General features: G+C 39.7%; 1 protein-coding gene and 3 pseudogenes across 1 annotated transcript; all 4 read left to right on the forward strand.

Moving 5' to 3' along the window:
* The first annotated feature begins 9,633 nt into the window (after nt 1–9,633).
* Nucleotides 9,634–37,902, forward strand: LOC142451698 (ubiquitin carboxyl-terminal hydrolase MINDY-3 pseudogene; annotated as a pseudogene).
* LOC142450428 (uncharacterized) lies at nt 37,835–40,984 on the forward strand. The gene is given in 2 exon segments (XM_075552327.1): nt 37,835–38,739; nt 38,742–40,984. Coding segments are annotated over 2 exon segments (1,785 nt in total). The 5' UTR covers nt 37,835–38,267; the 3' UTR covers nt 40,055–40,984.
* A 22,151-nt stretch (nt 40,985–63,135) lies between these two features.
* On the forward strand, nt 63,136–63,464 carry LOC142451699 (large ribosomal subunit protein eL30 pseudogene; annotated as a pseudogene).
* A 4,812-nt stretch (nt 63,465–68,276) lies between these two features.
* LOC142451287 (large ribosomal subunit protein eL28 pseudogene) lies at nt 68,277–68,782 on the forward strand (annotated as a pseudogene).
* Nucleotides 68,783–72,089: the final 3,307 nt, after the last annotated feature.

Below are 72,089 nucleotides of genomic sequence, written 5' to 3' on the forward strand. Positions count from 1 at the left end.
TACTGTAGTATAAGAAAAGGCTTGAAGCATTTTGAAAGATTTAAAAGCTTCCCAGGCAGCAAATAAAGGGGAGCGTGATGAAGAATTTGTTGGCAGTGGAGGTTGGTTCAATCATTTCAAAGTGAGGCAAGTTTATAAAACAGTAAAGGGCAAGTGAAAGTTGTCTGTAGGGACTCCCTCTATTTCTTCTAAGACTGATTTGTTGATTCTGTGAGCAGCCTTTGGTACAATCAATATTCGTCATCAATACAATCATTTAAATGCACACACTGAAATACCCATCTGTAATAGTTGGCAATCTGTTCACTGACATACTTACTGGTACAAGTGTGACAACAGGAGGGCCAAAGAATTGAGCAAATTCAGGGGGTCACTATTAATTCTAGAAAGTACCATGCTGCTTGAAAAAAGCAGTACTTTGAAAAACAATATCAAGAGATTCTTCACAGAATCAGAGTCCTGGTCTACAAGATATACTTCGAGATCAATCTACCTGTTACTTATTCCCATCCCACTTTTGTACATGAGTGTTTCTCCCTTTTTCTACCACAGTAAAACATCCAGGTAGGTTTGCTAAGGTGTATCCCCCAAATCTGGGATGCTTGTTGTCTCATAAAGGCCAGTTGGCAGGTTGTTCTGACCGAGACAATCCATCTTTTGTAATAATAAGCTACAACTACATTTATTTTCCAATTTCTTGTTTTAAATCCTTTTATTGGGAGCTGATACTATTACCACAATCCATCCATCCATCCACTGTGTCAAGCACATGTGTACATTTGTTGCCATCATCATCTTCAAAACATTTTCCCACTACGTGAGCCCTTGGTATCAGCTCCTCATTTTGCCCACTCACTTCCTAATCTCCAATTTCTATGCTGTCATTTGGAGGGGTTAGGATACTATCCATTGACTTTTCTAGAGGTCTTCTCTGGAACTGAGTGTGGCTTAAATTTAAGAGTTATTTGTATCCTTACTTCATTGGTTTTTAAACTTTGTCGTGGCTGAGCTATTCTTTCTTCAAATAAATGCATATAAAGATACCAATAAATAAAATACAGTTGTTGGCCAAGTTCAGCAGCCTTCCATATGCCCACCTCTTACTTTGTCTTTTACGGTAGCAGTCCTTAGGGAATCACATGGATCATCTGTCTAAGGCTCTTCTATACCCACAGTTAAAAGCAACGGACTAAAAAAAGTATTTTCTTTTTTTTAAAAAAAAACAATTTATTAGGGGCTCATACAACTCTTATCACAGTCCATACATATACATACATCAATTGTATAAAGCACATCTGTACATTCTTTGCCCTAATCATTTTCTCTTTTTTTTCTCCTCATTTTATTAGGGACTCATACAACTCTTATCACAATCCATACATATACATACATCAATTGTATAAAGCACATCCATACATTCCCTGCCCAAAGCATTCTCAAAGCATTTGCTCTCCACTTAAGCCCAAAAAGTATTTTCTTTAATGGACTAGGTGAAGATCTATCATCAGTTTTATTTGGAAATGTTTCCTTCTCCACTCTAAAAATAATTCATGATTCTGACTCAGAATCTAAAACGAGCACTTGATTGTATGGACTGATCCATAACTGTAGGACTGTCTTTTTGTGGAGTGTTTTTTTGGTTGTAAGTGGCAGAAAACCCAACTCAATTTGACTGAAGGAAGAACTTAGGGGTTCACTTGTCTCAAGCATAGCTGAATTCCAGAAAGCTAAAAAATGCAAGATTCCAGTTCTTTGTCTCTCTTGTTCCCTATCGCTTACTTCAGTTTATCTTATACTGTTTTTATTGCTAGGCAGTCTTCATATGGAAGCCCTCAAGCAACCATGACTGACTGCTTTTCTTACATTGTAACAGTCATAAAATGTGAGGGTTGGGACTCTTTGAAGCAGCTTTTACTTGGTGTCCAACTTGAGCCAACATATGTGGTCAAAGGGATGGAACATGTTGTCTCGTCAGGGCTGCATATCAGGCTTATTTCTCAAGACAGGTCTTTGTTATAGGTCATTTTTCTCAAACCACAAGGGTAGGCAGTCATTTTCAGGTACCTAATTCACAAAGAAAAGTGATTTGCAATTACTTAAAATGCGGAAATAAATGTCATACTAATAAACACATCGGATGTAACAAAAGAAAAGAAAAATCCTCTTGATAAAATTATTTAATATTTAAAGGAAACATTACCATAAGAATCATCCTCACTTAAAAAGAATAAAAGCAATTTAGAGGCCCAGGAAAATGGAAATGCTCATATGTAGCAGTTTGAAAAGGTGACAATGGGAGTTGTGGGCTCAAATCATTTCTATAATTTAAAGCCTGAAGAATAAAATACATTTATTTGCAGATTAATTCTTCATTGTGTATATTGATTCATGAGTAAGTAAACCTCCTTTCTGTGTGACTATGAGGATAAAAATAAACAACCCAACAGAGATCTGTTATAATTTAAATTAAGCTATTATTCAATGTAATTACTAGTCTGACTGTCTTGAAGTTTTACTAACTAGGAACTATAGAGTTTGTTTATTCCACAAGATTGCTCATTGTATCATTATGAATAGCTAGCAACAATTCTGTGTGTTGATCATAATATGTTTTAGTTGAGATTTATTTAAGGCAATACATTTACAATGCTTATTAATCTGATCAGATATATTTTACATATGTTTATTCAATAAGTGCTCTTTGAAAATGAGTGCATTGGCTAAGTGATATATTGTGACTCTAAATGCAATTTATGATTGTGAATTCTGCAGCAGCAAAGAATGAGGATGGGTTAAATAAGCAAAAACATTGGCTGGGACCAGTTAGTGATATGACTCAGGGAGTGAGGAAGGGAGATGGTGTAAACATTTCACAATTTTATAATAGTATTTGTCAAATGATTGATTTTATCTTGGGATTCTTCATTAGCAAAAATGTAAGCCATATGGAAACTGACATTTATAAATGTGCTTTTCTCAATCAGCTTTACCCATTGAGGACAACAATTTGAAGATTAAAGAATTTTAATTCTCTATTTAAAGTGTGCCAAAGACTTTATTGAGTATAGGAAAGATTCTACTGTATAGATCAGTGATTCTCAAACTATCTAAGACTGAGACCCTTTAATACGATTCCTCATGTTGTGGTGACCCACCCCCAACCAGAAAATTATTTTCGTTGCTACTTCATAACTGTAATTTTGCTACTGTTATGATTAGGCAACCTCTGTGAAAGGGTTGTACAACCCCAAAGGGGTTGCGACCTCCAGATTGAGAACCACTGGTATAGATCTCTGTAGAACTATAAATGAGTACTTGGAAATTAATTTAAACTGAAAGATTGTTTAGATACCATTCAAATATTTCTGTTTATTTCATCCAGAGCTGTGATACCATTAGTAATTTGGGCTTTCTAGAAAGACCTGCACTTGGCTGTTAGCTAAAAGATTGCTCAGTAGAAAATTGTGGTAATGTGTGTCATTCAAAATATGGCATAGTAAAACTTATGGGGGAATTCTTCTCTGTCTCACAGGGTAACAATGAGTCAAAATTAACTTGATGGCACCTAACAATAGATAGAGATCGACAATGATAGAAAATATGGACATATTTATATCATAGACATAGATTTTTATGTAGCATGTAAAAAGCTAGAGTTGACCTAAATCAAATAGCCAAGAATGAAGGTGTCTAGTTCTCACAACATAATTTCTAGATAATTTTTTTTTACATTTTATTAGGGGCTCATACAACTCTTATCACAATCCATACATATATATGCATCAATTGTATAAAGCACATCCGTACATTCTTATTATAATTGGGTTAAGATTTATAGAGCAAATAAGTTTTCTGTTCAACAATTTTGTTTCATATCATTGATGGCAATTCTCACTTGTAGTATTATTCATCCCATTTCATTCTTGTATCATTCGTCTTATTTCCATTCTTCTTTCTTTCTTATGCCATCTTGCCCTCTGAATTTTGCTCTCGGGTAAATGCTGTCCTCTTATCCTGAATGATTGGGTAGTGTTGAGTTTGTCTCATTCATTATGTTTTCGGTGGAAATACAACCTGTTAACAGGGTGTTAACTCAAATAAACTGGTTCAAAATCCTACTTAAATCACAGTTAAGTGATATCTTAAATCTCCTAAATGAGTATTGGACTTAAAATGAAGTACTCTGATTCATAGTTAGAAAATAGGGTCCTTTCCTGTTACAGATTTTTTTTAATGGCTAACTTCTTCCAAATAAAATGGAGAGTCAATTTAGTGTGAGGTCGATAGTTAACTTAGTTACTTTCCTTTCCAAATTTTATGCCCCAAACATAATAAATCAGAATCTACATATAGATTTAGAATCAGAATCATTGTCTGGGATGGAAATGCAAGTTCTCAGTGGGGGTTTGAGTCAGAATGAACTGGATTCAAGCCCTAGATTTAACCTTTTATCTATCAACTTCTTAATGTATGATTCAAGGTGCATTGTCATTTCATGATCACAAATGACTATTGTTGTCTTTGTCATCTTCATCATTTCATTTCTGTAGCACTTTGTAATTGCCAAGTAATACTTTCCCCAACACTGAAATCAAATGGGTGCCAAAGTTTAGTCAAAAACTAGCTTGGACTATGGATTTTAAGAGGGGAGATCAAAGTAAGCTCCAGATAGACATATTGTGTTGAAAGTGCAATAAATCAGATTTATTTAACCACCAGCGTTGTTCGTTTGTGTTTGGCTGAGAGGAGGCAAGCGTGGTTTGCTCACTAACCAGTTTCTAGTCCCGACTCAAATCACTCTGGGTTTCAATTTCCTCAGCTGTGAGACTAAGAAAACAAAGGAGAGGTTGAAGCCAACTCAAATACTTGTTGATGTAGGCACTGTCTTCTGAAACAATTAACTTGTCTTAGTTGAGTGTCACATCACATTTTCCTGACATCTTTGTTGCTATTTCTGTTTCCTGAATTGTAACCCACTGTCTAACCAACTCTCTCCACTCCACTCTGGGTTATGTAGTTCTCTGGTTTTTGATTCTTTGTCCAAGACAAGATCGTGATTGATTTCTTAGGTGTTTCCTTTCAGAGAATTATAGCTGTGGAAAAAGACAAATAGAAACATATATATAATTTTAGTATGTTTTAATAGCTTTCAAATTTTTATGGAAAACAGAGTTTTTAAACGTGTTCCTGGCATTTATCCAAATTCATTCATTCAGATTACACAAGAAATAAAGAAGTTATTCTCTTATGTGTAAATATAGCACTCAATATTTCATTTATTCAGAAGAGGGCACACTTGTGCTTTTAATAACAAATGTAGTCTGATTTGCGAGTATATAATATGTATACAAAATCTCTTAACAGATGACAGAACCTCATTATCAAGGGTTCTTAAATACATATCTGTACATGCATATTAATAATTCTCAAATATGGAAAATGATAGGATTTAACATGAAGCATTTTTCCCCTTTGGAGAAAAGCCTTTACTAACTTGTATTAAAAGCCCAGAATCATATTAAGTTAAAAACTTCATAATTTGGTCTGGTAATGATTCACCATGACTAGTTTTGCTGTTTATGAAGACCTCTCTGACCTGGAAGAACATGTCTAATAACCCCTTATCCATTTTGTTTAGTCTGATTGTTGTAAGCCTTATACACTTGAACAATGATTCCCCTATTGGTCCCCATGAGTAGTGCATCATCACTGGCACGCTAACAATACATGGGTTGATTTAATGCAGTCATGTGTCTTTCCAGCAGTGAGCTTAATTGCCCAGAATCAGAATGATCTTAGTGAACCTTGCCATCATGTTTGCTCTAAAACCCAGAGTTTACTCTAAAACTTAATGAAATTTATGTCTAATCTCTACAATGTTGACCAGGTATGGCCTGCCTAAATCTAGTATTTGGAAAAGAATTATAAAATCAAGACAGATTGAGTCATATCTGAAATAAGTAAATGTAGAGAAGCTTAAAAGATGCACTATATTGAACTCTTCCTGGAAATTTTGTTAAAGGTGATAGTTATAATGAGTTATATAACAAAAGGATAATATTTTTTCATACAGAGCTTTATGTAATAATGTAACATTTAACATATCTTTAAAAATATTTTATTGGGGGCTTGTACAATTCTTATCACAATCAATATATACATCCATTGTGTCAAGAACATATGTACATTTCTTGCCATCATTATTCTCAAAACATTTGCCTTCGACTTGAGCCCTTAATATTGGCTACTCATTTTCCCCCTCCCTACCCACTCACCCCTAACTCATGAATGCTTCATCATTTATAAATTATTATTATTTTGTCATATGTTACACTGTCTGACGTCTCCCCCTGCCCTCTTCTCTGCTGTCCATCCCCCAGGGAGGAGGCTATACATAGATTCTTGTAGTCGGTTCCCCCTTTCTACCCCACATTCCCTCCATCCTCCAGGCATCGCCACTCTCACCACTGGTCCTGAAGGAGTCATCTGTCCTGGATTCCCTGTGTTTCCAGTTGCTATCTATACCTATGTACATCCTCTGGTCTAGCCAGATTTGTAAGGCAGAAATGGGATCATGATAGTGGGGAGGGGGGGAGCATTTAAGAACTAGAGGAAAGTTATATGTTTCATCACTGCTACCCTGCACCCTGACTGGCACATCTCCTCCCCACAAACATTCAGTAAGGCTACCAATGGGCTTTGAGTCTCCACTCTGCATTCACCCGCATTTACAATGATATGAATGTTTAACATATCTCAATGGAAAATGTGCAGAGGATAAAAAAATCCTTGAGATCTTACTGTAATAAAGACAGGTGAAAATTGAATTTTAAGTGTGCATATGTAGATAATATCTATAAGACAACCGTCTTTTAATATCTAAGTATTGCATGATAAACATGAAATTGACTTATTAGAATGACTAAGATTATTTTTAATACTATTGAAGTTAACTAGTATCTGAGTAGGTATACACATACACACATTCATATTATAAAATGAAATTATATTGCTCCCATGTATGTTGAAATCAAAACATTTTAACTTACTATGGTCATTCTCTGAAAATGACATCTCTTTACTTTTTATGAGTACAAACTCTACTTAAGCAATTATTTTTCATTTCTCAGGCTTAGTGTATATCAACTTCCTTATTCCTTCAACATATGGATTTCCCACCACCCACAATAAAATATTTTTGTTGTACCTCCGTATGGCACATGATAAATTGAGAAAAGGATGAAGTTTCCAAGGATTTTGTCTTGCTGGGATCCACAGTCAATGCTCATGGACGCAACAATCAAGAGATCAGATGATGAGTTGAATTAGGGAAATCTCTACCAGACCTCTTGTGTTACATTGAGAAGTGAGGATGTTACTGTAAGGACTAAAGTGCACCTGACCCAAAGCATGATATGTTTCATTGCCTCGTATGCAGGTGAAAGTTGGACATTGAATAAGAAAGCCCGAAGAAGAATCGATGCATTTACCTTGTGGTGCTGGAGAAACATATGCTCAGATAACAAACTGATCTGTCTTGGAAGAAGTACAGTCAGGGTGTTCTTTAGAGAAAAGGGCAATGAGACTTCTTACATACTTTGGACATGTTATCAGGAGACAGAAGTCTCTGGAGAAGGACAACGTGCTTGGTACAGTAGAGGGGCAATGAAAGAGAGCCAGGCCCTCACAGAGGTGGATTGACACCATGGATACAATTAGCTCAAGTTCTGTTGTACCTAACGTTCCGATGAGTCAGAATCCACTTGATGGCACCTAACAACAACGTGGTACAAAATCGGTGCCTCGGTGAGTTAAGCTTTTGACTATTCACAATAAGATTTGTCGTAGAACTTTCCTGGAGGGGAACCTCAGAATTTAGGCTTGGTGATCTACTGCTAAAAAAACACTATCTCTCTCTCTCTCTCTCTCTCTCTCTCTCTCTCTCTCTCTCTCTCTCTCTCTCTCTCTCTCTCTCTCTCATCTATCTTCTAAGTCCTTTTATCTCTAAGATTATAAGAGTCTGAGTTGTAGGTTCCCAAATGTATTTGGCTCATTGCTCACTTTTCAGAAAAGAAATTTCTCAGTGCTCCCTAGCAATTAAAAAACTTTGTATTATAGCCCATAATCTAGGATAAAGTGTAGGTAATTGTTCTTGCAGCCCCCTGAAACAGTCCTGTGCCCCTCGGGGAAATACTGTTCTATGTCTATCATATCCTTTTATGATTTATGTTCTTTCCCCTACGGCTATCTATTGTCTATAGTCTCTTATTTTTATAATAGAAATGACTCTTCATTACTCAATTTGTTTCCACAGAGTAGCAAGTCAGGGAACACAATGTAGATCATGTCACTCCCATACTCGTAAAACCTTCTGATACTGGCTTAAAGCAATTTGACCAGAACTTTAAGGACCTGTATTATTTGGATCCTGTTTACCTCCCTCAACTCACACAATTCCCTCCCAATTGTTTATACGGGATGTCCTTGACCCATGGGTATAACAAACTAACTCCTAAACGCATGAGTTTGTAGTTGTTATTTCTTCTGTCTGGAAGATGTCTCACTTAAAACTGTGTCACCTCTTCATTTTGATCATTCAGGGTGAAGACAGTTGTCAACTTCTCATAAAGTTGTTCTTTGGCCATCTTGGTTAAGTCACACTAGTTCCCGTTATATTCCCACGACTATTTTATCCTCTAGCAACAGCCTCCTCTCTAGATTGCTTTGAAACTTCTTAGTTTCCTACTCTATACGATTTCTTTCTTCTCATGCATATGCAAGTTTACAAGACCAGGGAGATTTTATTAGCTATTGCTCTAATGTTATGTTGGAGAACAAGGACAAACACTCAAGAAGACAGCAAGAAAGATGAGTTGCATGTTACCATGTAATTTTAACTCAAGATTTAACTAATTCCAGATGAGAGCTTTTGATGACTATTCTAGTGGTTCATACTGGTCTTCATGAAGCAGCGCAACGACAGTTTGAAATACAGTATGGTGATATCTGCTCCACAGAGATTGTTGGAAAGATTAAATTATAGATATAATATATAATTATATAAATCTCTATATAATATAATATATTAAATTATATATATATGTATGAAAAAGCCACTGAGTGATGAAACAACTTTATCTTGGCTACTGAGTGGCACTGCTAAAATAGATAGTTAGATAGATAGATAGATAGATAGATAGATAGATAGATAGATAGATAGATAGATAGATAGATAAAGTAAGTAAATAAATAAATGGCTAGGTAATGTGTCCTTGTGAAGTTTCCCTCAAAAAAGCTCTAGCAAGCAGCTTTACTCTAACATGTGAAGTTGCCCTAAATCGGAATGATCAGCAATGCTTTTTGTTTTGTTTGTTTATATTTGAAAAAAAACCATGTTGTGTTCAATATTAAACTATCGGTCCGGTAGAGGAACCCCTTGCTGTTGCTCCATCGGTTTGACAGGCGCTGGGTCCCTGCCTGAAGCTGACCCTTGTGTCCTTTCGCCTTTCTCTTCTCTCTCTCGGTGAAGTTACTTGCCACCACCCGGGCTGCAACTCCAGAGTCTGCAGTCGCTCCTTCCCCTGTTCCGGGGCAGGAGTCCTGAAAGCGCAGGCCTGTTCACTGGAACCCATCATGTCAGAACTGACAGAAGAACTGGTCGAGTTGGTAGGGGGCACGCAGAGCAGCCTGGTCTCTCCAACACCACCTCTGCTGCTGGAAGCAAAGGTTTGTGTTTCATGAGTCAGAGGCATGTGCAGTAGAACAGTTTGAAGGTGGCCCTTCACATGTTCCAGCGTTTCTTTTGAAGAAGCTTCTGTTTTCTTCTGCGAAGTGGTCTTGGAGAGATTGCCCGGAGGAAGATCAGAAGGGCCTCCTTTGTCGTGCCTCGCCTGGCATATTAGAAAGTGCTGGTTGTGGATCATCTGGCTTCGTTGCATTGTAAGGAGGAAAGGCAACGGAAGACACTGCTAACATTCCTGGGAATCCTGCTGAGTCCAGCTGCCAAGTGGAATCTTCTTCAATAGATCGTTCAGAAATGTATCAGAATTGAAAGATGCTATTTTGGACCAGGATTCACTGTGGAGAAACAAATTTGGAGTATTGCTTTTTCTGTATTCCGTATTACTGACAAAGGGTATTGAAAAGATAAAACATGAAATTGAAGATGCAAGTGAACCTTTGATAGATCCTGTATATGGAATTGGCAGCCAAAGTTCAATTAATCTCCAACTGACGTGACACACTGCTTCTAATGTATGGGATGGTGATAGAGTATACCCAGGGATGACACTGCTTGGTACACATAAACAAGCAGCTGTAGGCTTCTTAACATTACTGGAGGCTTTAAGATACTGTAAAGTTGGTTCTTATTTGAAATCTCCAAAATACCTATTTTGGATCGTGGGTAGTGAAACTCACTTCTCAGTATCTCTTCCCAGGGCTGGTTGCTTCTCTACTCAATGCCCGCTTGTTGGACTTGGAGCCTTTGGGATCCCAGGGGCTGCTGCTTTTGATGGCCAGTCACCATCAGCTTTCTTCACCACATTTAATTGTGATCCCATGTTGTCTTCAGCGATCATGCCAGGAGCATTTTAAGGGAACTTCATGGCCCCTCAGCATGATGGGGGTCTCCAAAGGAGTTATCCTGAAAGATTTTCTGGAAGGGCACAGGGAAGATACAGAAGCTGTCTATGAAGAAACTTCAAGAATATTGAAAATGTCTCCCATCACTCCAATGCACCTGCTCATTCTTCAGGGTTACCAAGTACTGTGCCATGAGAATTTCATTAGGAAACTCTATCTCTTCTCCGTACAGCCTTATATTGTCCCTTCAGATTTAATTTTTTCCTAAAATCCAACATGTAAAAGGAGCAGTTTTCCAATTTGAGTTCATCAAGGATGCCATAACTATTGTTCTGTTGTGTAAACTGAAGACCACGTAATTCTTTGGGAAAAGTTGTAGAGAGAGTAACACTGCCTTCAGAATTGTATAAACTTAAATGGAGGATATCTTGAGAAGCAATCATTTCATATTTTTATATTTCTGTGTAATAAAAGATATAAAAAACTAAAAATATAATTGTACTTATTATGAATGCCTGAGATCACAGATGAGGACCCTGGAACCCCAGTGGGCACATGACTCCCCAAGGTGACAGATAGGAGCTATGCCATCTCTTTGCACACATTAAACAATGCTTTTTCATAAAGGTTTTGTGCTTTGATTTCTTTTGGAGGACGAGGATCTCAACATCCTTCACTAAAAGGCCATGTGAATCACAAAGATGTCCCTTGAAAGTTAGGAAAGGGGGAATACATTTATTCTTTGAGAAGAAAGAACATAGAGATCAGTAAAAACAGTGAAAGCGAATATAGGAATGAAAAGTTCAGGCCAGAATTTGGCCTACTGGCCCAGATGGTGATGGAATCAAATACTTGTGATGTTTGATGTGATACGATAGAAAAGTGAGTAGGTTTGTGAACAAGTGTTCCAAGCTTTTCAGCTCAGGGTACAATTTCCAAAGTCAAGAAACTACCCTAAGGGTTACATTTTTACTCAGTTTTTATCCAAAGAAACAGCCACTATTTCATATGTCCTTCTTTTCCCCACTCCCTTAAAGAAAGTGTTCAGTATTACTTGATGGGATTCTTCCATTTTTCATCATTTCCTGACACGTTCTTCCAGGCAGTGTCACGTCTCACCATCTGAAGTCATCTTGTCCTGACCCAAACCACGCATGATACCTGGAGGTACATTAGGACATGGAAATACATGTTGGGTTCTTCTATAATTCGTTACCTCTTGCTATTTAGAACTCAGCATCAACATTGAGTGCTTTCATTTGTAGGCTATGCATTGGGCTGCTAACCAATTTCTCAGCAGTTTGAAACTACCAACTGCCCCATTGAAGAAAGGTACGGTTTTCTACAATCAAAAACCTCAGAGACTCAAAGGGCAGTTCTACTTTGTCCTACAGGGTCACTGTGAGTTGGAATTGGATCAATGTGATTGTGTTTGTTGAGTTTTAAGACACATTTCAAGTTTAAATTTATATATGCTTATGAAAACCATACAGTAACAATGAATCATCCACTGTGAGAACTGAGAACATTACATACAAAAAAAAATTTAAAGTTCAAATTAAGGGAACCTGAGCAATATATGATCCAGTCCATGTAACTGCCAGTGTCATTTGCTTTGCTCTATATGGCTTTGATTCATTTTTTATTGTTCTTAGTTGGTCTGGTTTGACCCATCAACATATAACTAATAAGTTATTATTCATTAGATCAGTTAGGGTTCTCTGAGAAATGGTATTAATTGATTTTATACATTATATTAATTAAATGCATATTAGATTCATGTCTGATATATATACACATACATATAAGATAAAAACAAATATATTTTTATTTTAAGGAATTAGTGCAAGTGAATTTGAGTGCTGGAACGTTTTAAATATATAGGGCAGGTAGCAGGATGGAATTGATATTACAGTCAAGTTTGAAATGTGTAGAAAATGTTGGCAAGTTGGAAACTCAGAGTGGATTTTATACACTGTTTTTGAGGTAGAATATATTCAGGGAATCTAAACTTTCACTCCTACACTGTTGCATTGATTGGATGAATCCCAACCATATTTTTCAAGGGCAATCTTCTATTTTTAAGGTCAACTGACTATAGATATTTATTTTATCTACAAATACCTTTTCATCAACACTGAGATTTGAATTTGGTCTAAAAACTGGCAGAACTTTGGAATCGATGGTGCACAGCTAACCACAAGTTTGAATATCCCAGCCCACCAACTGCTCTAAAAGGAAAACCTGAGCCTGTCTATTGCCATGAAGATTGTAGATTAGGTTCATGATGAATCAGAATTACTGGTAGCAATGGGTTTTGGTTATTGCCTACCTATGCTAGCCTATAGAACTAATTAATCATGACACATGTGATGTGCAGTTTCTGTAAAAATCTTTCAATAATTATCTTGCTTTATCTTTACAACAACAACAACAAAACAGAAACAATAACATAATTTTAGGTATTATTCACACTTTGGGACAAGAAATTACTATCCATGTACATTTAATATCTCATCAAATTTCCCAAGATAGGAAATGAGGGCCTGCATGGGAATCACACATCTATTTACCTGGAAAACCTGAGCTTGTCGTTGCTTTATGATACTAACCCATGCAAAGGGAAAGCCTTTCTTCCTGCTTGAAGACACAATGTGGGTCATAGATTGTGTTCCAGTAATAGATTGCATAAGAAGTCACAATTCTCCATCCTTTGTCGTTTGCAGTGAAACTCTGCAGGACACTCCAGCAGAGGAGCGGGCCTTGCTCTCATATTCCCATCTAAACTGCTTCAGGGGTTTGCTTGGCCAGTACAATGCAGCAGATGCAGCCTGCAGTTTCTCCCCAAGGCAGAGCTGCCCTATGAATAAAGTACAATGGTCTTTAGTAGAGGAGGACACAAAAATATCCCAGACATGTCCCACTTGATAGACAGTCCACCCCAAAAGCAGAGCCAATTGTTCACCTCAGATAAATGAGTAGCCCAACCAATATTAAAAGTACCACCCATCTGAGTCCAGTCCTAATTCCTGGCCCACAAAATCATAAACTAACTTCTTAGCTATTGTGGTAGTAAGACAATTGTATGTCAACCTGAAGATTTAGGGGTAGAGTCAGACCTGTCAATCAAGTTGCAGTCTGATGACTCCTGAAAGGTCAAAGAGTGTGAAAGACTGGAAACGGCTCTGTCTCTCCCCCTTCACCTTTCTGCTTGCTGGCCATCCTCAGATCTGCCAAAGCCCTGCTCAGTTTCCATTGACCCTAGATCGACACAACTGTGCCCACTGGCCTGTGATCTTCCTGCATCTGCATGATTGTATGTGGCTGTACGAGTCTGAAAAGGGACCTTATGAACTAATATCAGATGTAGGGACTTGAATTGGGCTGAGCTCCTTTAACTATAAATAACTACTTCCTGATATAAAGTTATTTCTTATGAGTGTCACTGGATTTGCTTCTCTAGTCAACCTGGTGTAACTCAGATATATATTTGGGAGAGAGAGCTGATACAACTGATAATGTCTTTTGCATTTTAAAGGGAAAAATTAAAGGCCCAAAGAGATTATTTTACTAGCTTAAGTCATAAAATTACTAAGTAGAAGAATTAGATTAGAGGATTAGAACTAATTTCCAGACTCCATTGTTTTCATTTTTGAAAATTTTGATGTTATTGCTGAGAAAACATAATTTTGACATCAACAGTGACCACATAAATAAAGAAATTGGACATAGCAATATATGACAAAGTTATTTGCTTGATTTGCCATGGTTTGGTGATGTAGTAGTGACATGAAATATGCAAGGGGGCTTCAAAAAGTTCTTGGAAGAGCTTTTAATTATATTTTAGTTTTCCATAAAATTTTGAAATCCCCTAATTTTTATTAGGGGTAGTGAATTCATGCCAGTTATTTTTAAAATAATAGCTTTCAAGAGACCCTTAGGTACAATGTTTAAACCCTGGTTGCAAAACAAAAGATCCACAATTCAAATACACCAGCTACTCCTGAAAGACAGCCCTGGTAGTGTATTTGCAGGGTCCTCTCGCATCACAATCAAGGGTAATGAATTGTCTTGATATTAGCAAGAGAGCAGTGCCAAGCTGATTACTGCTGCTGTAGTTAGTTTAAAATGTAACAACATGATCACTGGGTCTTTATTTTGACCCCTTTAAAAGTTCTTTCCTTTTTTAATATTTCCTACTTTTATTTTCCATTAAGGATTTTCTGTTTTGTTCTGTCATTGTGGCTAGTTTTGTTTGTTTGTTTCTTGGTTTTGCTTTTAATGGCTTTCTGAGTATGAAATCCAGGATAAGAAAATGTGTAGAGACAGTCGCTGGATTAATAATCACTAGGAGTATTGCAGGGGAAGTGAGGAATGAACAATAATGAGTATGAGAAAGAATAAAATGTTCTGAAATTGATTGTGGTGATGATGGCAAAACTCTTCTTAGTATGATTGAACTATTTCATGGAATGTTATGTGAGTTCTATACCAATAAAATTCCTTTCCAAAAAGATTATAGCATTGGAAACTATCCGAGGCAATTATACTCTGTCCTATAGGGTTACTATGGAGTTAATAAAAGTTGGAATCAACTCAATAGCAAAGTTTATTTTCCTTTTTTAAATGCAGGTAGACTCTGACTTACAATGTACTTGACTTCTTGTGAACCACATTTACAACCATCTGTTGGTGTTTTATACATTTGTATCTTATCTTTAGCAATATCTACTACATAGAATGGGAAAGCATGCAATTTGTTGATGTTATCTCTGATATTTACTTATAGGTTTACAAATGTATTTATAATAGAAACAGAAATTATAATTACAACTAAAACAAATAAAATATATATCCAAATGACAGCAGAACCAATTTACAATAATATCATCAGAATGTAATTTCATCTTAATGGAACTAACCCAGTGGTGGGATTCAGCCAGTTTGCACCAGTTCAGCAAGAGCAATACTTAATTTTTGGTTGATTTCGGCAGACCATTCATTAAAATGGCACTTGCAATCAGAGTTTCCTTTATGGTGGGAGACTGGGCAGCTGCCCAATGTGGAAATCACCAATTTACATTCCTTACTCTTTTTTAACATTCATCTGTGAAGCAGAGTAGTCTAAGTGCCTATGGTAATGTCCATTCGTCCACAGTATAAAAAAACTAGAACTATGCTTGTAATGTGCATTTGTTCATTTCATAAATCTTGCTATACTTTTGATGAAATACTACATTTTTTATTCCCTTGCATTTGTTACTTCAGTAAACAAACATATAACATAAACAGAAAATGTGCCAAACAACCAGAGCTTGACACACTGTCATTCGTTTCAAACTTTGTGTTAAGCCCCAAATTCCCACAAGTGAATCATGCAATTCCTGAAAGTGTTTAAAGAGCTAAAAATATTGCCAGGAAAATTGCTATAAGCTCAACCAAAGTGAAAAGGCTTTATTCAGAGATGAACATATTCTATTCAGAGAAGAGTAGTCTATCCTGTTTCTAATATATGAAACACAATGACTATTGTCTAATTGGCTGACCTCTAAAGCAATGGGCTCAGTAAAATGATGGTTACGGAAAAATCACAGCTAACAATACTCACAAAAAAGTGAGGAATACTGAAAGTGAAGATACTGAGGTAGTTAAGTTTCATGTGCCAACTGGGCCGACAAACACAGGTGGCATTAATTGAAGGGCAGTGAGATAAATGGCTCCGTGAGCCTCACTGGGTTCTTGGATCTTTTGCTCTTTGATGGTCAGACCAGGGTGCAGCTGCCTTAACCAGTTCCTTGCTTCAGCTAGCAAGGCTCACTTCCTGCAAGGCATCCCCAAGGAGAAGCCACATGAACCTACCCCGATGCAGCCCTGGGTGCTGGAGCAGCCGTGTGGAGACCCCTGCTAGCGCTGAGATGCTTATACTTTCACTGACTCGGCTTTCCTCCTGCAGTGGGCATCATTGCGTGTGTTTTGTGAGATTGAGGAGGACTTCTTAGATTAGTGTCGGACAAATGGGCTAATGTGGGTCTTATGGACTTGAGCAGCACTGGATTGGGATGATTTCTTAATGTACACTTACCCTTTATATAAAACTCTCTCATACATATATGGGTTTCTGTGGATTTGTTTCCCTAGTTTACCAAGACTAACACAGATTCCAATCAATAAGCAATATAGAAATATCTTAAATTACAAGTTAATTAATTAATTAAGTAATGGTCAGGTATTATCTAATATTTACATTCCTTTTTTAAAACTCATACAATCTAGCTTTGTTTGTCTTTTTATTGTTCTTATTTAAGTATTAGCTTTATGAAACAATAAACTACATTTCAGTATATCTTTTTTTTAAATGTCTAAAATGGTCATTAGGACAGAGAGCCAGTCTTCAAATTATTTGGATCCCACCACTGAGAATACTTATATCTATATCTATCTCTATCTATATCTATATCTAATCTATATCTATATCTATATCTATATCTATATATCTATATATATATCGACTCCCAAACCCACACCAAAATCCACAACCATACCAATATCCATCTCTCTATATAACCATATCTAAATCAAGAGAGGACAGGAAAGAGGGAAGGAGGAGCGAGGAGGCTCTGATAGGACAGCAGTTACCCAGTGGACTGCTAACAGCAGTTGTAAACCACCAGGAGATGCACAGGAGAAGAGAAGGCTTTCTGCTCCAGGTAAGGGCTACAGTCACAGGAGCAGTTGTGCTCTGCCCTGCAAGGTCGCTATGAATCAGAACCAACCCAGTGAGTATTTTTTTTAATATATATAATTAATCCTGTGACTTCGTGGTGGTGTCGCAAAGAGCTAATGTTTCCTCAATTACTGACCAAAAGGTTGGAAAATTAAACCCATCCAGAAACTCCTCAAAAGGACAGGCCTGAATGCTGAGAAAATCAGCAATGGTCAAAGTGTGTGTAGGACCCTCTCAGTCTACTCTGACTGCCACGGGGCTGCCATGAGTTAGAATGGAGAAACGAGTAATAATGAACCTGAGTTCTTGGTTAATTTCTGACCAAGATCAGGGCTTGCTTTCAGTATTGTGCACTCTGTAGAAATGATATTACGGATATACCTCCCCCCGCGCCCCCCAGACTGCACCTGTGGTAGAGACGTCCTAATGCCGCTTTCTAGGAGGTTTTGCTTCTGGACTCCAATTATAAATGTTCCCAGAGGCGCGGTCCCATTTACAAGCATTGCACACAATAATAAGTGAAGGGCCTGAAAACTGCAAGGGAAGAGGTCACCCCGCAATCGGCAGAGTAAAAACTCAAGGGCTCTAGAGAAGGATAATATGTTTTCAAATAAGGAAATCTCTAATGTAGTTGCTTAAATGCCACTCATTCCGAGTAAGTGAGTCAACAAGGATGAAAGACCTTGAACAAGACTCTTTTCTATGTCTATTTAAAGAAGAATTTTATTGGCTTTGTGATATTATTAAAATAGCATAAAACTATAGTGGCATTTTCTGAATTGAAATATTTGATAAAAGTTTTTTAAAGCATAGTTTTGACTTATACTGGGTAGTTCTGGTCATGTAAATGTAGTGCATCTGTTTTTTGCTAAAATACTGATCTATTTCTACTTATTCATTCTTAAAAGTTTGTACAGTAAAACAAAAACCATACTGTAAAATAAACATTTAGAATATTATCTTCAACCTTGATTTTCAATTTAATTATAGGGAAGCTAAATAATAATAGAGTATGACATATCATTAGATTGTGGATAGTTAATTAAATAAACCCACCAACCATTCACTTTTTTACAAAGTTCAAAAGATATTTATTGACACATTCCGAATTTTTCCTTTTGCTTTTAGCTCCCATGACTCTCAAGCCTGGTGTCGGAAAAGGTAAGTAAATGGCCACTTAAAAGGCTGCATTTTTAAGGAGTGTGGTAGGGTGGTTGTCATTGTTAGGTGCTGTCTAGTGGGTTCTGACTCAGCAACCCTGTGTGTAACCGAAACACCGCCCCATCCTGTGTCATCCTCACCCATTGTTGCACCCACCGTGTCCATCCATCTTGTCGAGGATCTCCCTCATTTTCGTTGCTCCTCCACCAAGCCCAGTGTCCTTTCCCAAAGATGATATACTCCCCCCACAGCATGCCTGAAGGACATGAGATAAAGTCTTGCCTTCCTTGTCTAAGGAGTATTCTGGCTGCATCTCTTCCAAGATGGCCTTTTTGTTTCTCTTGTTCGTCCACTATTTTCAAGATTCTTCCCAGCATCATAATTCACATGCATCAATTCTTCTTCAGCCTCAGCAGAACATAAGATAGTTACACATTGCAGAATCTATTTGTTTGAGTTTGGGGTGGTTGGTGGCATGGAAGTTGATACCTGGTTAATTTATAGAAAGCAGAGAGATGAAAAATATTCTGAGCATTATATATAAAGACATAGATGTAAAAAAAGAGCTGCTGTTCTTTGTAGAAGTATTTCATTGTTGTTAAGTGCTATGGAGTCAGTTCTTCTTGTTGTTAAATGCGATTGAGTCAGTTCCAAGCATAGGGACCTTATGCACAGTACAAACAAACAAACAAACATCTGGTCCTGCACCATCCTCACAATTGCTGTTACTGTTATGTTTGAACTGACATAGGTATAAAGAATAATAAGTAAGAATCAAAGATCAAATAGAATCTCATTGGATTCCCCCCCCATGATATTAAGCACTAGGATTCTATAGGAATATAAGCCCCCAAAGTAAATAAATTAAAACAAAAAACAAACCTCAGTGCTATCAAATCAATTCTGAATCATAGGATGCTATATTGGTTCTCTGAGCCTCTAAATCATTATGGAAGCAGACAGCCTCATCTTTCTACTAAAGAGTAGTTGTTGGGGTTGAACAGCTGACCTCGTGGTTAGGTAGCATCTCAATATTGGTTGTTCATCCCACAGTGTCACCAGGTAGCCTTATAAGACTATAAGATATTTAAAATAAGGAAACAATCTGTTAAGTTGCCTACTTGACAAAATGATTTCAGTGTGAAGAATATGTTATGGTCTGAAAGGCTCATTTGGGGTTTAGGGATTCCTTGGTTTTGCAGTGACGAAGTACTCAACTTCTAACAGAGAGGCCAGTGATTAAAACCCACCAGCTTCTCCTTGTGGGGGAAAGGCCTAAGGATTTACAGCACAGGGAGTTCTATGGGACAGTACTACTCTGTCACACAGGGTCCCGAGTAGGCACTGACTTGATAATATGCAAAAACAACTTAATGGTTCCATGTGAGAAATATCATTGGCCTCAACTAAACTAGCAATAGTGGGAATGGGGAGAGGCTTCTTGTCAGATTTTCAGAAGATAAACTTAAAAGGGCTCAGGCTGTTTGGAAAAATAAGACAGTGAAAATGAAGGAGTCCTGGAAGCTAACCCTATTTCTGGAACAGAGAATAATGATGGCTGGTTCTATTCTCAAAGGTAGAAAACACAGAGTGAGTTTTAAGTCGGGTGCTAAGAGCATCTTGGATATGTTTCGTTTTATGTTTGAACTTCAAATAAGATGGCTAGTAGAAATATTTCCCTATGGCCTTTGAAACTCACAAACTGGAAATGTAAACTTTGTACTTATCAGCATGTAGATGGTAATGAAATATAAGGAATCAGATAATTTTACATAGGGATCAGGCAGGTTTAAAATAACTATTCTAATTCCTTTGATTCAGAGGGGTTTCCCTGAGATGTTAATAAGGCTCAGAATGCTAGGAACCACTTCTAAAAGGCCTTCAGGTGCAGGTGTAGGATATGGCTCATGAATCTCTATTCTTGACAAGCAAAATCCATCAGAAGATTATGATGCAGCAGTGGATCTGACATGCACTAAGTAACACCAAGACTTACGGGATGGCCAGAAGAAGAGCAATAGAGTGAAAAGACAGTGAATAAATCAAAAGAAGTATTCAATGTAAGCCATGAGGATAAAATATTCCAGATAGCAAAAAGGTAGGTGTAAGGAAGTGGTGGTCAACAGGCCAAAAGTTTTGAGAGACCAAGTAAAGATGAAAACTAAAACACGCCTACTGGTACAAAAAGGAGGTCAGAACAAATTTGGCAAGAGCAGTCTCAGTAGAAGGATGTGGGCTGAAGCCAGCTTGCAGTGGGTTGAGGGATGAATACAAGATGAGGATGAAGAGACCAGAAACAGAGACAAAATATTTCAAAATCAATTAGGCTTTGAAGGGAAGGTGGTTGCTATATCAGAATGCAGGGTTGAGAGGAAATGTGGTTTTAGGAAGAGGAAAAGTTGAGTAAAAACTATACCTCACATCTGAATGTTCCACTTCTAATTTACATTTTTAGCATATTAATTAAGGTGTACAAAACCCATCCATTTTAGGTATATTACCCAATGTTTTATTCCATATATTTTATTTTATTGTGGGCAAAATGTATGCCATTTCAACAATTTGTACATGTAAAATTAAGTTATATTGATTACATTTTTCCATTTGTGCACCATTCCTCTTATCCTTTTCCTAGTCTCAAAATCTGATGATATTTAATATAATTAGGTAATATAGCTATCATCATAATTCGTGATGAAGACATTTCAATCACCCCAAAGCTATTTGTGATGCCTATTTACAATTAATCTCCAGCTCAGGTAACAAGTGATATACTTTATGACTATAGATCTTCCTACTTGGGACATTTAATAAACATGGAATCATGTAGTATTTTTGCCTGTCTTCTTTCAATTAGCATACTGATTTGAGATTCATCCAAATTATTCTGTGCATCAGTGCTTCATTTCTTTTTATTGCTGAATAATTCCTGTTTTTGTGGATATGTCACACTTTACTATTAACCACTTAGTACACAAGGAATTATTTCAATGTGTTGGCTAACATTTCTGTATGATGTTGTTCTAAACATTTGCTTACAAGTCTGTATGTAAACACATATCTCCATTTCTCTAGGTAGTCATCTGGGAGTGAGATTGCTGGTTCACTTAGTAAGTATATGATTAACTTTCTAAAAATCTGTCTGGCACTTTACCAAATGGGCTCCACCATTTTACATTCCCATTAATAATTATATTCCTAGTTCTGCTGACATAAGTTTACATCAATTCCTGAAAAATCACTATGACCTATACCTCTGTCCTAGTGAAATATTCATTACATTCACATTGATAACTATATCCATATCAAATTCACTGCAATCAAGTCAATTGTGACTTACAGGAACCCTATAGGACAGAGTAAAACTGCCCCTGTGAGTTTCTGAGACTATAACATTTTACAAAGGTAGGAAGGAGAAAAGTTGTATAAAACAGAATGAAATTCTGCCTGGTATTTAGGCAAACTCACTGAAGCTATGTTTGAGCCACTGTTGGCAAAACATTAGGGTGCCTTTCAACAGAGAAAATCCAGCCCAAACCCAGGGGATCTGCCATCAGTGTATCTCCATGTAACTTGCCCACAGGGAGATGAAGTGGAGAGTGTGGGTCTGGCCTTCAGTGAGCTACTTGTCTTGAGAGAGCCTCCGAATGAGATCATCAAGCTGCGACCTGATTGACAGCATAAGCCCCACCCCTTCACTCTTCATAGTCTCAAGTTGACACCCTATTATTTAACTACCCTGTTTCCCCAAAAGTAATCAAGACCTACTTACAGTTTTGCCTCTCACTAAAATATAAGGCATCCCCCCCAAAATAAGACCTTCCTGAAAACAAGGCCACCCTAAGTTACTGTAACTCTGGACAATGGACTGAAGTGGCAGGCACTGCTGTGCTGTTCACTGTTGGCCACAGCGCAGCTGGAGCAGACAGGAAGTGCGAGATCTCTTATAAAACAATAAATGTGTACCGTATTCTTCGTCATGGAAAAATAAGATATCTTTGGAAGCAAAAATTAATATAAGACACTGTCTTATTTTGGGGGAAACTGGGTATCACATCAGCTAAGTAGACTGGATATTGTTTTGGAGGGATCCCAAATAAATGATCTTGATAGATTTTTCTGAAAGTACTCAAGGGGTAGAACACGGACTTAGCATGAAGTTTCAAGAAAGTTGAAAACTTTATTGCTGAGACATTCCAGGAAAAGTTGTCCCAAGGCATTATAATCCTTTACAGCAATGAATCTGTTCATCTTCAGGAGTAGCAGGGGCTGTCCTATAAGAGTTTCCTGGGAAAATATTACCTCGTACACACTACAGCCATGCTTATACCCTTTCAGACTTTTTGTTTTCAAAACTCAAAGAAAATGTAAGAGACATATGACCCGAGCCCCTCCAGAATACCAAAAGTGCTATTTCAACATGGTGTAAATTCAAGAGGCAGAATTCTTTGGGAAAAGCTTAGAGAGGTGAAAACATTATTTTCAGAAAAGTATAACACAGCCATGATGCTCCTTAGAAGCTAAGTCTTATGTACTTTGGGCATGTTATCAGGAGATCCGGTCCCTAGAGAAGGACTTGGTAAAGTAGAGGGCCAATGAGAAAGAGGAATGCCTTCAAAGGAATGAATTGGCATGTTGGCTGCAGCAATGGGCTCAAGCATAGAAATGACTATGTAGGCGGCAATGCTTCATTCGGTAGTGCTATGAGTGAGAATCAACTGACATTTATGGCATCTAACAACAACAACATAGCACTAGATGCATGATATATCTAAAAACAATAGCTCTACATTTTGATTTTTTAAAAAGCCAAAACTTACTGCCATAGAGTCAATTGCGATTCATAGCAACAGACAGGATAGAACTTCCCCTGTAGTTTTCTAAGACTGCAAGTCTTGTTTGTTGTTTTTAGATGCCATCAAGTCAATTCTAAGGCAGAGGGACCCTCTGCACATAAGAATGAAACCCTGCCCTGGTCAATGTCATCCTTGCAGCTATTCCCATGCTTGAGACCCTTGATGCACTTTGAGACCATTGACCACTTTGTCAATCCATCTTGTTGAAGGCTTTCCTCTTTTCTGCTACCCTTCCACATTTCCAAACATGTTGTCCTTCTCCTGGGACTCGTCACTCCTGATGACCTGTTCAAAATATTTAAGACAAAGTCTCACCACCCTCGCCTCTAAGGTGCACTCTGGCCTTACATTTTCTAAGACAAATTGGTTTGTCTTTGGTAGTTACAGTTCACCAGCACCACAATTCAGGTGCATTGATTCTGCTTTGCTGTTTCCTATTCAATGTCCAATTTTCACATGCAAGTAAGACAATGAACAATACCATGTGTGGGTCGGACACACTTTAGTCTTCAAAGTAACTGCCTTTTGTTTTTTAATACACTAAAGAAGTCTTTTGCAAATGGTTGTTTAAGCAAATGTGGTGAAGAAAGTTGATGGTGCCCGGCTATCAAAAGATATAGAGTCTGGGGATTTAAACACTTGAAGGTAAACAAGCGGTCATCTAGCTGAGAAGCATCAAAGCCCACATGGAAGAAGCACAACAGCCTGGGTGATTATGAGGTGTCGAAGGGATGCGGTATCAGGCATCACAGAACAAAAAAAATCATATCATTGTGAATGAGGGGGAGTGCATATTTGGGACCCAAATCCCATCTGTAGGTAACTGGACATCCCTTTACAGAAGGGCCAAAGGGAGAAGATGAGCCAGTCAGTGTACAGTGTACACTGTACATGATCCTAGTTCTACCTTACAAATCTGACTAGGCCAGAGGATGTACACTGGTACAGATAGGAACTGGAAACCCAGGGAATCCACAATGGATGGTCCTTTCAGGACCAGTGGTGAGAGTGGTGATGCAGAGAGGGTGGAGGGAGAGTGGGGTAGGAAGGAGGAACTGATTACAGGGATCTACATACAACCTCCTCCCTGGGGGACAGACAACAGAGAAGTGGGTGAAGGAGATAGCAGACAGTGTAAGATATGATAAAATAATAATTTATAAATTATCAAGGGTTCATGAGTGAAGAGGAGTGGGGAGGGAGGGGGAAAATGGGGAGCTGATGCCAGGGGCTTACGTGGAGAACAAACATTTTGAGAATGATGAGGGTAAAAATTGTACAAATGTGCTTTATTCAATTGATGTATGTATCGATTGTGGTAAGAGTTGTATGAGCCCCCAATATAATTATTTTTTGCAAAGAGGTCTTGTGAAACAGGTTTATTTAATGCAGCTCATCATTTGATCTCTTGATTGCTGCTTCCATGAGCATTGGCTGGGGAGCTAAGCAAGACAAAATCCTGGACAACTTCAACCTTTTCTCCATTTATCATTATGTTACATATTGTTCCAGTTGTGAGGATTTTAGTCTTTTCATTGAGTTGTAATCTACCCTGAAGGCTTTTTTTAAGGCAGGGTTCTCTATAGAAGCAAAACCAGGACACTTATGAATATATATATATATATATATATATATATATATATATATATATATATATATATATATATATATATATATATATGATAATAGGTTTATGAATCACAAAGGAATATAACAGCTAATTAGTCCACACAGAAGTACAGAGGACTCAGTTCAACTCACTTCCACGGAACAGTTAATATACTGGAAGTCCTTCAACTCATGAGGGCTGCTGGGTTCAAGGTCAAGAAAGCAGACAGCTGAGCCTTCCTTCGGGTGTTGCAGGCAGAGTCCACCCACGGGCAGCAAGCAGCAGGGGAGGTCACCAACAATCAGCAGTTCAGGAGCTTAGCAAATAGGATGGATGAGATATTGAACTCAAACAATACAAGATGACCGTCTCCACCAGCCTCAAGCTCAAGTGAAGTACACAACAGCAGCATGGCGAAGCAGGTCTCAAATCAACCTCTAGCTCTAGCAACATGATCCATTGGTTGGCTTGTTCCACAGGTGGTGTAGTTTACAAGTTGAGGCAGAGAACTAGCTAAAGCAGCCACATGATACTCAGATCACTAGAGAGCAAGAGAGAAAAAGATAGACATTGATGATCCATTTATCTCTTTGCCCTCCAATCAAACTGTGACCTGATTAATCCTACATGTTCCTATTGGCCACATTGGCACAATACACCTACCTATCACAGGCTTTAATCTTTGTTCTTCATTAACAGGTGTTTCAAGTCCTCCTCACTTTCAGCAAGCAAAATGGTATCATCTACATAGTACGGTTGTTAATAAGCCTTCCTATATCCCTGATGCCACATTCTTCTTCATGTAATCCAACTTCTCTGATTATATGCTCAGCATACAGATTGAATAAGTACTGGTAAGAGGATACAACCGTGTTGCACATCTCTCCTAAAAGCTTCATCTTTCTTCCATGGCTGGTAGATTGGAACTGTTGATCTTGTGTTGGAAGCTCAATGACTAATCCACTACACCACCAAGGGTATTTACTGAAGCACAGAAAGTGGAAACACATGTGAACATGTGACTTGGGTCTCATCTTTTCTGGCATTTTTCTGCTCTAGCAAAGAGAATAAAATGTCTGTTACAGTCCATATTTGAACAGTTGACACCCTATGCCAACACAGACATCCCTTCTCTCTTTTTCCATTTTCACAGCAGAATTTGGACATTGAAATAGTAAAATCTGGACATTTTATCCATGTAAATGAAATGCATAGACTCTCTTTTATCTCTTAAAAACACTGCAGATTATGCTTGTTTTGGAGTCTAAGACTCGTGAATTGTTGTAGTGTTAACCATGAGGTCAGTGGTTTAAACCCACCCGCTGTTCTTCAAGAGAAAGGTTAGTCGTTTGCTTTTATAAAGATGTACAAGGGGTTACCCAAAAAGCCTGGAATTTCTCTGGGCAGAGTGGAGCTTTCATAGGACACAATTTTCCCAGGCATCAAGCAGCTCTGCGTCAGTGCACCCAGTGGCATCAGCTGATGAGGTTCTCTCTTGTCACAGTGAATTTTTTTTTTTTTGTAAAAGTAGTTTCGTTTGAGCCTCATTTTTTGTGATGGCCAATTTAAGAGAACATCAAGTGGCTGTAAAGTTTTGTTTTCTGTTCAGGAAAAATGCCGCAGAAACGGTTGTGATGTTGAACAGAGTTTATAGGGGCAACACTATGGGAAAAACTCAAATGTATGAGTGTTTTTCTCATTTCAAAGAAGGTAAAATGTTGCTTGATGACAAACCTCATTTCACAAGTCCATCAACAGAATGGATAAAAATGGAAACTCATTGTGCATTTGGAGTTAATTCCACCAGGTCAGACTGCTAATCAGGATTTCTATTTAGAGGTCCTGAAACGATTGCATAATGTTGTGGACAAAAAGACCTTATTTGTGGCAAACTGGGGACTCATTTTGCCACCACGACAATGTACCTGCTCATGCAGCCATTTCAGTGCACCAGTTTTTGACAAAAGACAACATGCTTCTATTGCCCCATGCACCTTACAAACCTGACCTCACTCTGTGCGACTTCTTTTTGTTTCTGTGAGTGAAGAGGGACATGAAAGGACAGCGATTTTGTAGAAGAGGTGAAGACAAAACAAGGGAAGTCCTGTCAGCCATCCAAAAAGATGAGTTTGAAAAATGTTTCCAAGAATGGACTCACAGATTTGATAAACGTATTAAGTGTAATGGAGAGAACTTTGAAGGTAATAAAGTTGTTTTTTTTAAACATTTTATTAGGGGCTCATACAACTCTTATCACAATCCATACATATACATACATCAATTGTATAAAGCGCATCCGCACATTCCCTGCCCCAATCATTCTCAAAGCATTTGCTCTCCACTTAAGCCCTTTGCATCAGGTCCTCTTTTTTTTCCCCTCCCTCCCCGCTCCCCCCTTCCTTATGTGCCCTTGGTAATTTATACATTGTTATTTTGTCATATCTTGCCCTATCTGGAGTTGTTGTTTTGTAAGAAAATTTAAATACATAGCTTTGAAAAAAAAGTTACCGGTTATTGTTTGTGTGATTGTTTTTGGTATCCCCTGGTATAGTCTCAGAAATCCCACACAGGGTCAAGATGAGTTGGTGTTAACGCAATGTGATTGGATGCTTATTTAGTATTTATTCACCAATGGCAGTCCTTGAGTTGTTCATTTTTATGGGGTGTTTTAGAACCTGATGGAGCAGCTCACACAGAATGTGAGCAATGCCCACAATATGGAAACATGGTTTTGAGTGGGGAGATCAGAGACTCTCATAAAACACCAAGGACAGCCCATCATGATGTTGCATGGGAACAACAAAGCATCTTCTTGGCCAGATTGATCACCACATACAGCTTTCTACCTCACATGCTGAACTGAACATGCATTCTCTTCAGTATTTAATATTTCACCAGGGAGATGCGTTGACTAAAGTAGCAACAAATCATGTTCACATACATGTTAGGCAAGTAAATAGATGAACTGGATGCAGACTGTTGCTAGCTGTATTTTCAACTTGGGGCTACATTTAGAAAATAGGTCCACCGTTTCCTTGCATGTCACCAGATCTCAATGGCTTCTAGTCCATCTACGTGTTAGGCTGCAGATAGATCTCAGTATTTGAGAAGAAAATCAAACGAGAACTTAATGCTGGAGGCCAAGAAACTAGTTTGGTTTGCCAACAAAATTAGTCTTCCGGTTGCATTTATGTAGATGCTTGATTATAGGTGCCTGAATCCACCTATAATTCAGTCTAGAATCCATAAACAGTAAAATGCACAGACATATATATTTTGTCATGTGTGGTTTTAAAAACGGACACTAGGAAAGTATTTAAAAAATAAAATATTTCTTGTGAAAATTTTGATTTGTCCTTCTCTTGGTAAGTCAAAGACTGAACTGCCCTCTTGGGCCTGACTAAGGTTGTAGACAGGCAATATGCACTTACACAATCCTCAGGCCCAAGTCTCCACACTGGGTCACTTCGGGCATTTTCATCACGGTATAGTTCCTTTGCTGGGGAAACATAATCTCTTTTTCCACTTGCTGAAAGTTGAACTTAATTTTAAAAGGGCCTTTCTTATTTATTTAGTTGTTAAAATCAATCATTTTATTGGGGTTCATACAACTCTTATCACAATCCATACATTTGTACATTTGTTGCCATCATCATCCTCAAAACATTTTCTTTCTACTTGAGCCCTTGGTAGCAGCTCCTCATTTTTCCCTCCCTTCATCATCCTCTCTCCCTCCCTCTTGATAATTTATAACTTATTATTATTTTTTCACGTCTTATACTGTTGGATGTCTCTCTTCACCACTTTTCTCTTGTCCATTCCCCAGGGAGGGGGTTATATGTAGATCATTGTGATCAAAACTCCGTTTCTCCTCCACCTTTCCCTTACCCTCCTGGTAGCTCTACTCTCATTACTGGTCTTGAGGGGTTTATCTGTCCTGGATCCCCTGTGTTTCCAGTTCTTATCTGTACCAGTGTACGTCCTCTGGTCTAGATGGAATTCTAAGGTAGAATTGGGATCATAATAGTGGTGGGGAGGAAGCATTAAAGAACTAGAGGAAAGTTGTATGTTTTATCGGTGCTATACTGCACCCTGACTGGCTCATCTCCTCCCTGAGACAAAAGGGCCTTTCTAATGCAATCTAAACCAAAAGGTATAATGCATTTTAAGTATAATTTTGAGACATATTTGAAAATCAGTGAGCACTGTGGTAAACATTTCCCCCCTATTGTACTTTAGAAATTATTAAACTATACAATCACATTTCCATTGAGGAAATTCTGTCTCATGGGAACCCCATGTGCTTCAGCGTAGAACTTTGTTCCATATGGTATTCTTGGCTATATTCACTTCTGGACCGAAGTGAGGCTTTCTGAACTCATAAAGATTTACAGCCTCAGAAACCCCATATGAGATCATTATGAATTGATGGCAGTTTTGTTTTTTTTAATCATTAAAGAAACAGATCAGTGAACCTTTATTCTATGGTGAAAGTGGGTAGAATCAAACTTATAGTCTTAGTCGCTGGGAGCAAATCATTTGAACTGCTCAGGCACCTTATGGAAGTAATGCTCTATAATAAATATAAAATATTTATTCCCAGTCAGATGCTGTGGATGACATATACTATTTCATTTAAGTCTCACAGCAAAGTCATGTGGTATTATGGCATTACTTACTCTTAATGCTACCAGTAGTTGGAAAAACACCCATTCTCAGGCAAGCATATATACACATACTGAATCTCAGCTGTTCTAAAAAATGATTCAAGATTCTGTCTCTGGAACTGAGTTTATTAAGTGCTCATTAAACTCTGTAATGTTGGCATTTATATTCTCGATTCATTTTTATAATAGATCTTTTATTTTTAATGTAGGGATTTAAACACACATGAAATGTAAATATGTATACAGAGAGACACAATATTGAGCCTCATAGTTAATGTCACACACATATTCCATCCCTCTGACCAACGTGGGTCAGAGTGGGTGTCCTTTTTATGAATTGCTTATCAAAGGGTTCAGAATTGGGTGCAGTCTCCCCAGTATTTTCCTTTTTAGCTATTGTAAACAAATTATGTATACACCCTGAAGTAATTAGCAAAGACGCAGTTGTTCAGCTGAATTTTTAAACTAATTAATCTGACCTAATTCCTGTCAAAAATAATTAGGATAAAATATGGGTTCCCTAAGCAACTCTTTCAAGCTGAGGCACTAAAGCACAATCCTCCTGTGTCTGTATCATTATGAAATCGAGAGGGCTATTTTTTAATGATTTTAGAGGAAATGCTAAAATGCTATCTCATGAATTGCTGCCTGGTCATCCCCACTCCCACTGCTTTCGTTTCTGTGTCTGAATAAGCACAAGAAGGTCAGTGAATAATGGGGCTTCTCACATGAGTGAAATCAATGACCCCTTCATACATCTTGCTTTGAAAAAATAAAAAGATGTGCATGTGTGTACCTATATCTGGCTCTGTCTATCTGTCCTATCTATCTATCTATCTATCTATCTATCTATCTATCTATCTATCTACCTATCAATCTATCTATCTATCTATCTATCTACCTATCAATCTATCTATATATCTCCAATCTATCTATCATCTATCTATCTATCATTTATTTATCTAACACATTCAGGAAGACAAATTGGAACCATATCATAACATTCCAAAGTGTATCACCATGGTCTCTAAGGTGGTTTATCCACAAGTTCCTCCTCCACCAAAAGGCCTTCAAGTGAAGAAACTTGCCAGGTTTTTCAGACCTTTCCATTTTCCTAATATAAAATCTATTAAGCTATGTTCTCATTCTTTCTCCCACCACTATTTGCTCAAGACTTGTTCTTTTAACATCTCTAGTGATCTGATGAATCAGGGCGATAACCAAGTCCAGAGCTATCTATTTCTAGGAAGAGGAGTTAGAAACCTTATGTAAATAAGCTCTGCCCACAGATGCCGTTTTTCATTAAGCTGAGGTGATTTCTGGCTGCTGAGATCAGGGTGATTCGAATGTGTGCGGTCTGCTATCAGGAACTGCCCAGAACTATCACTACTAGCCTCGCCTGCCATGGCCGACCCTCCTGCCTGCTCTCTCACCTTGCTCTCTTGTTTATTAAGGAACTCTTGGGGAGAAGAGCACTGTAGAGCATATATATCACCTCACCAAGCAGTTCAGAGTTAATAATTTCCTTATTAAACCTATGAACTCTTCATGTTTTGTCATCTTCCTTCCCAACCACCTTCCAAGTTAGTTTCTAGGCAACCAATAAGCACTGAATTACATTAAGCTCTTTATTTCAAGGCTTGCAGTTCAGGGTTTTGCTGCATATTTGTTGGCTCATTTATGGAGATGCCAGCATAAAATTCATTAATTCAATTTACTCGTCAGTACTTCAGTAATTTCATTTTAAACCACATTACTTCTACCTGTTTTTCATGTTAAAAACATCTCCGTGGTGCACTGTTGTTTCACATGTAGATTGCTCCAAAGGTCCGTGTGTTCTAATTTGAAGCCACGGAAGCAGAATTTATGCAATTTTCAGTTCTTGGTGATCATTCAGCTCACAGAGGTAACCTATAAGGAAATTTGAAATGTCAAAAATTTCCTCCATGCCTGGCCAATATGCTTATAGTTGACTTTTAGTAAGAGAGAGTAGAGGAATAGTCTGAGTATGTAGTAAGCATTTATAAAAGATGGAATGTTGCTTACTCTGAACAAATTCAGGTTCTGATGTGAAAGAGAAGCATACTCCTTTGGTAGTGTGCATCAAGAGACTAAGGCTATAATTTTATCCAGGATTAGTTGAGAAAAATGAGAACTATTCTAGAAGATTTGCTCCCATGGTCAAAACTCTGAACAAGTGTTGTGTGTGTGTGTGTGTGTGTGTGTGTGTGTGTGTGTGTAATAAAGGGCTTTGGTAAATGTAAGTATGCCTAACATTTAAGCCCTCTCAATTGAGCAAAAACTTAAATTAATTATGTTTGTTCACTTTCTGGTTTCTTCAAACACAAAGCAATTTATCCAGTGAGACCACATTAAAGAATGGCTTAGAGAAGGAGATAAAATCCTCTCAATACTGAAATTCCTATTAAATCTCTTTTCCTCCCTGTGATTACAGTCAGGTTTGTAGAGGTGGAGGAGTAAGGCTGGATGGACAAACACACTGAAAATGGATCGCAGAGGCAGACAGCTGTCCACCATTTGTTCACAATGGGCAAACCCTCCTGAGTGCCACGACAGCACTTCCCCAGCAAGTAGCACATTTACTTTCCTGCTTTGCATCAGTGAGGAACCTGTTACTCAAATTCTTTCTCAATGAATTGTAGGCAGACATGACATATACTACTCCCATACTCAACTCCCCAAATCCAACTGTGTGTCCTCCCTTTCTTCCCTCTCCACCAAGAGGGAATCGGTAACGACTTTATATTGTCACAGAGCTTCTGTTAGAAATAAGTACATGAACACACCACCTCTTCAGATCTCTGCCAGTCAGATCACTTACTGAGAACTGGAGTTTCTTTGCCCTGGTGCCCAATGCCATCTCCACTTATAAACAGGACCCTTGACTCTCTGATAGGATTCATCCTTCAGCAGAGCCACAAAATCACTCTTGATCCACCACAGGCCAGGCTAGTTATCAATCATTCAATTGTTACATCATTCAGTTGTTATTATACTATCATTGAGATTGGGTCTACCCAGACTCTGGTAATGAACTCTTCATTTATATACCAGGGGGCTTTAAAAAGTTCATGGCACAGCCCATTGTCCCTCTAAAATTTTTGAAGGTCTTTGTACAAAGAAGGGCAAAAGAAAAGATCAGTTGTTTTGGAGCATACTAGATTTAAACCTGTCTAGGGTTGACAAAGGCTTTTATTTATTGGTTTAAGTTGTTATTATTCATAATAACAAAACTTTTAGTTATTGGTTTAAGTTATTACTGAATGCATATATTTGTTTCCACTATGGGATGCCTTGATTTCTTGATACTATCAGGAAACGGGGTCCTTGAATAGGGTAGAATAGGAGACTCAGTCAGTTAAACTGTTTCTTGAAATAGCTTTTTCTCTATAAGTCACTGTCAAGTCCACTCCAACTCATGGATTGCCCATTCTTGTCAGCATGTTTAATGGGGAATTTTTTAAACTAGATCACCAAGCTTGTCTTCTGAGGCGCCTCTCCAAGAATTGGAACCTCAGACACTTGGCTTTTATTAGGGGTTCTTACAGCTCTTATACCAATCCATAGTTCCATGGTGTCAAGCACATTTGTACATAATATGTTGCCATCACCCTCTTCAGAACATTTTCCTTCTACTTGAGCCCTTGGTATCAGTTTTTTCCCCCTCCCTCCCAACATTCCCATCCTTATGACCTCTTGATAAATTATAAATTATTTTTGTTTTTATATCTTACACAGACTGCTGTCTCCCTTCACTTCTGCAGGGTGTGTATGTGTACTGAGTTGATCATTCTAATAGGTTTCCCCTTCCCCCCTCATCCCTTCCCTTTCCCCCTTTCCTGTTGGTATCATTACTCCCATTTCTGTTCCTGGGGGGCTTATTTGACCAACCATTCAGGAGCAATGACAGCAGCAGGATAGGCTGGTATCATGAGTCCAGTCTGACCAGCTCTACAGTGGGGTGAACCAAGAAGGGAACCTAACAGATTAGCAACAGGAGCAAAGCAAAGCCACAAAATCCCTAAGGAGCCCTCAAAACAGACTTCAGGGTATGAGGGATAACTTCCAGAACCCCTAACACCAGTGGGGAGCGAGTCATAAAGGTCAGTGGACAAACCTGAGCTTTTATCTGTACCACTGTACTTGTTCCAGTCTAGCCAGAACTGAAGGCAGGACTCGGGTCATAATAGTGGGAGATGAGGAAGCCTCAAACAACCAGAGGAATATTGTGTGTTTCATCAGTGCTGTACTGCACCCTGGTTGACTTATCCCTTCCTTGTGACCGTTCTGTGAGAGAATGTCCTATTTTCTACAGATGGATTTTGAGTCTCTGCTTCAACCACCCTCATTCTTAATGATATGGTTGGTTGTTTTTCTTTTTTATTTTTAGGTTTTCTGGTGCCTGTTACCTGATTCCATCAACACCTTGTGATCACACAGGCTGGTGTGCTTCTTCCATGTGGGCTTGTTGCTTCTCTGCTAGATGGATGTTTGTATAACTTCAAGCCTTTACGACCTCAGATACTACAGCTTTTGATAGCCAGGTACCATCAGCATTCTTCACCACATTTGCTTGTGCACCCATTTTGTCTTCAGTGATCATGTTGGGAGGGTGAGCATCACAGAATGCCAGGTTGTTAGAACAAAATGTTTTTGCATTGAGGGAGGACTTGAGCAGAAGCCCAAAGCCCACCCACTTCCTGAATGTATTGTCATACATGCTAAGGCACAGAAAGGACTGTAGGGGTGACAACAGCTTGAATCACAATGTCTCCTCACTGGAGCATACTGTGTAATTGAGGACATTACTGAGGACATATGACGGGTAATGAGGCCAGTCTCACCACCTCTACAGTGGGGTGAACCAAGAAGGGAACATAATAGATCAGCAACAGGAGAAAAGCCAAGCCACAAAACTCCCAAGGCACCCCCAAAATACACTTCAGGCTAGGAGGGATAGTTACCAGAATCCCTAAAACCGGCGGGGAGATAGTCATAAAGGTCAATGGACAAACCTGGAATTATGTATGCTTTTTCACTTTGTTTCATTTTTTCCCCAGTTTTCTTCGTCTTTTTCTCTTTTTATTCAAGCTTTTGATTTCTTTTCTTTTGGCTTCCTTGTTGTTTTGCCTACCTATAGATGATAGGCATTGGAAACATGTCTGAGGAGAAAGCAAGGGTACCAACATTCAAGAGGGACTTGTGGGGAGGAGGAGGCAGGGGAAAGGATTGGTGAGCAAATAGTGCCATAGACAGGGGAACAACTAGGGAGTTAAAAGGAACACTGGGGGAGATGTAGAAATCCTGGTGCTGTGGGAACAACAACAATCTAGCTGAGAGGAATTACTAAGAGGCAGAAGAGGGGTGAACAAGCTGGTAAGACAGGGGGAAGGTCAAAGGAAACAGGAAAAATATAGGAAGCAAAGGTATGGATAGAGGTAAACATAGGGGTGCATTTATGTGTATACATTAATCCAGCAGCATTTTAGGGTATGATATTATCAAAAGGAGCCATAGAGGCTACGCAATCATATAAATTCTCAGTAACCTGAAAGGTTGATGAGTCTATCACATCTAGAGATAACAGAAAAAAAAACAGGCTGTTAATCTGCTTCTGAAAATCTTCAAATTTGAGGAGATTCTGGGTAAAAAGTAGTGCTTTTCTCTTCCTCTCCTCTTTTGTTATCCATTTTTATTACAAATTTCTGCTCTTTTGTCAAGCCAACTCTCTCCACATGATCTTTTTTCCGGGAATGTATTTCTCCTAATGTGTCACATGACGGATTCCATTTTTAATCATGATAGTTTTAATTGAACTCAAAGGATGGCTCTGATGGTCTCACCTGTCCTTTTCATAATCCTTTACAATTGATCCTATAGAATGTACCACAGCTAGTAGTTATGATCTTCATATTCCACTGACTTTTATTGCTTCTGAGCCCAGTCTTCCTGAAATAAAAGTACCAGAAATCTCATCTCTCCTGGCTAGTAACATATCTCCAGCACCTGAAACACCAACTGGGTCATGGTAAGTGCACAACAAATACATAGTGAGTAAATTAAAGGAGGTTTTTATTTTGTAGGCCAAGAAGTGAAGAGGCTATCCACATTATATAAAAATTCTGTAGCTCTATAGATATGTGTAAATGGGTTATGTGTAGACTTGGATTTTAAAAGGAAACCACTAGCAGTTGAAAATGTGTCAAGCCATTGGCAGTTAGAAAGAAGCTGGAGCCCAACAGTTCAAAGCCACGATGCAGACTCAAAGCACCCAGGGAAATGAAAGCTGCAAGACGGTCTGTGACGCCATTTCAATTGTGTATGTGCCTCTGGGCCACGCTGCATATATATGAATCCTTAACGATCTTACTAAGGTGCATCTCAAAGAGAGAATCTGATTCAAAGGCACCCTCAGGGTTACTAGCCATGGAAACAGGAGAGAATGTATGGTCATTAGATGCTGTTATCAAAGAAAAAAGGAGGGACTAAAAAGAAAACCAAAACAGAACACCAACTCCATAAGCCACTGTTCTGTATTCTTCCGCATTCATTTGGAAGAAATTGGATGACGTCCTAAGTCTAATGTGAATAAGACAAGTGGGTAAACCTGAGTAAACTCAGCGTCTTGGCAGGGTCTCCAAGGTAGCTTATACCCACAGATACTGTAATAAAAGATAACTAAAAAGGTCAGTAATTACAAGGGTCTCATGGGTGTGTTATAAAATCAATCAGGACAATTTACCAGGAAATCATAGAGGAATGAAAGACATGGCAAAGGTATAAATTCCAGGAATTGACTTGTGTTAACAGTCTCATAGTTTATACTAGGCATACAAAGAGAAGAGAATTACGTGATAGTATATATAGCTAGGGAGGACTCGTGGCACTGTCAGAGAAAGCACGTGATGGCGAGCCTGAAAGCCAGTGGTGAACCCCACCCATTATCCCACAGGAGAAAAATCAGGCTGTCTGCACCCGCATAGATTTACAAGGTCCTGGAAATCCTGTGTGAGGTCGTCGTGAATCAGAACTGTCTTGATGGCAGCGGGCGTGAGCTTGTGTTGGGGGTACGTTTAGGGAGATTCAATAGGCGTGTAATGTAATAATTTCAGTTTGGGACAAAGAAATATTTAAATACTATTGTGTCAAATGGTGATCATCCTTGAATCAAAATGTGATTTTACCCCTAAAAATGGCATCATTAATGTTAACATACAAACTGTAAGGGGGGCCCCTAGGTGGCACAGAACAAAAGGTTCAGTACTCAGCTGCTAACCAAACAATTGGCTGACAAACCAAACGGAAGCGTCTCTGAATACCTGGTGATCTACTTTCAGAAGGTCGCAGTAGGTAAAACCCTATGATTTTACACGGGGTTGCTATGATTCCAGAGCTCCTTGATAGCACTGAACAACAACAAGCTAGTAATGAACCAGCTTCATCTTGCAGGCAACACGATTAGAAAGTAAGGAAAGTGGTACCTGGAGAGGCCTTGCATATAACAAGCACGTCTTCAAGAGTCATCGTGGACATCATGGCCTAGAACAACTGGGGAAGTCCAGGAAATCAATGTGATAATAGATTGACTAGAGGAAAACACACACACACACACACACGCACGCATGCACGCGCGCGGGCACATCAGCATTTCAGAAGGAAAAAAATGACTTTGATGTGATGACTGTGACATCTAAATAGAGCAGAAAATCAGGGACAGAGACCCACACCTCTCATTTGTGACAGCTCAAAGAGAGAAGAATTACACTGAATAATTTCAGTTGGCAATGAACTTAATACTTCCCTCCTCTTCCCCTAAGTGGAAAAAATGCAAAAATAGACTAGGTAATGTAGGTAGATCATCTCTCAATAAAAGCAGACTCAGCATTCCACTGGATTTGTATTTCACTCCCAGTACTGTGATATCAGAAGTTGAGTTCATTTTGCTACTTCAAAATAAAAGCATTCAGGTCTCTGCTTTTCTTACCTTGTGACTCACAGGATGATGACGTTCTAGTACAGGTTGTCCCTAAGGACGAAACAAAACAGTTGCTGTTTAGTCAGTGCCAATTCATGGTGACCCCGTGTGTATCTAACCTCCTGAAATGTAAACACTTGTGTGAATAAATAGACTTCTCCAAAATTTAAAGACTGTGAAAAATATTTGACGATCACCAATCTCTGAAATTTATAGAAATCCTCAGCGGATGCTCGGCGGCCCGCGCTGGACCGTCCCTGCCCGCCCTCGGCGTCCCTGACGGCACTTCGGCTGCAAAGCCCTGATCCCGACGCGGGTCCGAGCTTTTGTTCCCGCACGTGGAGTCTAGAGCGACTCGGGACCACGAGCCCTGATGATGTAGTGGTTACATGTTGGGCTGGGACCCGCCTGGTCGGCAGTTCAAAACCACCAGCAGCTCTGCAAGAGAAAGACTGAGCTTTCTACTCCCTTAAACTGTTACAGTCTCAGAAACGCACAGGGCGTTGCTGTGCGTCAGCATGGATTCAATGGCAGTGCTGATTTCCCAGGAGCAAGACTGATAAGTGAAGAGAGGATTGGAGGACCGGAGGCTTGGTTGTCATCATTAGCCATTTTAACCGGACAGCACACTGATTATAAGAACTTCATGGCATAAGAGGGGGGAGGGAGAATGAATTTACCTGCAATTTCCTGGCCACCAAAGAAAATGATTGAAGCCCAGAAAATGTTAACCTTGGAGGATGTGGCTGTGAACTTCACCTGGGAGGAGTGGCAGCTCCTGGACCCGGCTCAGAAGAAGCTGTATCAGGATGTGATAGTAGAGAACTACAACAACTTGTTATCAGTGGGGTATCAGGGAAGCAAACCAGATACACTCTCCAAGCTGGAACAAGGAGAAGAGCCGTGGATAATAGGTGATGAAATCCATCATATAAACCACCCAGAAATCAAGAGAGTTGACAGCCACCTGAAAGAGCACTTTCAGCACCACAACTTTCTCGAGACAATGGAGCAAGGCCATGGAGCGACTGCATTGGGAAATATCATTTTCCTGAGCGAGACTCATTTTCCCCTCATGCAAAATCATGATATGTTTGGTTTCTATAGGAAAACTTTGAAATCCAATCCAAGTGTAGTCAGCCAGATAGAAGATTGGAAATCAAGGATCCTGCCAAGTTTAATGGCCCTAGAAAATTCCTGCATGGACAACATGAACAATATTATGGTAACTTTCAACCCCCTGACACTTCAGAACTCCTCATCGCTCATCCTCAAGTCTTTAAACAGCAGAGAATTCACAGACTACAGCAAGCCCAGGCATATGTTGAATGTGGCCAAGACTACATCAGGAAGGCTCAACTCATTCACCGTGGGAACAATTGTACAGGAGAGGAACTCCATGGATATAGTCACTATGGCAAATCTTCGAGACTTTTCATGTTCATCCAGCATCAGAAAACTCATCCAGAAGAGAAATCCTATGGTATCATTGACTATAGAAAAGGATCCACTGTGAAGCACAGTCTCGCCGTACATCAGCAAGCCCATATGGTTGAAAAACCCTACATCTGCGGCCAATGTGGCAAAGGTTTCACAATGAGGCGCTATCTTATGACTCATCTGCGCACGCATTCTGGACAGAGGCCCTATGTATGCAATGAATGTGGGAAAAACTTCACTGTGAAGAGTAACCTCATTGTTCATCAGCGAACTCATACAGGGGAGAAACCTTACGGATGCAATGTATGTGGAAAAGCCTTCACCATGAAGCGCTACCTGGTTGTACATCAGCGCACTCATACAGGAGAGAGACCCTATATATGCAATAAATGTGGAAGAGGCTTTACTGTGAAGAGCAATCTTGTCGTACATGAACGATCTCATACAGGGGAAAAGTCCTACATATGCAATGAATGTGGAAAAGCCTTCACTGTGAAACGCACTCTCATTATACATCAACGGACTCATACCGGAGAGAGATCCTATATATGCAATGAGTGTGGAAAAGCCTTCACCACAAAACTCACTATGGTGATACACCAGCGGACGCACACCGGAGAGAAGCCCTATGAATGCAACGCGTGTGGTAAAGCCTTCAGCCAGATGATCAGCCTCATACAACATGAGCGGTGCCACACAGGCAACACTCCATTTGTCTGTACGGAGTGTGGCAAATCCTACTGCCACAAATACGGCCTGATCACCCATCAGAGAATTCACACAGGAGAGAAACCGTATGAGTGCAGTGAATGTGGGAAAGCTTTCACCACAAAGTTGGTTCTCAATGTGCATCAAAGAACTCATACAGGAGAGAGGCCCTACAGATGCAGCGATTGTGAGAAGGCTTTCTCCCACTTATCAAACCTTGTTAAACATAAGAAAATGCACACCCAAGAAATGGGTGCATTTGGTCAAGAGGGAAGTTCCTTTCTGACAAAGTCGGAGCTCATTACATAAACATGATCTCATGTAGAAGGGAGAAAAAACAAACCATGAATACAGGAACTGTGGGGAAGGTCTCTGTGGCAATTTAGCCCTCTTGAAACATCAGTAACTTGGAGAGGATTAAAATGTAATTGGTTTGAGTCTACATACGTCATGTGAGATAGATACCCTAGGGTGATTGAACAATATGGCTGGAAGCAAAACTTGTTCAATGCAGTGAATGTGGTCGTGCCTTTAGTGATCATTACTTCACATTTTCTGTCAGCGAAAAACATTGAGAAATAAATGGAACACTGAATGTGGAAATGCCTTCGGACAATTGTCTGTCCCTCGAGTGCATATTTATACTGAAGTCAGCCCTATAGACTAGATCTATTTTGTTGTTACCATAGATTATCATAGAACTTCTAGCTGATACTAATATAATGACCATTTGGGCAGGTTCTTAAAAAACAAAATGTTAGTAACTGTCGGAGTTCACACTAGAAGAAAACTTGAAAGTGACAATGACCACGGCAGTATTTTGGTAATGTATTTTGTTGCATCTTTTATCACAAAATAGGGAAATAAAATTTATGAATATGCTAAATATAGAGCCCTATTAGGGAACTATCCGAAGTCACAGAACTCATGAAGATGATTGCAGGCGTGTTAAAATGAATGTTTTCCTGTGCTTTTTATTCCATATCACCTCGTCTAACCAATAATATAACCTCGTCTAACCAATAATACTCAGTGTGCATTTTCAGGCTAGATACCTTGAACTTTACTCCTGGTTGCCTTGCCATTGTCTATAATTTTGAAAGCCCGCCTTACTGTCCTTCCCACTCATTTGAATTCTTACATATAATGTAGGAGTGCCTGATGACCATCCTCACGTGTTATGTTTCGTCTTCCTGTCTTTTGAACTGTATTTCATTGTGAGTTTTAGCTTCTGAGTACTTAAGAAAGGAAACTTAAAAAAAAAAAAAAGAAATCCTCAGCACCCTGACAACAAAAAGACATTACAACTTAAAAATAAGCAGAGTCCATGAGCAGACGGTTCACTCTAAAAGACAGACAAGCGACTAACATATGAAGAAATACTTGCAATGACTAGCCATTAGAGAGGTGCTAATGAAAACAAAGTGGTATATCTTACACCAGAAATGACAGAAAAGTCATAAAAATGCAGAAAACAATTCCTGGTATGGATCTGAAGAGTTCGTAGCTCTCTTACACTGCTGATGGTTCTATCAGCTGGCACAACCACTGTGGGGAATATTAGGCCATGTTCTTTAAAAATCTGGTAATGTAAATATCATAGGATCTAGCATCCCCCTTCTAGGTGTATATACTACAAAAGCAAGAGCTGACATGAATGAGACCCATGTGTAGCACATTAACCACAGTACCAAAAAGATGGAAGCCACCTAAATGCCCACCAATGAAAGAATGGATAAACAAGCTATGGTACATGCTCACAATGGGACACTACCCAATGTTAAAGAATAATGAAGTATTTGTGAAATATTTCATAACATAGGTGAATCTAGAGGGCATAGACTGAGTGAAATAAGTCAATAAAAAAGCAAATATCATATGAGGCTACCTTATAAAAATTCCAGAAAGAGTTGACACAGTAAAGGAAATATTCTTTGATGGTTACAAGGGATGGGTAGGGAAAGAAAGAGTATCCTCATATTAGATGTTGTTGCTGTTGTTAGGTGTTATCAGGTGGTTTTGCCCCATAGCCACCCTGTGTGCAACAGGACAAACCACTGCCAAGGCCTGCCCCACCATCGCATTTGTTCTTATGTTTGAGCCCATTTTTGCAGCCCCTGTGTCAAACTTTTTCTGTCATGTGCCTGCCTTATTTTCCCTTGCCCTCTCCTTTACCAAGCACCATGTCCTTTTGTCTAAGAACTGATCTCTCCTAAAAATATGTACAAAGTATGTACAATGAAGTCTCACCACGCTTGCCTCAAAGGAGCATTCAGGCGGTACCCTTCTGAGACAGATGTGTGTGTTTTGTTTCGTTTCATTTTTCTGCATCTCATGGTACTTTTACTATTCCCCTCAGGTACCATATTTCAAATATATCAATACTTCTTTGGTCTTCCTTATTCACTGTCCAATTTTCTCATGCACGTGAGGTGATTGCAAAAAAACCACGGTTTGTGTCAGGTGCACCTAAGCCCTCAAAGAAACCTCCTTGCTTTGTAACCCTTTAAAGAGGTCACGTGCAGAAGAGTTCCCGAATGAAGTGCATCGTTTTCTCTCCTGAACATTGTGAGTCCAGCAAGAAGAAATCCCTGGCAACTTCAAATTGTTATTCACTTATCATGAAATTAATTATGCATGATAAGATTTTCTTAGGATGTGTGTTTTCTTCACATTGAGTTTTAATCCATATTGAAGGCTACAAGCCTTGATCTTGATTAACTTGACAGAAGACTTGTAATAGCTTGGGTGAAGGGAAAGGCAGCATACATAGGTAGACACACATGCTATACAGATGTGGAAAGGCAAGTGGACTAACAAGTGAATGTAGGTTTGGCAGAGGCTATGTGCATTTGTGCTTCAAATATATCCAATGATATAAGAGCATAATCATAAAACAAAACAAAAACCCATTGCCACCAAGTCCATTATGGTCTAAAGTGGTCCTATGTAGGATAGCCAAGACTGTAAATCTTCACTAGACCAGGCAGGTTCATCTTTCTCCTGTAGGGTGGCTGTTGGGTTTGAACTGCCAACCTTATACTTTTCAGCTAAATGCTTCTCATGTACGACCCTCTGAACTTCTGATTATAAAATATGCATGGGGTGAAATTGTGAAAAACCTGTTAGCGATAACCAAACCCTTTCGCAGAATGCGTCATTGGGCTTGGAGATGTAAGACTGCATCACAGAGAACATCTAGGTGGTCAACTGGCATCCCACAGTTTATGTGATTAGTGTTCTGCATCCTACATTCAGCCATGGTCTTAAATGCTTGGGAGAAGCCATCCAAGATGAAGTCCTTGGTCTCTCTGTGTCTAGAACAAAGAAGAATAGAAAAAATAAAAAAGGCAAGGAAACAATTTAGTCCAGAGGACTAATGAGCCACATAAACACCAGCCTCCACTGCCTTGAGACCAAAAGAATGAGATAGTATCAGGATCACACTAGAGAACTCAGAGAGAAAGGGCGGGGGAAAGTAGAGCAATACTCAAATAATTTTTTAAAACCAGTTATTGATATGATAGAAGTGCATGGAACCCCTGAGACTATGGTCCTCTGAAGCCCTTCAAGCCTGGAACTCACCCCACCTAAAGGACCAACTTCAGCCAAACACAAGTCAGGCCTCTAGGGTGACTAATAATACCTGGGAGGAATGTACTCTCAGAAAAGCAACATTATCAGACCAAAAGGGCAGTGTGTGCACAAAATCATAGGCCAAAGGGCAAGATGGGCAGGGAAGGGTTAATGGAAGTAGTCTAACCAGGGGGAAATGGGAAGACTACTCTTACTTTGAGGAAAGGGCAGCTGATGTTATTGGGGTTTAGGTGGGGTGGTGTAAATTGCTGAATAGGAAAATCATTTTCATGGTAAATTCCCCTCCAAATGACAACAAAATGTTGAAATTGTTTAATTAATTAAAATTTCAATAAAAAAATAACTTCCCTCTAAGGTTTTCACTGGATATCTTTTTCCCCCCAAACATTGCCAAGCACTTCTGGTACCAACCTTTCTATTAGTAGCTGAGCATTTAACCATTCACATTCCCAAAAGAGGGATAAAGGATGGCATCCCAATCCTTGACAAGTTTGCCCTGACAAAAACTCCGACACCCCATGGGTCTTGGAGTTTCCATTTCCCTACCTGTGCCCAGCAACAAACATCTAACATCCAACTAGTTGCTTCTGGAGGAATTAGAGTTTATAATGCATCGAACCAAAGTAGCGTAATAAATCCCTGGCTCTTGAAGGAGAAACCAATCTCAGAAATAATTCTTTAAAACTTGTGTTATTTTTCAGTACAGGGGTGAATGTGCTATCTGAGTTCAAACCCAGTAAACCTATTGGGTAGTGGAGTTAACTTAATGAAGGCCAATGCTTTGCTCTGTTGTGCACAGGGTCCTCATTAGTCAGAGCCATCTCAAATGCCACTGATAGAGATGTTGACAACACCTCTTTTCTTAGAATATTGTTTGATAATTAAATGAGAGAATACATATAAAATGTCTGTTAAGATACTTTGTAATTGATAGCCACAATAGATGTTGCTGGGTGCTGTTGAGCTGATTCTGACTCATACTAACAAAATGGGACAGAGCAGAACTGCCCCTAGGATTTCCCTCTGTCTCACACGACACTATCGTATGTTTACAGGTCTGCGTTCTGTTCTTCATAGCACTGACCATACAGAACTCATAGACAATGCTCACGATGTATCGTGAATGTTAACAGGTGGGAGTTATTCAAGTGGAAAGTCTCAGCCTAGAGTTGTTTGTCAGGACATGCTCCCAGCTACAATGTTCTTTCAGGGCTGCCAATACATGCCCAAAGGGCACTGCTATTCCACTATAAGCTTCCATCTTGAAGGCACTCAGCTCCACTTTTGTGAGTGGGAAAATCCACCTCTCAAAACAGTGTCCAGAAGCAGCCCATGCTACAAGCCAATCTCTTGCCCAGAAGCTCTCAGTGTTGTTTGCTCTGTGAACTGTGAAGTCCACTGCTCTGTCTTCTGCTCTGAATCATAGTCCTGCTACTGCTGCTCCTCTGTCACTCTGGCATCAGTGCTGTCCTGGATCAAGAAGACTCACTGTTCAAGAATCCCACAGTCTAGTCAACAGACTCCACTCCTGGCTTTTGCGGGTAGTGGAATTTCTTCCCCCCTGCTTCATAAAAGCTCATTTTATAAGGTTTTCACATTTAATGCCACAGATGCTCATTTTATACCATTTTATGTCATTCTGTGCGGGCACAATGGCAACCACAATGAAGCTTATCACAGCACGCACAACTGAATCCCATCAGTACCCCGCCCCACCCCCCTTTCCTCCCCAGCCCCCTCGGGAACAGGTGGGAGCTCCAGAGACTATGGCTAGAAAGCTCACGTTAAAGAGCTCACTGGCCTGCAGGGTCTAAGGCTATCATCAGGTTGCTAGTTCTTTCTCCCACAAAGCCATTGAATGTGTTTACACAGCTGGACACTTAGGCCAGAATAATAGCAGTAGCGGCAATATTATTCTTATCAGTAGAAGTAACAAGAGCTATGCGGTCGGGAATGAGGATGCCTAAATAAGTCTTGGAGGCTAAAAGGAAAGCTGCCTAGCAAAAGCAAAAGGGGTTATATTATTTCTTTGTTCTATGGACTTGATTGTCTACATTTCATCTCTGAATCCTTATGAATGGTAAATCTCTGGCCAGGGTGATAACTACATTGCAAGCACAACTTCAAAGTTTTCCTCTGATATATTTTATTATGATAGATTTATATTTCATGTTTTCGAGAAAGTGGCAGTGAAGTTCATGGTGCCTAGCTATCAGAAAGAATCTTGTCTTAAAGGCTTGTCTTAAAACAAGCGGCTACCTGCGTGAACTGTCAACTAAGTCCTCATGGAAGAAGCTCACTAGCCTGAGTGATGTAAAGACTGCAAATAGTGAAGTCCAAATCCAGAAAAGGAAATTCTATCAGAGCTTAACTTGTGAATACGTGTTTTGCAGAAGACTATGGACAATAATGGAAGACCAAAATCCATTTTCAGGGTCCACAATGAATTAAGCCTTCAATGAAAAAAGTTTTGTTTAGTCATTGTTGTTGGTTTTTGTTTGCTTGCATTCTGTTTGTGTTTTACATGATTTTTTTGTAAATAAAATCCATCATAGGTAAATCTATAGATAGTAGCTGTTGAGAATTTCCTAAGGGCATGGCAGGGGAGGAAGGGATGGGGAAGGGCTGGGAATATAACAATAAAAAGTCTAGGAAGAAAATCTTCTGAATTTGGTTGGGGTAATTACTGCACAACTCTTCTTAATAATGACTGAATGATCATAATGTATGAAATGTGAAGTACATAGCAAAACACATTTTTAAAAGGACGAAATGAACAGATGCTTCTAATTCATACAAAGGTGTTCATTTGGCTGCCTGTGTGGCTTCCACGGGCATTTGATCTAACCTACCCACCCAGATATGATGGATTGTGTAGGCCACCATAGACAACATCCTGTGAGTTTGTGATTAAAAAAACACACCTTTCTCTATAGGTTGTACATGTTATGAGGTCAGGATGGCATTAGTTATCTATTGCTAAAAATTCTAAAATGCAGTAGCTTCTAAAATGCTACTAATAATTTATTTATTCATGCATCTGCAACTTGAGTAAGGCCAGGGAGGAATGATCTTTCTCTGTTGTACACAAGATAACCTAAGACAAGTTCCCTTGGAGCCGGAGGTTCCCCTTCAATATGACACACTCATTGCTAGCAAGTTGGTGAGGGCTGTTGGCCATGAGTCCAGCCAAGACCAGAAGCCTCATTACCTCTCCGTTGGGTAATGTTGGCCATGAAGCCAGCCAAGACCAGAAGCCTACTTACCTCTCCATTGGGTAATATTGGCCATGAATTCAGCCAAGACCAGAAGCCTACTTATCTCTCCATTGGGTCCTCTCTACCAGCCGCTTATTTGGGTTTTCACACAGCAAGATCAACTCAATACAGCTTGTGTAGCAGCTCGAGTCTCCTAGGGAGGGTCTCAAGAAACATTAGAAACTGTTGAATATTCTTACAGAGCCATTTGCATGGCCTTTTTGGCTTAGCCTCAGGAGTCCAACAACTTCAGTTCTACAAAACTTGCATGTTGACACTGATTCAGGAAAAAATATATATACGATCCATTTCCTGTAGTAGAAATATTAAAGTCTCACTAGAACATATTGTCATAGCCATCTTTGAAAGTTAAAATCTGCCCCAAATACCATTTATTTCTCCCCAACACAGAATCTAGCATACGATCTGCATGACCTATGTGTTGTTAGCTGTCTATGAATCGAATCCTGACTCGTGCACAATGGAAGGAAACAATTACCAGTCCTGTACATCCCCATGGTAAGTTTCAGATTAATGCCAGGCCTGTCTTCCACCACAATATGGATAATTCATTAGGTTTTCTAGTTGAATGAATAGTTTTAGTCAATGAAAAACAAAGAAACAAATTTATAATACTACTGCAGGGTTTTTTGCTGTCTTACAGATATCTAATCTTCAGTATCCCATCTGGCTCCTGGCCTGAAATTGTACTTTTTAATCTAGATACTTAGCTTTGTATGTCTACAGTTGAATCTGGAGTCTGAAACTCATCTTGGAACTAAGAAAATGATTATAAAAAACAATCTTCAAGAGTGCTTTTGAAGAGTAATAGTTTGAATAAATGAGGTGGAGTTTGATTATAAGGATTTATCACATAATCAAAGAATATTATAAGAAAGAAAAATAATTCTGAGGAAAGAACATAATTGAATTGAACCACTGTGGTTGGGATGAAGGAAATGACAAGCAATTGGGGCAAATTCTGGGGGAAGAAGCATCTGCCGAACTACATTTAATTAATGAACAGTAGCAGAAGAGAGTACTCTGAAAAGATTAGAGATAGCAATTGAGGCTGTACCTCCTGGGAGATACTGGATGACTGAAGTTCTTCTGCGTGTGATGTGATTAAAATAATCAACGAGAATGTTGAACATTGAATCATGATTTAAAGATTTGATGTTCCTATTGGAAGCTGTAGCAAACATCAAAATACAATTTCTGGTTGATCTAGGAGCATAGGGCAGACCACCAAGAATATACTAGCTGTTTTCAGAAGCCAGAGTAGAAGTGTCTTATGCTATTCTTATTGCAACATGACATAATCCAATCCGTGAAGAGTTCAGTTTTGTGACCTTTCAAAACAGAAGTTGCAACTGAAACTTTATAATGCCGGATGCATAACAGATTGTAAATCTCCTCTATGTTGTGTATACATACGTTTTTATTTTGTGGGTGGGGGCGGGGGGAGCTGTCTGACATTCTTAGTGAAGAGGAAACCCACTCAACTTCAGAATAAAACCAAAATAGCCTGATGTTGATTATATTGATTTTGACTTCAGCAAAAGAAAGGTTTTCTTTAATTCCTCCAGAATGGCTGATATTTTCCCCAAATTTGATTGAATTTAAGGGAATATAAATATGACTCATTCATTCTCTTCTTTTGTGCTACAAAAAATTGTAAAAGGAGAAAGACAAACACAGCTTTAGCTAATGGCCTCTAGAGTGTCACAAATTCAGAGTAAGAGATGACAACAACTCTCTTCCTTTAACTTATGACTGTAGCAATCTGTCTGCTGTCCTGGTAATTACCATTCATTGTCATTTTTTTCTTTCCTAGATCCTTATTTGCAATAAAAATATAATATAACTGAAAGAACTTACATAAAATATGCCTCAAAATTTGATGGTATATTTATCTGCAACTTATGGCCTACAATATAGAAATTAAAAGATTATTAACTTTAAAGAATACATAGAATATTATTTTTGCCTTTTTTCCAAAATCAATTTATTGGGAGCTAATACAGATATCATCCCATAGTTCAATCACATCAATCATTAATGTACGTTGCTACCACAATCAGTATCAAAACATTCTCTTGAACTCCTTAACATCAGCTCCCTTTTACCTTTCCCCCACAGTAGCCCCTCAAAACCCTTATTGTACTTGCTGTATTTATAAGTTCATCAATCCTGGGTTTCAAATACTGCAAAACAGAAAAACATTTAACAAAAACTCAAGAGGGTTACCCCAAATGACATAATACATCCGAGATAAATCCCAACATGAAAAACAGTAACAACAACCCACAGAAAATGTTGAAAATCAGATAAGGCCCAACTCTTGATATACACTCAAACTTGCGAAGATATTACTACGTACCATTTCCAATGTTTAAGTGGTCAAGGTATTACTTAGAAGTTTACTTGTGTATGTTACATCATGCCTACATTGGTGTTGCTTGCTAAGAAGAATTTTTGAAATGTCTTGATGTTTGTAAATATGTAAGAATTAAAAAAAATACATGGAGGGCTGGCCAGTAGCAGAAGACCCACCAGAAAGTCAGCCTAGGTGGGGGGAGATCTGCCATTAGCAGAATATAAAGTTTGGCTCTACAGTCTGCCAAGCCTTTCAGATTAGCTAAGGGACCTTTAGACTTCTCCAAAATATCTCTCTCCATAAAGTCACTCTTTCCTTTAAAAAAAAACAAGGAATTTATTTTTGAAAAATAAGAATTAAAAAGTAATTATGTGTCTTCATTGGCATAATCAGAACTCTCAAGATACCTGAAGCAGGAAACCCGTAAGCTGTTCTACATGATGTCATGAACTTGGACGTGGGGATTCAAAATATTGAAAATTCCCATAACAGACTAAAAATATTGTATAATGAGGCATTGATTACCTCTTCAAAATGATACCAAATAGCAGCGCATAAAAAAACACACCGGAGTCTTGGCTACAGCTTCCAGGAAGACTGTGACCCACCACCCCAAGGAAGATTTCTTCATTCTTCTCAAACACAGGACTACGGAATTTCCTCTCTCTGCCTTTTACAACACTAATCACTACCTTTAATTAGGTTTGTATTTGTGCTTGCACATGTTTCATGTATCTCTCCGTCACTAATAGAGGGGCTCCTTGATGAAGGGATTGATAGTGATCTGTGTTCATCTCTGAATGTTCAGACCTAATACTGGACTGAAGTCCCCAGGGGGTGGGGGGGGCGGTGAGGTTAGGGGGGGGGAGGGCAAAGGTTAGCGGCTTGAAAGAAAGTTACCCAGATGTGTCTGGGAAGAATGACCTGGCTCTCTATTTCTGAAAAACCATCCATAGAAACCCTGTGGAGCGGTGACTACTTTGACATACAGGGCCATCAGAGTCAGAGCTGACTCACCAACACCTTTTTATTCATTTATTTTGCTTCCATCCTGCAGCATCTAGTGTGTGACTCCTCGCCGATGGAAAAAAATCCCCTGGATCCATTACTGTCAAGTCTAGTGAACTCTATGGGATCGAGTAGACTTCCCCTCAATGAATTCCTAAATCTGCCGCATCGTGTTCTGACTTCCCCATGGAAGGCTCTCAAGGTGTCTGTTGGCTTTAACTCAGTCATTCTGTGTAGTCATCTGGAGGCAGAGATTTGGAGAGGGGGAGAAGAAAAGGGTGATGGAGTGAGGACTTTAATCTAATTAACCTTGAGGATTTATGCTGCAAGTGGCCATGGGAGCTTTGTGATCGGGTTGCTTGAGCTCTCATAAATTATAAAAAAGTATGTCATTTTTAGAGCTCTTGAAACAGTACCAACATTATATATGAGCTTATGTACACATCCTCCCCCACGCAATTAGTAAATACATATTATCATACATAGCATGAAACTTAACCTTCCAAAATGAGCTCCTCAAACTTCACAAACAAACATAGTCAGAGTGCACAGACCTCCTTAATGACTATATCATAGAAAGACATGAAACCTGGTGTGCTCAGTGACCTTTGACATTAATAGGATTCAAATCAGAGCCCCTTGTTTCTAACCTACACTTATCCTGAATATCATGATGGACAGACACTAGGCTTTTGGAAGCTCTCAGAATTTATTAAAGGGTGATTTAAATGTCTTTTTTTCCCAATATTCACGATATAAGAGAAGGTGAGACTCTCACAAACTTACAGGAGAAATAGATCTGAATTTTTTTCCCTTCCTAAATAAAGATCTTATTTTCATGGTGCCTGGTCTCTGTGACCTAAATTGCAGTAATTCAGCATGTGTGAAATTACCTTTTCTAGGACAAGAAGATGATAGCAAAAAAAAAGGAGAGAGAGAGAAAGAGAAAGGAAAAACAGCAAAAAAAGGAGGAAAAATGTACAATATGGGCGAGTTCAGGCTGCCTGACAAAAAGCCCGAGATTCATATGAAACTAAATAGATGTAACAAAGCAGACTCAGAAATGAAAACGACTAATAAGAAGGGCAGGCAATTATCTCCACTGGGCGGCTCTACTTCAGGGTCAGGAGGTCTTTCAAGAACTAAAATAAAATACCATAGAAGCCAATGTATGCCATCTAATTGAGTTCTCTTTTTCCTGGGCTTTTTTTATTAAACTTTTTATCACTTTCAAATTCATAGTGATGGCATAGCAGATTTATTTCTGTAATTAAATGGATTGTTATTTACCAGCAGAAATAAAGCAAGCATAAAAAGACACATGATAAGTAACATAGTTTACACTTTATTAATTATTACTAGGGGCTGATGAATGGGATCATTATTTCCTTCCATGCTGGTTCATGAATTGTGCTTGGGGTCTGGTCACTTGAAGCAGACCAGAAAAGACCAGCAGTTCATAACTACACTGTGATTTTTTTTCCCTCCTGGCTTCCAGAATCATTCATATAAATATAACAAAATCCACTCTTCTCAAGTAGTGCTGTGGTCAGCACTTAAACCATATAAGTTACAGTCATAATATTATCGCTGGCAGGTGTTGCGTGGTGAGTTGGATTTTGTAAACCAGGATTTCATGCGTGGGAGCATCCAGCGTGGTGTTGCAGTTCCACATGCCAGGAGTGGGTGCTGTATGGAGAGCCAGGTTCTTAAATGAGTCAGCGTGATACAGAGTTGGCCTTTTTGCTTAGTGAAGCAATCCTCTGGAACATATACTGGCTTGATGATTCTGATGCTCATGGGCCTCAGAGCTCCTGGATCTGAACAGAACTCTAGTTGGGCTGGAAAAGATTATAAAGGGCCCTGTATTGTTTGTGGCTCAAAGTGGCTTCAAAATACGAGTGCCAGACTAGAATACAAAATGTCTGTTGGACTTTCAAGTTCAAGGCAATGCTACAGCAGATTTGTTTCTGAAGTGCATATGTATGACAGTAACTTAAAATCCTTGGCATAAGGATTTTGGTTCATACATGATGGGTTCATTCCAAATACAACATGTTTAAATCTGTCTCTGTGATTCATATGGTTAAAGACAAGTTATATCTGTAATATTCTTGTCTTAGTCTCATTGCGGTGTTTTCAGACAAGAGTCAGATCATGAAATCGTGTCTTTAAGGACAACCGCAGGGCCTTTTTAATGAAGATTTTTAAGACAATTGAAAAGTTCTTTGATGGAGGAAATGCCCGATGAGGGTGTATTTACTTTCCACGACTATATACCTGTGCATTCTTTGAGGGTACTAAGGGCTGTTCTAAGAGGATTTTATCGGGAAAACTCACCTCATCCCCCCAAAAAATCTTTGCTTCTTTGGACTTTTTTTAATTCCCACAACTGAAAATGAACACAATTTGAGCCCCGCAAGGACGCCAAACTACCATCGTGATGTGGTTTAAATAGAAGAGGGCAGGGCCTTTCAGGAAGGATTGTGGTTGTTGTCATGTACTCGCACGTCTAAAAAACCCACTGCCATTGAGATGACCCTGACTAATCGCAACCCTGTCCCACGGGGTAGAATTGTCTCTGTGGATCTCCTGACTAACTCTTTATGGGGCTAGAAAGCCCTGTCTTTCCCCACGTGGAACAGCTGGTGGTTTTGAACTGAAGACGTGGCAGATCGCAGCCCAGTGCAGAACAACTAAGCCACCAGCACTCCCTGACCTGAAGGTCGGGACACTATTCAACAGAAAGAAACATTGAAAAGCCCTTGCCCTTCCGCACACTTATTAAGTTGGAGCCCGTTGTTGAAGCCACTGTGCCGATTCATTTCATTGAGGCCTGCCTCTTCTGTCACCCTCATCTTCACCAAGCTTTTCTCCCGGGACTGGTATTTTATGATAACATCTTCAAAGTATGGGAGACTGAGTCTCCCTACCTTGGCATTTAAAGAGCACTTTAGTCATCCTTTGTTCAAGATGGGCTTCTTTGTTCTTCTGTCAGACCATGGTGATTTTAATATTCTTCTCCAATGCCATCATTCAGATGTGTGAATCATACTGCTGTCTTTTTAATTCGGGGTCCACCTTTCACATGCAAATGCGGTGATTGAAAATGTTATGGCTGGGTCGGGTACACCCTAGTCCTCAAAATAACATCTTTGATCTCCAACAATCTGAAGAGGTCTTGTGTAGCAGATTTGCCCAATGAAATATATCATTTGATGAAATATATCATTTGATCTCTTGACTGCTGCTTTCATGAGTGTGGATTGTGAATCCAAGCAATATGAAGTTCTAAACAATTTCAATACTTCAAATTCACTATTTCAATATTACAATGATTAGTCATGTGATGATTCATTTTATTTCCTTTGCATTGAATTGCAATCCATGTTGAAAGCTGCAGTCTAATTTTCCTCAGTCAGTGTTTCAAATCCTTCTTTTCAACAAGCAAGTTTGTGTCATATGCCTATCGCAGGCTGTCAATAAGCCTCCCTTCAATCTTGATGTCCCATTCTTCTTCCTACAGTTCAGTTTCTTGGATTATTTGCTCAGTATGTAGATGGAATAAGTACGGTTAAAGGAAAGGATTAGAGAGATAAAAGCCATTTCTTCAGAACTGTATGGAACTAGATAGAGGGTGTTTCAAAACACAAAAGATTCACACAGTGATGTTTTTAAATAAAGATTTCTATGATTTGTAGCAGTATATTTGACTTATCCTTATATAAGTAAAGCTGTCGGCAAAATCTGCCCAAATTGGCCAAATTCCTTTGTTGATTAAAGAACATGCAATTTGAAAGAAACTTCAGGCCAAAGTTCAGTAAGTCTCTAACAAATGTTTTGATGAGGGAAGTTCTAGGGGTGTCTACATGGTAAGATTCTTGTTTTCTATGCAAAATAACTGGTTACAGTCCCCAACCAACGGACCCCATGAGCACCTACCACCATTGGCTCACGGGAGCTTGTGCACTGCTGTGATTCTGGCCAGGTTCCGGCAGAGCTTCCAGATTAAGAGGGACTAAGGAAAAGACTTGGTGTCAGAAACCCAGTCTATGAAAATGCACAAGGCTTTAAACCCCAAGAGATTACGAGAATGGCAGAGGACCTGATATCACTTAGTTTAATTATACATGGACTTTCTATGAGTCAGAGTTGCCTGGATTCAGGGCCAATTCCATAAAGCTAACAATAGCAAACCAAACAAATTTCAGGAGCTGAAACCATCAAAGGCCTCTCTCATGGTCCATGACTCTCTCAATCCATCTCATCAGGAGAGTCTGACTCATTGTCCTCTATCAGTGACATGGGCAGACTATTTGGAATAACATTTGTCTCCTTGGCAGAGGCCAGGAAAGGTGAGGAGTTTTGCACCAGCTCAAAAAACCTTCTGCTCATTTATTATAGGCAAAAACAGGATACCTACAGACCAAACTTCAAGTGCACTACTATCATACATCCAGGCTGAAATAAAATACGTGTTTATCAGAAAAGTCTGCATTTACTTAAGTGTGCATAGAAATGAAATGAATCTATCACCAATATGCTGCTCTTTCTTGGAATTTTAGCTTAAACACAGAAATATACCTGTCCATTTTTAAAATGGAGCAGAGTGCTCATAAAATATCAAAAATATCTGCCTTTTGCCCCCTGCACATTATCCTTGGCCCAGTTCTACCATCAGAACCCATTGTCATCAAGTTAATTCTCACTCATGATGGCCCTGTAGGACAGAATAGCACTGCTGCCAGGGGTCTCTATGGCAGTAATCTTTACAGAAGTGGATCACAACTCTTCGTAAATTGGCTGCTAGGCCTGAATCAGTACCATTTTGGTTAGCTTACACACTGATGGAACAGGCCTCCTTGGTCCCGTTGTATGTGCATAAGTTATTTGGAATGCCTACCAAGGTCAGAAAACATCTGGGTGGAGCTATTAATCAAAAGGGTGGAGCCTGGAAACCGTCCAGAGATGCTTACAAGAAAGGGCTGGTTCTATAAACAAGTTATTGAAAGCCAGCAGGCAGCACAGTTCTGCTGTGATACACATGGCCTGTCCAGAATTGGAGGTGATGTAATGGACCTTTTTGTTTTTTTGATGATGGACTGTTTTGGATGATGCTGGTCATGGACTAGCAAATAGGAAAGTAGGCTTGATTTGCATTTATGTTAATTATCACATTAGTATATATTGAAGCTGCTAATTCATGCATGTTTAAATGTAGTATTTTAAAATATTTGCTATGATTCTGTTTTCAATAAAAGCTCCTAAGCAAATGCTTAAACCATGCATCTCTTCTTTGGCCAAGTGTTTCTGAGTCCAAGTCTGGAGCCCAAGTGTGAACTGCTATGGACACAAAAAGATGAAACTCCATGATAATTACAAACCATAAAGCAAACACTGCCTTTTGGAGAATTGCTCCCATTCCCTTCTCATTGTCCTTGGTTTCTTTGACATCCATCAGGTTTTTATGTGAAGTCTCTGACTGTTATCTCTGACCAACCCATCCCTCTGGAATACGCTCATTTAGTGTTATGGTGGTCAAGTTTGTGAGCGTTAGCACTTTCGATTTCCCATTTGAAAGTAATACTTACAAGACCTGATCGAAAAGGCCCTTGAGCTGGGTTTCCATGTGAGTCCCTGGAGCACACTGTACTGCTCGGATCCATAAGAGGAATAAGATGAGTCTCTCTCTCACCAACTCCAGCGAAGCCACCTCAGCATCCTGGTACATCCTAGGAACGGTTAACACTACATTATATTTAGGATAAATGGATATTTTTGATGACCATTTCATGAAAAGTCATGAAAGATGGTTGGTCAGACTTTATAAGATTATCTAAAACCCTACAAATGTCTTCTCATCATATCTCAACTATTTTAAAACAATGCTTTCTTCTCTTATTTCTTCACAGCTATAGCAGTTAAGTTGGTTTTGGTTCCCAACCATCTGCTTTCACAACACACATAAGAACACATACATAGTCACATACTAGATATACACCACATGTGGGCACACAAACATACACAAATCACAGACACCAATATATGTGTCTACGCACACACCACACGTGTACACACATAGCATACACACAAACATAAATGCCTATTGTTACCTCAGAAAAATCCTTTTACAGTGTGTATTCACAGGTCCATTCAGAAAAATAAAAAATGAACACTTTTAGAAAGACTATTTAGAGCACAGAATATTTTCCCCCACTCATAGAAGCATTGGCACCTGGTTCCATGTCAAATTGTGTGCCAGATTTGAATTAACATATTTATTCACTTACTCGATGAGTATTTATTGAAGGACTACAACAAATATTTATTTAGAGGCATTTTCCATAAAATGAACTAAATATTTAATAACAACCGTCCAAATGACTGCTTGTCTAACCAAAAATAAAACCCCCAAACACTCCAAATATACTCAGAAAATATTTATTGTTTGGTGATGGCTAAACATTATCACATTGGCTGGTGAGGGGATGCTTATAATACTTTTTAAAAGTCTACTCTGAGATGAATAATTGAAGCACAATAAAATTAAAACCAAAATAGCCATTTTGACATTGAATATTGATTTATGGAATCATCATATATGTTAATTTATTCTTCAAAAATACACAAGCTAATGGGTAGTCAGAGAAGAACTATACTCCATAGGGTTTGGGGGCTGATTTTTTAAAAAACATTTTATTAGGGGCTCATACAACTCTTATCACAATCCATACATATACATACATCAATTGTGTAAAGCACATCTGTTCATTCTTTGCCCTCCTCATTTTCAAAGCATTTTCTCTCCACCTAAGTCCTTTGCATCAGGTCCTCTTTTTTCCTCCTCCCTCCCTGCTCCCCCCTCCCTCATGAGCCCTTGATAATTTACAAATTATTTTGTCATATCTTTCCCTGTCCAACGTCTCCCTTCAACCCCTTTTCTGTTGTCTGTCCCCTAGGGAGAAAGTCACATGTAGATCATTGTAATTGGTTCCCTCTTTCCAACCCCTTCTCCTTCTACCTTCCCAGTATTGCCACTCACACCCTTGGTCCTGAAGGTATCATCCACCCTGGATTCCCTGTGTCTCCAGCTCCTAGCTGCACCACTGAACATCCTCTGCTCTATCCAGACTTGCAAGGTAGAATTCGGATCATGATAGTTGAGTGGGGGCGGGGGCGGGGGCGGGGGTGGGGAGGAAGCATTTAGGAACTGGAGGAAAGCTGTATTCTTCATCGGTGCTACATCGCACCCTGACTGACTCATCTCCTCCCTAGACTCATCTGCAAGGGGATCTCCAGTGCCAACAAATGGGCTTTGGGTCTCCACTCTGCACTTCCCCCTTCATTCACTATGGTAAGATTTTTTTTTCTGATGATGCCTTATACCTGATCCCTTCAACACCTCATGATCACACAGGCTGGTGTGCTTCTTCCATGCGGGCTTTGTTGCTTGTGAGCTAGATGGCTTCTTGTTTACTTTCAAGCCTTTAAGACCCCAGACGCTATCTCTTTTGATAGCTGGGCACCATCAGCTTTCTTCACCACATTTCCTTATGCACCCATTTGTCCTCAGCGATCGTTGATTTTTTTTTTCTTCAAAGTAATCACCATGCCTTTTTTTAGTGGCCTGTCAGGGATGGGCTGACTTTCCAATCTTGCAGTTAGCAAACTAGCTCATAATCCATTTGCACTACCCAGAGATGTAAAACTGGATGAAATTATCAGAAGAAAATAAGACTAAGAGGAGGAATCAGAATCAGAATGTGTTCAGGATTTTTATAACATCCAAAGTTCTCATGTTCATTTATGAAAAACTAAAGGGAGCTCATGAGAAAAGAAGATAGTCCAATAGTGATACATCTTTCATGCTTTGGAACAGAAAATCATGGCTTTCCTTAATTGATAGGAGTGACAGCTTGACAAAGGGAGTTAGGCACGGAATGTGCACATGTGGTTAAAAGATGTATTTATTTTTAATGTATAACATCAAGGAAACAAAAACAATACTGTTGTCCACACAATCCCAAAAGAGTGGTGAGCTATAAATAGATGCTTGACTAGACACCCTGACTGAGCAGGTAGTGAGAGGGAGAGGGAGGTACAGGTTTCACATAGGATGTATTTATATGCATATTTACCTTTCATGTAACTATATCCATGAATGTGATGGGACATACAGGGACAAAACTTAAGAAAACTTATTAAACAGTTTTCTTAAGTTTTAAACTTATTAAACTTATTACCATGAGGTAATGAGTTGTTGGGTCTTTGGCTTCAGGACCTGTATCTCTAAGGACCACAGGTCAACTGGCAAGGTATGGCCCACAGACAATGTTCTATATTCTACTTTGTTGAGTAGAAACTGGGATCTTCAAAGCTCATGAAACACATTTAAAGTCACAACTATTGGTCTCGCCCTGTACAGAGAAAACAAGAGTGATGAAAACAAAAGACACAGAGAAACAACCTAGCAGACCATGCAAAACTTAGTCTCCACAACCCTGAAACCAAAAGAATTAAATAGTGTGAAACTGCTACAACCAACTGCTCTGAAAAAGATAGATTAGATGTTCTTAAATAGAATCGGGAGGAAAATGTGAACCAGAACACAAACTCCATATAGAAAGGCAACATTTGGCAACTGATGCGTTAGCAATTTTACATTCTACTTGACATGATTGAAATTTGGAATGATATGATATCTGAAGGGATACGTCTCCCCCAAATGGAATTTTTTTCAAGGCTGTGTATTTAATGTTTTTATAAAACATGTTTATCACTTTCAAAGTACAAGTTTATCACCTTCAAACTCATGTTTGGATGACTGACAGCAAGCACCCCTCTCATGTTTTCTTCATGTCTTCTATGTAGTCAAATCACTGTCCTTTGATGTCCCTCTTCATTTGTGGAAAGAAAAAGAAGTTGCATGGAGCGAGGTCAGGTAATTAAGGTGCATGGAGCAAGAGGCATGCTGCTTTTTGCCAAAAACTGATGCACTGAGCTGGCTGTGTGTGTAGGTGCATTGTCATGGTGGCAAAATGAGTCCCCCATCTGCCACAAATCAGGCCTTTTTTGTTGTATACCATTACGCAATCTTTTCAGAATCTCTAAATGGAAAGCTTGATTAAAAGTCTGACCTGGTGAATGAACACCAAATGCACTACAAGTCAACATTTTTGCTCATTCAGGAAGTTGATAGACATCAAGAGGAAGGTTTGTTAGTAATTGATAGTTCACCTTTTTTGAAACAAGAAAACCACTGTTCACTTGAGGTTTTCCACAGCACTGTCCTTGTAAGCAGTGTTCAACATCACAACAGTTTCTGTGGCATTGTTCATGAGCAGAAAATGAAATTTCACAGCCACATACTGTATTTTTTTAAACCAGCCATCACAAAATATAAGGTTCAATTCACTATGGGGTTAGAATCTTCCTAGGTGAAGCCACTGGGTGCACTAACTCAGAGAGAGTTGCTGGATGCTTGCCAAGCAAGAAAGATGCATGTGTACTAAAAAAAACACAGCCCACTGGATCTTTTCCGATTTGGGGAGGGTACCTCCTCACGTGTATTAAATCCCAATTTAAAAAAAGAAACAACAACACAACACAAAATCATAAATGAAACCAGCCTTACTGGCTGGAAAGAGACTAGAGAAACCCCAAAGCAATGGTTCTTATTCACCCTTTGGGTCTAAACTGAATTCGCCCCATTAGAATAATCAATCATGAAAATCAGAAGGACAGCAAGTGTCCAGGCACAAAATTCACAGACTTAGGAAAGAATGAGGAAGGAAATTAGGAAACACGGGAGGAAGCCGGATAGTGCTGGTCCATTGCATGAGCCTGCAGAGGAGTCGGTGAAGCAAAGTGTATGTGAGTTGTTAAATGTGAAACAGGTGAGCCTGTAAGCCCTCACGGAATTGACAGTAACACATTTTTAAGTGGGGGGGGGTGGGTAACCTCAGCTCCTGCTAATGTGGTATGAATACTCCTATACACAAAAGAAGAATTAGTGAACGAACAGAGTATCTGCCTCTCACACATGGAAGATACTTTCTTATGCTAACCTTAAAGCAGCATCACAGAGCCATTCCCCTAGATATTATTAAGTAAGGGGAAAATGGCTATAAACAGAATTCAGTGTATTTTCAGTTAACTAGGTGTTCTAACACATCTTTCAAATTAGCTTTAAATCCTTGCAATTGGGTCTGCTCCAATTGGTACCGTTCGGATAGGACAGAGGAGAACTGGCCATAGTGTTTACAGATCAGTAAATCTTTCGGATGCAGCATGCCCCATTTTTTCTCCCACAAGACAGCTGATGAGTTCAATCCACTGCTTTCACCAGTGTGCCACTAAGACTGTTTAAGTTAGGAGTGCTTGTTCATATTATTAAAGAGTCACACCTGAAAGTAGCTTTGCTATAAAATCCTCAGGCATTTGAGGAAAATGTTGAATTAACCTGCCAATGCTATTTAAATAATCGACACTGACTCACCCACCTGATAAATCTCAGCATTGGGTCCCTTTATCTTATACAGATGTGATCCCAGATCATTAACAAGAGCATGGTTTTAAAAGTATTTTATGAAGGTCAGCACGTGAATATGACTCTTTCTGAGAAGTAATAGAAAAGAATGATGTGTAGGTGTAAAAGGTCATCCAATGCAGTTGAAAGGAATGAACTTGACTTGTGGGGGTTTTGTGCATTAAGTCATTTAGGTAAGTATCCCACTTGAGATTGAGTGTCCTACCTCAGAGCAGCTTCAATCAGGACAGAAGGTGTCACTAGCAAATACTTGACCTGGTTCCCAGGAGGTTCTTTGGTGTAAATCGTATTTCCTACTGGGTATCATGTGCCAAGTCTTACAGGCCTTGGTTCAATCAGACCTCTAAGTTATGAATAGCCAGTATCTCATTTTAAATGTCATTAGTAGCTGGCCATTAGTATGTTTTATCTATAATTCCTGCTATTTAATTTGTTTTCTTCCACTTAATTTGTTTTCTTCCACTGTATTTACTTTAGAAATAAACACCAGTCTCTTTGTGTGTCCCTCCGTGCTTTATGTTGCCCTCCTGGTTTGGTGTGACATGTGGGGTCCATATGCATGTTCCAGCTCTGTGGGGACACAACCCCTGTTAGTGCCCTGTTCCCACCATGCCATCCACTCGATTTCTCCCCACCCCGCTTCTCCCTCCACCTGCCCCACTTCCCCTTCTTTATGTTGGGCTCTCATGTACCTCCCTAGGTGTGGCCCGCCCTCCCTCCAACTATCTATGCTTCCACCCGTTTATTGCGAGATAGATGTTTATTCTTCTGTTCCTGGCATGCTGCTTCTACTTACCTCAGGGACCTCATGTTATACCTGTCCTTTTGAGTCTGGCTTACCTCGCTTAACATGATTCCTTCCAGCAATTCCCATGAAACGATGCGTTCATGTGATCGTCTGTGCTTTTCAGTGCTGCATAGTACTTCATTGTGTGTTTGTGCCAAAGTTTACTAATACACTCATCTATCGGTGGAAACTTAGGCTGTTTCCAAGCCTTTGTGATTGTGAATTGTGCCACAATAAAGATTGGAATACATATGACTGGTCGTGTTTTATTTGTTGCTTCCACCGGGAATATGCCCAGTAGAGAGTTGGCTGGGTCATAAGGTAGATCAATTTCCATTTTCTTTAAGTATCGCCAGATTGCTTTCCACAGTGGCTGTACAAATCTGCACGACCACCAGCAGTGGAGGAGGGTTTCTACTTCACCACAGCCCCTCCAACACTTGATGCTCTCTGATTTGCTGATCTGGGCTAGCCTCAGGGCTGTTGGGTGGTATCTCCTGGTTGTTTTGATTTGCATTTCTCTAATGGCTAATGACCTGGAACACTTTCTCATATGCTTATTGGTCATATGGGTCTCCTCCCTAGTGAAAGTTCTTTTCAGTTCTTTTGCCCACTTCCTTAGGGGGTTAACTGTTTTCCTCTTTTTGCAGGTCACGATGGTGTTGTAAATTTTAGTAATAAGCCCTTTGTCTGATGTGTCATTACTAAAAATCCTCTCCCAATCTGTGGGTTGTCTTGTCACCCTCTTGGTGAAGTCTTTTGAGGTGCACAAGTGCTTTATTCTTATTAGATCCCATTTGTCGATTTCCAGTCCACCTGTGTGTGTACCCTTCCCTATTGCAGTGAACCTATGAGCTCCCTGGGCCAGTGCTCTGAGGTAGTCCCAATTCCCTCCCTGATGGTCCTGATGGTTTGGGGTTTAACTTCTAGGTCTGTGATCCACCTTGAGTTTATTCTTGTGCATGGGGTGAGGTAAGTATCTTGTTTCATATTTCTACATGTGGATATCCATCATCATGAATGAGGGGAGTGCAGGATGGGGACCCAATGCCCATCTGTAGACAACTGGACATCCCTTGCAGAGGGGTAGTGGGGAGGAGATGAGTCACTCAGTGTTCAGTGTAGAAATAATGAAACTCACAGCCTTCCTCTAGTTCTTAAACGCTTCCTCGCCTCCAACTATCATGATCCAAATTCTACCTTGTAAACCTGGTTAGACCAGAGGATGCACAACGGTACAGATGGGAACTGGAAACATGGGGAATCCAGGACAGATGAACCCCTCAGGGCTCTCACTCAGGTGAGAGTGGCAATACCGGGAGGGAAGAGGAGGAAGAAAGGGGGAACAGATCTCAGGGATCTACATATAACCTCCTCTCTGGGGGATGGGCAACAGGAAAGTAGGTGAAGGGAGAAACTGGGCAGTGTAAGATAATATAAAATAATAATTTATAAATTATTAAGGGTTCATGAGAGGGGGAGCGGGGAGGGAGGGAGAGGGGGAGGGAATAAAGGAAAATGAGCTGATTCCAGGAACCTAAGCAGGAAGGTGAATTTTGAGAATGATGAGGGCAAAGGATGTATAAGGGTGCTTTGCACAATTGATGTATGTATGGATTGTAATAAGACTTGTATTAGCCTCAATAAAATGATTTTTTAAAAAGAAAATAAACACATGTACAGCAATAACTTTATACCTTATAGGAAATGTAATTTTGGTGCTAAAAACAGATTTATAGCTTATTTTCTCCCTTTCCGGGCATCTTGGCAGCTTGGCTTGGTTGGCGGCCGCCCTGTACCTAAGACAGGAAGATGGTGGCCGAAAAACAAACGAAAGAGTCGATGGAGTCCATCACCTCGAGGCTGCAACTCATTATGAAAAGTGAGAAATACGTGCTGGGCTGCAAGCAGACGCTGAAGATGATCCAGCAAGGCAAATAGGAACTGGCCGTCCTGGCCAACCATTGCCCGGCCTTGAGGAAACCAGAAGTGGACTACTAAGCCATGTTGGCCCAAACCGTTGTCCATTGCTACAGGGGCCACAACATCGAGTTGAACATAGCCTGGGCAGGCTGGCCATCATCGACTCCGGTGATTCTGGTATCATTTGAAGTATGCCTGAACAGACTGGTGAAAATTAAATCTTGCAATATTTGTCTTTAATAAAACTGGCCAGAGCTTGTTTAAAAGAAAACAAAAACCAGATTTATAGTAGATCTCAAAGTCTACCTTAGTTTATCGTTTTCTACCAGCTGGCATTGATTTGGTGCATGGGATTGAGGCTAACTTTTGCTCCTGATTACTCGGGTGAAAATAAAGAAGAGCCTCTCCACCTAGGCTGTGGTGCTCAGTGAGGCAGAGGTTGCCTCTGGGATGGCCCTGACATAGAGATGGACCTTCCCTGTCTTTAAATCTCCACATGATAGTATGATCAGACATAAGTGCCACAGGAATTCAGAAATAATGAGGGAACTATCTGGGCCATGAAGGTAGTCCTTAACAATCACTACGATTTGTCAATTCACTAGCCAATTATCAATCACCTTTCCAAGTTGAATACAAATATATATTTTTGTTTTCTCTGCAAACTGTCCGAATCCTTCCTTACTCTCACAAAGCGTTTTTAATATGATAACATAATATTTTTAAAGTGGGGGGAGGGGTGAGGAGGGCTGTTTCAGACTGAGAACTGGTTCTATTGTCAGACTGGGTTTTATGCTTTGCAATTGCCAACTGGGAAACGCTCTATATACTTCAAAACGCACTGCCATCAAATTGATGACAACTCATAACAACCTATAGGACAAAGTATAACTGCCCCTGTAGTTCCACATGTTTGAACTCTTCAAGGGAACAGAAAGCCTGTCTTCACTCTTAAAGTTAGCAGCACAACACATAGCCGTTATACCACCAAGTCTCCTCACAGGACATACTAGGGACTAAATATTGTAATATTAGCATTATAATTAACTTGTGATGCAGGTATTCTTATCTTCATTTTACAGAAGAGAAAACTGAGCCTTAAAGGTACACGCCCATAAATAAGATTACACAGTATTGAAGAGCACTGAAATCAGGGTCTTTTAATTACAAATTGTACATACTCCATCATAGTTTGTTTTGTTTTCAAATAGTGGGCAAATGGAGGAGCATTTATATATATATATATATATATATATATATATATATATATATATATATATCCTCTCCCTTTTGCTCTCTCTCTAATTGTATATGTTTACTAATTTGAAGGCAGTCAAAAGTATTATTATACAATCATTTTTAAAACCTGTTATCTAGTTAATTCTGAATCCCACATTATACATTGTATCTGAGACTCTAAATTTTTATGGGAATAGAAAGCCTCCTTTGCTCCCTCAGAGCAGCTACAGGGCTTGAACCACCAACCTTGAAGTTGGAAGTCATAGAAAACTTTATTAAACAATAATTTGCAACTATTGTTTCTCGATATATCCTCCACTTGGGTCCAAACACTGCTGAAAGCAGTTTTTTCATCTCTCTGATCCTTCATTCCCTAAAAAATCTGGACACTTCAACTATAGCAAGTCAAAACAGGCTGCTACTGGTAGAATGACAGATAATCGGACCAATGGATCAGGACAACAGAAAATCCAGAAATTAAAACATGCAGACAAAGATCCCCAAAAAACATGAGATAGGAAGTAGATGCCCTCTTCAATAAACAGTGCTGGAAAAGCTGAATGTCCATGTGCACAAGAATGAATCAAGGATCATGTCTCACTCCATGCACAAAAGCAAACTCAAGGTGAGTCAAACACCTAAATGTAAAACTCAGAGCTATCAGGGTCATTAATGGGAAAATTGGAAAAAAGGTTGGAGCCCTAGTGCTGGGAATAGATGAGCTACCAGAAATAACAAAGAAAGCACACTCCATGGAAGATAAAATAAATGAATGGTACCTATTAAAAATAAAAACTTGTGTACATTGAAAGACTTTATTTTGAAAGTGGGATATTATTTAGTAACGACATAACAGACAAAGAACTAATCACTAAGATCTATAGAAGTTTATAAGTTTACAACAAGAAAAAATCTAATAGCCCTCTGCAAAGGTGGGCAAAAGACCTGAAAACACCATTCACAAAGAATGATACTTGAATGGCTAATAAACACATGAGGAATTGCTTCTGGTCATTAGCCATCCAAGAAATGCAAGTCAAAAGAAATGTGACATACCACCTAATGTCCATAACTGTAGCCAAATTAAAACCAAAACCGAGAACAACAAATGTTGGAGAGTCTGTGGTGAGATAGGAACTCTTATCCATTGCTGATGGACTTCTAAATATGTACCACCGCGATGAAACGCGTTTTAGGAATACCTAAAGCAGGTGGCAACTGAACTACCATATGACCCAGCAATATCATTACTAGGCATATACCCAAAAGAAATAAGAAACAGATCACAAACAGACATTTGCTCCCACATATTCATTGCAGCACAGTTCACAATAACAAGAAGCTGGAAACAACCTAAATTCCCATCGGTAGAAAAGTGGGGGGAAAAACTGGTACATACACACAATGGAATACTATGCATCCCTAAAAACTGCAATAAAATCATGAACCACCGCAATTTGTGGAGGGATCTGGAGGACATTTTGCTGAGTGACGTCAGTCAAGTACAAAAGGACAAATGCTCTATGAGTCCACTGCAGTAGGAACAAGCAGCAAACTGGGCCTAAGCTCAAGCTTGCAAGTCATCCAGTCTTCTGACTGGGGATCAGACTGCCTGGTAAAGAGCTGGACCAGTGCCAGTGAACCACGCATCGCATCATCCACTTCAGGTAAGTGTAGTGTAGGTCACCTGGCTGTAGAGCACCTCATGACAGCTGGGATCAAAAGGTAGGGCGAGGAGGGGGTGCTGTATTCTGAGTGATAGCCATGTGGGTCTGGGGTGAGGTCCTTGGAGAGAGTGGCCCTGTCAGAACTATGAGGCTCACTGATGGGAGGGGCAGTGCAGAAGGGAGAGGGAATGGTCAAGTTTGGGGGAACATAGGTGCATGACTGTCGAGGGGAGGGGAGGAGAGCTGACCTCTAAGTGTGGGGAGGAGAGACTGAAGATGGACATGGGAACATTAGATGGGTGCAGAATTGACTTAGGGCCTCTGGGGGGTATCCCAGGAACCTAGACCAGGTGTGGTAGAATGCTTGAACACCGAATCCTGGATCTTTGAGGTGCATGTCATGTCATGCTCCAGAGGCTGCATCAGTGAGACCCCCTAATGGGAACTCCACTGAGTGAGCTAGACTTTGCCCTAGACACACTGGTGACCTGAGGACTGAAGCTGGAGAACACATGGTGTCTGAGGAAGCAGAAGATGGCTATTCCAAGAACAGTGTGCTTTTGGTTGGTGCACAAGCAAGGTCTTGCGACAGTATGCTGTATTAAGAAACATACTATTCTGACAAACCTGTGATGGCCTGTGGTAGTTACTGAATCTGGTGTGAACTTGAGACTACTAAGAGTGAATGGGTGGAGTTTAACCTGTCAATTAGGTCACAGCTTAAGGATCTCATTTGGAGGTGCTACAGAAATAAATAACTCACTGGAGGCCAGACCCATACACTCTATTACGTCTTCCTGCTGACAAGGAGCTATGGTGCTGGAGCCAGAGCCCTGGAGCTGGAGCATCCACATGGAGATCCACAGCAGCGCTGAGATGCTTCCACTGCCACTGCATCCACAGGCTGTGATGTTCCTGCATTCAGTGTCATTGCATGTGTTTCATAAGTCTGAAGAGGAATTTATAGACTGGTATTGGACTGGCTAGTGTTGGACTTTTGGACTTGATCTGGACAGGGCTGGGATATTTTCTTAATATACAATTGCACTCTTATATAAAGGTCTTTCTTACACACATATGAGAGCCTATAAATTTGTTTTCCTAGTCCACCCGGACAAACACACGGCCATTCTGTTATATTCTGCGTATGCTTATTTATATTAGGGTGTAGCTCAGAGGTGCATCGCCATTGGGGGGCAGCCTCTTGAAGGTATGTTACTTGTTTCTTTGGTTTTTGGGAAATGAAACCCAGGGATGTTGAGTCTATAGGGAAAGAAAATATGACTAGGGTTGGGGGGAAGGGTGATTTAGAGAGGTTGGGGAGAGAAGAGGGAATGATGGAACGAAGTCCAGGAAGGAAAAAGTCTGTTTAAAGCAATTGTACAATTATGTTTGTCACGATTGCTCTAAAGAAGGGTATGACATGTGTATTTGAACTCCCAAGTTACAGCAAATTAAAAAAAAAAAGCATGGATCCATGAAAGGGTTCACACTGAATGCTAGGTCCAATTTATGAGTAATCAGTTCTTACATCATAGTCCTGCTCGATACTTAACTTCATGAAATGATCACTGAACATAAGGGGTACTACAGCAAGGTGTGCTGAAGAATGTAGATGGTGTCTGGCTGTTTATCAGAATAGTGTCTGGGGTCTAAAAGCCTTGTATTCAAACAAACAGCCATCTAGGAGAGGTGTCAACCAAGTCTGCTCAGAAGGACAGCAGCTTGTGTGATTCCAAAGATGACAATTACAATATTTGAATATGGTGAGGAGAAAAGCGAGTTAAAATTATGAACACGCAATTTATGGAGGACTATGGGTGGTCAATATTCTAGAGTCCTGAATGCCTCCCAACATCATCTTGATAAATCAAGTTTCATTTAAGTAACCAGTAAATATTCCTATTGCATATACTTCAGAACCCTGACATGTGGCTTATGTAGGAAGATCATGGACCTTATATGTTAGGAAGTAACTTTGTTTTCCTAAATCCCAGTATGTTAAAGGATAGAAACGTTAATGATAACATTTACATCAAGATACAGTGAAATCAACTAGTGTGCTAAGTATCAAATATATTTTTAAAAAAAACATTATAGGCCCCGCCCTCCGCAGAACTCTTTCCGTCTCCGGACGCCGTAGGGAGAGGAGCCGCCGCCGCCATGTCCGCGCATCTGCAATGGATGGTCGTGCGGAACTGCTCCAGTTTCCTGATCAAGAGGAACAAGCAGACGTACAGCACCGAGCCCAATAACTTGATAGCCCACAACTCCTTCCGCTACAACGGGCTGATACACCGCAAGACGGTGGGCGTCGAGCCCGCTGCCGACGGCAAGGGGGTTGTGGTGGCCCTGAAATGAAGGACAGGTCAGCGGAAGCCGGCCACTTCCTACGTGCGGACCACCATTAACAAGAACGCCCGGGCCACGCTCAGCAGCATCCGGCACATGATCCGCAAGAACAAGTACCGGCCCGACCTTCGCATGGCTGCCATCCGCAGAGCCAGCGCCATCCTACGCAGCCAGAAGCCTGTGATGGTGAAGAGGAAGCGGACTCGCCCCACCAAGAGCGCCTGAGCACCCCTGGCCAGAGCAATAAAGAGAACTGCCCTCCAAAAAAAAACAAAAAACATTATATTGGAGGCTCATACAAATCATCACAATCCATACATCCATTGTGTCAAGCACAATTGTAAATTCATTGCCTTCATCATTCTCAAAACATTTGCTCTCCACTTAAGACCTTTGCATCAGCTCCTCATTTTCCCCCCTTCCATACCGCTCCTCCTTCCCATACAAACCCTTGATAATTTATAAATTATTATTATTTTGTCATATCTTACACTGTCCGAAGTCTCCCTTCACCCACTTTTCTGTTGTCCATCCCCCAGGGAGGAGGCTATATGTAGATCCCTGTAATAGGGTCCCCCTTTCTACCCCACCTGCCCTCCACCCTCCCGGTATCACCACTCTCACCACTGGTCCTGAAGGGATCATCCATCCTGGATTCCCTATGTTTCTAATTCTTATCTGTACCAGTGTACATCCTGTGGTCTAGCCAGATTTGTGAGGTAGAATTGGGATCATGATAGTGCAGGGGGGAGGAAGGACTTAGGAACTAGTGGAAAGTTGTATGTTTCATCATTGCTACACTGCACCCTGATTGGCTTGTCTCCTCCCCGCAACCCCTCTGCAAAGGGGTGTCCAGTTGCCTACAGATGGGCTTTGGATCTCTACTCTGCACTCCCCATCATTCACAGTGATATGATTTTTTATTTTGTTCTTTGATGCCTCATACCCGATCCCTTCAACACCTCGTGATCACGCAGGCTGGTGTGCTTCTTCCATGTGGGCTTTGTTGCTTCTGAGCCAGATGGCTGCTTGTTTTCCTTCAAGCCTTTTATACCCCAGATGCTATATCTTTTGATAGCTGGGCTCTATCAGCTTTCTTTACCACATTTGCTTATGTACCTGCTTTGTCTTCAGCGATTGTGTCAGGAAGATGAGCATCATGGAATGCCAGTTTAATAGAACAATATATTCTTGGATTGAGGGAGTACTTGAGTGGAGACCCAGTGTCAATCTGCTACCTTAATACTAAACCTATAAATATATGCACATAGATCTAGTTCCCCATCCATATATATATATATATATATATATATATATACACACACATATGTCCATGTATTTATTTAGACCTCTAGAAATGCCCTGTGCCTCCTAGCTCTGTTCTCTATTTCCTTTTAGTCTCCTCTTGTCCCACTAACAGGCTCAGCTCACTAACAGGCTCAGCTTTCATTTAGGTTTCAGTAATTCCTCTTGGTTACATTGCCCTTGATCATGCCCTGCCAGCCCTGCTACATCCTCCTTGCCACTGATTTGGATTATTTGTTGTTCTCTTGTGCCTGGGTTTGTTAACACAGCTTCCTTTCCCCCCACCTTTCCCTCTCGCATGTCCCCCCAGAACCATCGGTCCCATTGTGTTCGCCTCCAGATTGTTCTGCATCCTCTTATCTAGACAGACCTGCAGAGATAGTAGCAGGCACAAAAACAAGACAGAGCAAAACAAAGCAACAAAAGAAAACAGAACAACAACAACAAAACACCAATGACAAAAAAATAAAGCCTTTAGGAGTGTTTTCTGGTTGAGTCTGATGGGGTGCCAAGCCCTGGCCCCAAAGTCTATTTTTGGTATTCCCTGGGCAACCTGTTGTTCTGTTCCCCTTGCTGTTCTGTTGCATTCCCTTAGTGTTTTGCCTCGGTGTTGTGCAATCAGATAGGGCGTAATTCCCACACTGTGTCTCCAGTGTTGTCCCCTGGAGGGCTATGGGTCAGTGAGGGATGTCGTGTCTCATAGTGGGGGTCGTCATATGGTGTCCTCTGTGCATTGGCCGCCCTGAGCGAGAATCTCATCCTCAAGGCTTGGTGGGCCAGGATGTGCTCCACTCTCTCTCCTCCCCCTTCATTTGCTCCCCTGTGCTCTGATCAGACATGTCCCTCTCCCTGAGCTGCAACTTCAGTGCTGTCCTATGAAATAAATTCTTCTGGGGGGAGGGGCAGGTGTCCAAGTAGTTAGGATTGGGGCCAGTCCTCACACCCTCAGTATCATATTTCAAGTCCTGTATCTGGCAAACATATTATGGCATGCGGTAGCTGTGTCCTAAAGAAATCTTTGGGATGAAAATGTAAGAATTCTTCATAGATTTTCAGGTACAGTTTGAACATAATTTGATTTTATAGGTAATAGATGTCAAATCTATATTTTTCTTTCTCATATATATCCCCTCTTCCCTTACAGACATGGTGAGGCTGCAAATCCCAAGTTCAATATTGTGTGAAAATTGAGGGTGACCGTATCCAATCACAAAATGGAGAATGAAACCATAATTACATAATTGCAAATATTATGTAAATACATAACTGCCAAACTACTGCAATTATAACTTTAACTGTCACAGCCTGCATTACTCTGAACTCACACTGAACAACATATGCCACATATATATTATTAATGTAAAAAAGTTGTTGTAAAGTAGAATTTTACTATTGTTGTAAGTACAAGATTTTGGATAACGAAATATTTTTAAGTGAGTAGTGGGTACATACTCTCTGTACTTGGCTGATGGTCAAGGTAGCATTATTACGGAAGAGGTGGAATACAAGCTAAACAGAGAGAAGAGTTTTTTGTGAATGGAAGGGTTTTAACTGTCAGATAATTATACAAACTGTCCTGTCAGAACATTCTATAGCTCAAAATCATTCTCTGTCTTGTTTACAATTACAAGAATGTTTATCACATTCTTCAAGTCCTGGCAACTGGCTTTCCATTTATCGACATTGTTGCTTATCACAGTGAAGCTACACCAGTCCTGTGTGTTCCCTACTCCAAGCTCTTTCTGCCCAATGCTAAGCCCATACATATTCTATAAGAAACATTCTTTAAATTTGTTTTTGATACTTTCATAAAGCCAGAGTCTGATGTATTAGGTACTTGTCGTTCATTTAATAAGAAAAACAAATTTTCAAAAAAAAAGCTTCCCCATAACAATATTACTTTTTAAAAACTGATCTTATTCATTAGCCATGGGTCTTTAAAAATGAGAAACTGGGGTCAAAATTAATCTCATAATAAAGTAATTCTGAATAGTTCCAATGCTGCCATACGGTTTTAAGCTATTGATATTTACAAATAGCAGTATAATTAACTCAAGAGCATGAATTCTTATGACTGCTTAAAAACATTTTGAGGGCGTATATTATTAAATAATTTGTAATTCCTAAAATAGCCACAAATTATTTTAATAAGTAAAACAAAGACAAAAGCCACACATTTTCATTCATGCAATCACAGAATACACGGGGAGAAAATCCTTCTCTTTTTGAGGAGAGCGACATGGTTTTCATATCAGACATTTTCATTTCCTCTAAGCAACA

This window comes from Tenrec ecaudatus, chromosome 6 (assembly GCF_050624435.1).
Source record: "Tenrec ecaudatus isolate mTenEca1 chromosome 6, mTenEca1.hap1, whole genome shotgun sequence".
NCBI classification, from domain to species: Eukaryota; Metazoa; Chordata; class Mammalia; order Afrosoricida; family Tenrecidae; genus Tenrec; species Tenrec ecaudatus.